Source organism: Ambystoma mexicanum, chromosome 7p, assembly GCF_040938575.1.
Source record: "Ambystoma mexicanum isolate Mex_15411 chromosome 7p, UKY_AmexF1_1, whole genome shotgun sequence".
Taxonomy (NCBI): domain Eukaryota; kingdom Metazoa; phylum Chordata; class Amphibia; order Caudata; family Ambystomatidae; genus Ambystoma; species Ambystoma mexicanum.
In genome coordinates this window covers 641,542,670-641,614,758 of record NC_090939.1, presented here as the reverse complement: position 1 = coordinate 641,614,758, position 72,089 = coordinate 641,542,670, and positions in this window count along the sequence as shown.

Sequence of the window (72,089 nt, the reverse complement as noted above, 5' to 3'; positions counted from 1 at the left end):
GGCACCGGTGCCCTTACCGGTGCCGGTAATCCCTTACCGCCCACCTCGTAATGAGGCCCATTGTCTTTTTCCGAGAGTTTGTCTTCGGCAGCATTCAAGCGGCCAAAGACTTCTGTTACTATGTCCGGAAGCAAGGACACAAATTTGGTTTATCTTTGTTTACAAGGGTTGAACTATTATTCTGAGAGCGATTTTCTTCCATCTTAGACAAATGACCACTTGATAATGAATTGCCTTTCATGCCGTTTGTCAGGTGAGGTGAAAACATGTTTGGATTGCTTTGGGGGGAGCGGAGGAAGAGTCGAGAATACCTCCACTGCAATGTTTTTCAAATATGTAGCACATGTCTCCAGTGCTCGTGCCACTTAGTTTGATTTCAGTATTAATTCCACAATGTGTGCAGTTTTGTCATATGGAAATGAGTCTTTCAATGTCATTAGATGAAAAAGATAAAGGTCAGGAATCTTTTTGGTGTAAGATAATACTGCGGTTAAGTGCCATTAGACCTTTTTTTGAATTATTTTGTTGAAGCCATAATTTAGGGGCAGCAAAGCGTTTGTTCATTACAGAGGGCCCACAAAGACAAGGAACCTGTATTGGTGTTTTTGATAATGTAATATTGACTTCACCTAGGTTTGATGGCACAAATGGAATTTGTTTAGGATCCAGAATTCCATTGTCATTTTTGGATCTTCCCATGATTTTAAATAGAATTTATTTGCAAAATATTGGCGCTAATTTTAGTGGTTTAACTAAAATACTTTCTTTTATTATTAGTTTGTTAATCTGCGACACTGTGGTTGCTTTTGCTTTGCCTGATTCCGGTACAACGATAGGTTCCGTTACCATTTCAGGAAGAACAGCCCCTTGTATGTCCCCTTGTATGTCATCTTTTGGTTTTGACTGGGCATTTTTAGCATTCAGTTTCGAGCCTTTCAAGATATTAGCCTTTTTATCATTGCCTTGAGTGATATTATCTACGGCTTTAAAGAAGTTTTTTTCCAGCTTTCTTTTGATTTCAACTTTTTGGGTTACCCTTTGACATTAAAAGTTGCTCAGGATCGTCTATTTTCTTTTGAGAGTTCTTTTTTGTGTTCTTCTTATTTTTCTTTTTGTTAATAGAATCTTTGTTTTGAGAGGGGAGGAGTTGCTCACCTTCTTGCACCTGACTGGGTCAGTTAGCAATGCCTACACAGGTCACAACTTGATTAGAGTGTGGATTTGAGTTCAAGTTGGAAGCATTGTGCAAATTATCAGTAATTCACGTAATTATAGGGCTATTTATTGTTTGCTCATCCACTGTTTGTGCAAGTCGTATAATTCCTACCATCACAGAGGCAGATAAAGGAGTATCCTTGCAATTGGAAGTTAAACCTGAAACTGATAGCAGATTATCTATTTCGCTGGAATTCACTTTTTTTGTGCCATTAAAGAAGATTTTATATCTGACCACATAAGGTCATTATTGGTTTTGAATGAATTGAGATAATTTGCTATATATGTTATGCCACCCATATGTTCCTTTTAATTCATTGAAAATTGTGTAACAATTTGTTTAAATTGAGTGTGCAGAGCTCCATTCAGCCAACTACAGTGGAGTCACAGTTGCTCACTTCCTTGGTGAGTTCCATTATGACGTGAGTATGTGTGAACTTCATCCTTCAAGGATTCAAAGACATTCACCAATGAATTGAGCACAAAGCTTAATGCTCAGAGCATAGGATCTTGGCATTTCTGTGCTTTGGTATGTGAGTTTTTTTTAGTTGATTTGTCAACTTGATCTCTGCTCTCAACGAGTCTTGGACCCAGGGCTGATTTTGGCCTAGGAGGTGTGAGAGGCATGAGGGGGAGAAGGGAGGCCATACACCTCAACAGCATGAATCACATCACTGATTTGATGAAAAATCTCTTGCATTTCACTGGACATATTAGTACGCCTATGTGAGTCATTTGGATCAATGTTATTATGCTGGAATTGCTGAATTGGGCTTACCGCCCACGAAAAGTGTTTGAGCTCATTCAAACTGTGAGATCTTTGTTTTTGTTGTGTCCAGTTTTTAATGTGACGCTTTATTGTTGAAGTCGAAATGGTGTATTCCAGGTTCTGATTTAGAGTGTCTTTAACTAAGTGAGTGGAAATTGTTGGCAAAATTGGTGGATCCTCAATTTCTGTTACAGTATTAGCTTTTAGCATGTATCGGGAACCATCTGTGTCCAGTCGGCTTGTATCAGTTAGAATATCTATTGTATCACAGACTGCACTTGCGAAGATGACTGAAGTCATTTGCCAGCCTCCGTTAGCATACCCTTGTCCATCCATTTCGGGGGCTTTTATATCATCTCTGAAAATTGAACTTTTTAGGTTGTACATCCTCGTTAGATTGAAGGGGCAGCGTTGAGTAATTGGGGATTGCTCTTAGTAAATGTGATCACGGAGCGCTCAATAAAACTGTATGTAGACGCTCAGATATTCAAGAAGCAATTTAGGGATTTCAGCGTATGAGATCGAGTTACCAGAACACACACCGGCTTCAGATAGATGGCCTTGCGGTTAATGTGCGTGTTTAAACTGGGATCTCACGCAGAGGGCTCAAAGGCAAATTGTGCCCGCAGTCACCCCAGCGATTCTTTCCTGATCCCTCAAATATATGTGCAGTCTTTAAGCACCGTCGTCGGAGGAGGGGGAAATATGAGAGCGGGGCCTCACTCTCATGCGCCCTTTTTTCATCAAGCATTGGGACCGATGGAAATTGAGCCGCCATTACTTGTCCCGTTACGTTTGATGCGTTCCTGGGCTGCGGTCTAGTCTTTTTTCAACATGGCCACCCACAGCTTATCTGTGCACAGTTGCCGCCGGCTCGCTGCGTTGGAACTGTGTGTGTTTCTCTCCCTTGCTGTTGCCACGCTCCTGGTTATTTCCCTTGGATTTACTGAACCCTGCTGTCCCTCGGGCCCTTGCCCCCCGCTCTCTCAGCTCCTTCTTTTTTGCCTTCCCTTTCTGCTTGCTTCTCCTCTGGACCGCCCCGCGGTTCGTTCTGTTTTCGCTCACTTTCTCTCCTCTCCTTTTTCCGAGAGGCTTCAGCGTTTCTCCCCGGCTTCTCGCTCCTCTCTCCTGTCTTTGCTCTCTGTTTCTCCTTCGCCAGTGTCCCCCCTCTTCCACAATGACTCGCTCCTCTACTCCTGAGCCGCGACGGACACTTTTTTACCTGCTCGGAGTTTCCGTGTCTCGTTTTTGGATCACCGGCGCCCTTTCCGAGTACATCTCTGCTGCAGGAGGTTTCGTTTTTTTTTGCCTAAGTGGCTTTTTCCCCTTTTTTGGCTGTCACGGTCCCGGGGCCCCTGGTTTCTGGAAAATCTCCGCAACCAGTGTGGCGTCGTTCCGTGGCAAACCGTATCTTCTAAAAAAGAAATCGCCAGCCAAAGAAAGAAGAAAGAAGACTTCCAAAGATATCTCTTCGGATGAGGAGGAGGGGGAGGTAACAGAACTAGAAAGTGATTTGGACATTACTGACAAACCCTCAATTTGTGACAGTTTGCAACGCCAAACACCAACCAAGATGGCTACACCTGAACAACTTCAAGAATTAGTTACTGCAGTTCAATCCCTGAACTTGGAAGTCCAGAATCTCAATCAGGAAGTACAGAACCTTAAAGTTGAGAACAATGTACTCCGACAATTGGTGTCTACCAGGGAGACACGTTCTGATCTCCCTTCACTCCCTCTGTCTGTGGGCAGATTTGATGGCACACCCAAATCACTCAAAGAATTTATTGAAGCTTGTAATGTGTACTTTGCCTTTCGACCGACTGCATATTCGACAGGTCTGAGCAAGGTAGGGTTTGCGGTTTCCAACATGACCAGAAACGCTTTGGCCTGGGCCAACCCACTGGTTACTGGAAATTATCCGGTATTGCAAGATTGGGAAGCCTTTCTTAGTAAACTAAGGCAGACCTTTGAAAGACCAGAAATAACCTACATGGCATGTGAGGAGCTTTTGGAGGTACTCCAAGGTCAGCTGGATCTTTTGTCCTACATCACCAAGTTTAAAAGACTAGCTGCCGAATCCACTTGGTCAGAGCAAGCACAATTTACCATATTTCGCAGAGGTCTCAAGGAGGAACTGAAGGATGAACTGGCAAGAGTTCCACGGCCTGCCTCTTTCTCAGAGCTTGTGTCAGTAGTTCTTCAGATGGAGCACCGAATTAATGAACGCAAGCAAGAGAGGAAGAAAGGCAAGGGAACCACAAGTTATCCTGCCCCCATCCCTCCTCACTCACCTTCACCGACTAACATTAGCAAGGAAGAGCCAATGCAAATTGGAACCATGAGAGCCCCACTAACTCCGGAAGAGCGGAAGAGACGTAGAGACTTGGGTCTCTGCATGCATTGTGGATCCTCTTCACATCTGCTTCGGAATTGTCCTGAAGTCCCTCCAAGGTGGACGGGAAACGAGGCACCTCGAACCTAGGGGGGACAACGGTTTGAGGATTTTCTGAAAGTCCCTATGTTTCGTTATCCATCACACCTTCTACACAGTCAGAGGATACTCGTTTGATGGTGGTTACTCTACACTTGTCTTGGAGGGATAAGTCAGTGGAACCCCTCGCTCTTATAGATTGCGGAGCAGCGGGCAATTTTGTTGACACCTTGTGGGCAGAAAGGATGGGGATCCGACGCATTCTTAACCAGGAAGATCTCAAGGTAGAGGGAGTTGATGGGACTCCTCTTTGTTCAGGTCCCATTACCCATTCCACGGAACCAATCAGCCTTACCATCCAACCGCATAAGGAGGAAATCTCTTTCAAGATTATTCGGGCCGCTCATTTCCACATCATTCTCGGCATCGCTTGGCTTCGCCTACACAATCCCACGATAGACTGGTCTAAGAACACCCTCAGTTTTCTGTCTCCCTATTGCCAACATTCCTGCTTACAATCTGCCAGTTACCTTCCAGCGATTCTACAGGCGGTAGAAGCCCAACCACGAACTATACATTTGATTCCCCCTCAGTTTCAGGTATATTGTCAAGTCTTCATGGAAAAGGCTGACCACGATCTTCCACCACACCGTCCTGAAGACTGTGCTATTGATTTAGTACCTGATGCCTTAGTTCCTTTTGGCAGAATGTTTTCTCTTTCTCCAAAAGAAAAGGAAGTGCTCTGGAAATACTTGGACGCCAACCTAACCAACGGTCTTATTCAACCCTCAAAATCTCCAGCCAGTGCCCCGTTATTTTTTATCGCTAAGAGAGACTCTACAGAGCTTAGACCCTCTATTGACTACAGAGGACTCAACATGGTAACCATTCGGGATAGATACCCCATGCCTCTGATTGCAGACATACTAGAGGCCGTGAGAGGTGCCACTGTTTTTTCTAAGCTCGACTTGAGAAATGCTTACCATCTTTTGCGCATCCGGACAGGCGATGAATGGAAAACGGCATTCTGAACACCTTATGGTCTGTATGAGTATAAGGTCATGCCGTTTGGTTTGGTTAATGCACCTGCCATTTTTCAGCGATTCATGGACCACACATTTTCAGACTTACTGTTTCATTCAGTGATTATTTATCTGGATGACATCTTGGTATTTTCCAAGACCCACCAAGAACACATCAGTCATCTCCACAAAGTTTTCCGTCGCTTACAAGAGAACTATCTTTTAGTGAAACCCAGTAAATGTGAATTCCTTGTTTCATCTGTCCATTATTTAGGATTCATACTTTCTAAAGAAGGGATAAAGATGGACAATAAGAAGGTCTCAGCCATCCTGGACTGGCCATCCCCCAAGACTATAAAAGAGGTCCAGAGGTTCCTGGGGTTCACTAATTTTTACAGAAAATGTATTCAAATTTTTTCGGCTACGGTAGCTCCTATTACCCCTCTTTTGAAGAAAGAAAATAAACCCTTTGTTTGGTCTCCTGCTGCTGAAACAGCATTTCTGGCTTTGAAGCAAAGGTTTAGTTCTGCACCCATTCTGGTTCAACCCAATCAAACCAAAAGGTTCATTGTAGAGGCAGATGCCTCAGCTAACGCGGTAGGAGCTGTTCTCCTGCCGGAAGCGGAAGGAGAAGAACACCCCATTGCATATCTCTCAAAGACTCTCACCTCCAGTCAATGGAATTATTCCGTTATAGAACGAGAACTATTAGCCATCAAATTGGCATGTGAAGAGTGGAGGCATCTGTTGCAAGGAGGAAGTCAACCCTTTCTAGTTAGGACAGATCACAAGAATCTTAGATCATTACAAAATATGGAATGTGTCAACACTCGCCAAGCTAGGTGGGCACACTTCTTCGCTCATTTTGACTTTGAGATCCCTTATGTCCCGGGAACTCAAAATGTGATTGCAGATGCACTCTCCCGTCAAGATACCACAGAAGATTCTTCACAGAGCCTTAAAGAAAGACTGTTTCCCAACAGAGTTTTTATTGGCTTTGCCTCATCGTTCCTCTCTCAAGTCAGGTCTGCCACCACTAAAGCATCATTACCCGCTTTTTCATCACCTCATATTCAGGTGAACATGAGAAACGGATTATGCTTTGTTGACAAAAGGTTGTTTGTGCCAAGGGCCAGCTTACAGCAGAAGGTGATATCCTGGTGTCACGACCACCCCACCGCAGGACATCGGGGTATGAAGAACACAGAGGCTCTTGTTCAAAGATCCTTCTTTTGGCAAGGAATGTCATCAGACATAAAGAAGTATGTCCAAGCGTGTGCTCAATGTGCTCGAAGTAAGACTTGTAATCAGAAACCCATCTGATTATTGGAACAGATTCCTTTACCTAGAGTCCCTTGGGAACAAATTTCTACAGATTTTGTGGTTGACCTCCCGGAGTCTCGAGGTCACACATGTATCATGGTCACCATTGATACACTTACCAAATTGGCTCATTTTCCCCCCCTCCCGGGAATCCCTACGGCCTCCCAGATGGCAGAGGTATTCGTGCGGGACATATTCCGACTGCACGGATTGCCTACTAAAATTATGTCAGACCGAGGAAGCCAATATACCTCTAAATTCTGGACTGCTCTCTGTCAGAGACTGGGAATCGAACGAGCGCTATCCTCAGGTTTCCATCCTCAGACTAACGGACAGACCGAGAGACTCAATGGAACATTGGAACAATATCTTCGATGCTACACAAATGATACACAAGACAACTGGTACGATTTACTGCCCACCGCAGAATTTGCTTATAATAATAGCATCCATTCTGCCACGGGAGTCCTTTTTTTTTTAACCTTTGGTATTCACCCGAGAAGCATTATACCGGATTCGGAATCTGCAGCGGTATGTCCTGCCATTGAGGATCGTTTACAGCAGATTACAGAAGCCCATCTAACCACTAAGGCTGCCCTGGCCCAAGCTCGCGACCAGTACAAACACTCGGCAGATCGAAGACGGACTGAGATTCCCGCAATTAAGGTTGTATCAAGGGTTTGGCTGTCCACTAAATTTCTCCCAAGGTGGATTCACCCGTCTAAATTGTCACCCAGTTTTGTGGGTCCTTATTCAGTGACTTCTCAAATCAATCCGGTGGCCTTCCGACTTCAACTGCCCACTCGCATGAAAAGGATTCATCCTGTGTTCCATGTTTCTCAGTTACGTCCGGCTTTGACTAGCATTCCGACAGCCCCTCTGGGTCCCTTGGTAGAGGAACAGGGTCCTGAGGATGAGGAGTATGAAGTAGCCAAGATCAAGGATTCCCGTTATCATCATGGACGGTTGGAATTTTTACTCTCTTGGAAGGGTTACCTGTCATCTGAGGACTCTTGGGAGCCCAGTTCCAATGTTCACGCCTCCCGTCTGATCAAACAGTTCTTTCGGGCCCACCCGGGTAAGCCAGGGTATTCCCGCTTTGGAGGGGGGCATACTGTCATGCGCCCTTTTTTCGTCAAGCATTGGAACCGATGGAAATTGAGCCGCCATTACTTGTCCCATTAAGTTTGACACGTTCCTGGGCTGCGGTCTAGTCTTTTTTCAACATGGCCGCCCACAGCTTATCTGTGCACAGTTGCCGCCGGCTCGCTGCGTTGCAACTGTGTGTGTTTCTCTCCATTGCTGTTGCCACACTCCTGGTTATTTCCCTTGGCTTTGCTGAGCCCTGCTTTCCCTCGGGCCCTTGCCCCCGCTCTCTCAGCTCCTCCTTTTTCGCCTTCCCTTTCTGCTCGCTTCTCCTCTGGACCGCCCCATGGTTTGTTCTGTTTTCGTTCGCATTCTCTCCTCTCCTCTTTCTGAGAGGCTTCAGCGTTTCTCCCTGGTTGCTCGCTCCTCTCTCCTGTCTTTGCTCTCTGTTTCTCCTTTGCCAGTGTCCCCCCTCTTCCACAAGGACTCGCTCCTCTACTCCTGGGCCGCGACGGACACTTTCTTACCTGCTCGGAGTTTCCGTGTCTCGTTTTTGGATCACCGGCGCCCTTTCCGAGTACATCTCTGCTGCAGGAGGTTTCTTTTTTTTTTGCCTAAGTGGCTTTTTCCCCTTTTTTGGCTGTCACGGTCCCGGGGCCCCTGGTTTCTGGAAAATCTCCGCAACCAGTGTGGCGTCGTTCCGTGGCACACCGTATCTTCTAAAAAAGAAATTGTCAGCCAAAGAAAGAAGAAAAAAGACTTCCAAAGATATCTCTTCAGGTGAGGAGGAGGGGGAGGTAACAGAACTAGAAAGTTATTTGGACATTACTGACAAACCCTCAATTTGTGACACTCACTAGCAGGTCCTGTGATGTAGTCGTGGCTCAAAGGCAGATGTGCCCGCAGTCACCCTGACTGTTCTCTGAGGACGCTAAGATTTTCTATACGTAGCGTCAGAAACATGCAATTGAAGAATAAAGCAAAACTTGTCAAACTTGTCGATGGAATGAAGCAGTAAATTTGAAGAAAGCACACACAACAAGTAAAGTCTGCGTCACAAATGGAAGTAGCAGGCACAGCAGAACACTTCCGCATACACTTCGCGACCTGCAGATAGACATTTTGAGATGGGTAGGAAAAAATGTCAAGACCATTGCTGTCACATTTTCCTACCCTGTCCAATTTTCCTACCTCTATTTTTTTACTTTTACCTGCACGTAGACATTTCTTTTCTTTTAATTCTTTATTTGTTTCAGTTGTACATTACAACTTTTCAAATATCACACCATGTAAACATTTCAATTAATAAAACCGGATAAAAGAACATAATAATTAGTTTTTTCTATTTAGACAATTGTTTTAGTTATAAATCAACTTTTTCGTTTATAACAAAAGAATGTTTACAGTTTGTTAACAATGAATACAATAAGTAACTGATTCAGAAGATGTCACATGATACTATATAATATGCAGCATGATAAATATCGCTAAAAATCTTGGTACAGAGAGTCTCAAATTGAATAGCCATTATACAGAGAATTAGACCAACGTAAGATATTTCCACAGTTCCGACTCATGAATAATAGGTAACAATTAGTATCGTTCAACAATAACACCACATTAAAACCATCTAAAAGTTAGACACAGAACTCTTCATTATAGATAAAATGTGTTCAGATAAATATTTGGCCGCTAAAATTCCTGCACATAAACCATAGGTGAAAATTTTATAAAAGTTGCTTACTGGGAACCTTTGAAAATGTTATGTAGGTGATTTCCAAATACCTTCAGTTTGTGTAAGACCACACATACCAGAGCATAGAGTAGATAAGTAAGTCTCATTGGTGGGCATAGGGGGTGATGCTAGATTTAGGGATTCATAAAATTGAACAATATCTATAATTAGAGTAGTTTTTGTAGCATTAAAAACTGCTTCCCATAATTGATCTATCTATAGTGACAATCTTTAAAATGTTTTTGGATATATTGTTTCCTCATATCTAGTAGTGCTGGACATTCAGTTAAGAGATGTTTAGAGGTCTCATCTAGGAGACCATCTTTACAAAATCTGAATTTGGTGTCATGCAACGGCTGTTTGTTATAGATTGTGTTCCTAACTTTTGTTTGCAATTGTCATGACCACAGGTTAGTTTAGTTTCCCATACTTGTCCTAAGAGTTGCAGGTTTATAGGGAATTTATTTGCCCTAGCTAGTTATTGATTCTAACTCCCCATATTAATGGTTAGTTGAGTTTCTTTAATGGCCGCTAGGTGGTGCCTCTGGGTCAGTTAGTTAGCGGGTCTAGTTGTTTTCATGTGCCAGCTATTTAAGCCCCGCCCCTCAGGAGGCTCGCGCTTCGCGTCGTTTGTCTGAGTTCAGACTGAACGCTTGCCGCGTACCTCCGTTCCCTGTCACCGCTCAATAGACCTTGTCCACAGTTTATTCCATTCATTCCTTGAGTAACTTTAATTAGTTATCAGCTCCCTTCCTGTGTTTTTCCAGTTGCTGCCGTTCCCGGCTCAGTCCTGTCATAGCGGTCTCCTCATCTCTCAGTTCGTAGCAGTTTTCTCTCACGCAAGTACACCTATTAAGTGCAAATGCAATTGCTCCGTTTGTGTTGCCTTATCTGATACATTGAAATTGTGTATAAATGTTATTTGGATTCCTCACGCATTTTCAGGATATTACGTTGTTTGTAGCGGGTTCGCGCCCTTTCCTGTGGAGTTTTGTCTTGGAAGCTGATTTTCTAGTCAGATAATTTTGGTCACACTAAGGTTCATATTACGCTCTGTAATAAGGTGTTTTTCCATTACCGTCCCGTAGTGTAGTGAGGTAGTTTTTTCTGTCATTCTACACTTGCATCACACCTCAGCTTATGCCCCCTTTAGGTCCAAGTAGCATAGGGTTTCTGTCATTTGTTTAGTGCCATTTTAGTCCCTTTCAAAAGAAACTATTATCCAGTATCCCATTCTTCAGGACTTGCGCCCCTGTATAGAACAGGATGGAGAGCTCAACAAATTAAATACCAAGGTGAGATATTTGCTGGCCCCATATTACCAGTTTTGACTTTCAGTTTTACGCGAGAAAACTAAGGAAGGGAAAATTGTTATTTTCTCCACAGAAATTCAGTGTCTAGTTCCCAGGAAGGTAGAAGTCAGTTGGAGTTCCAGAAGGTTCCCGCAGAGTTTTCAGGTGAGCGTTACAGAACGCGAAGCCAGCTTTGAAAAAATACTCTGCCTGGACATTATGGAAACTCCAGAAGTAGACCAGTTGGCTCAGTTATTGGGAGAACTAAGGGCTGAGGTCCATGCAGCCCGCTCAGAAACCAGTGCTCTCCGGAGAGAATTAATTGTTAACCGGGATCGCACTGAGGAGTTAGCTCGTCAGATGTTGCAAGCCCAAGCGGGTCAAACTCCCTTGCCTTCTGCCAGTGTTTCTGCCCCCGTTTCAGTCACGCCTCCCTCACCGGTTCAGGTAATTGTTCCCGGCAATATCCCATTAGCTCCTCCTGAACGCTTTCTAGGAGATCCTAAGAAGTTTGCGGTTTTTCTCAACCAATGCCAGCTTCATTTCCTCTGCCGCCCCGGGGTATTTCCTTCTGATCAGGCCAAGGTAGCGTTTATATTATCCTATTTGGGTGGTTATGCAGCTGATTGGTCAATCCCGTTAGTAAATAGGGATGATCCGATTTTGCGAAATCTTGCAGATTTTCAGAAGGAGATGGAGAAATTGTTTGCACGTCATGCTCAGGGTCAGGCTCTGGATAATGAGTTGCTTTCACTTCGCCAAGGCAACCAGGAATTGTTGGCATATGTAGCAACTTTCAACAGATTGGTGGCAGAAACAAATTGGCCCACAGAAAAAAGAACCACCTTATTTCAGAGAGGATTACGTAATGAATTGAAGGACGTCCTGGCTCAGGTGGTGAATCCTCCAGAAGGAATTGCAGAATTCATTGATCTAACGGTACAACTTGACCAAAGATTGCAAGACAGAAGAATGGATCGCTCTCGTTCAGAAAACAGAACTTATTTTGTGCGCCCCAAGGAAAATCAGTTGAGAACCAGTTCAGAGAGTTCCGTTGAACCCATGCAGTTGGGAGCCATCAGAGGACCGATATCACAAGCTGAAAGAGACAAGAGACGCCAACAACAGCTGTGTCTTTATTGTGGTAAAGCTGGTCATTTTCTCAAGGAGTGTCCTATTAAACCTTCCAGGAAGCCTATTGGAGGTGTTAACCCAGACAAGAAGGACTCGGATTCGGAAAACTCCAGTGCCCGACAAGTGTAGAGGTCAACTTGTCGAGCATGGAGAAAGGTTTGGTGACCTCACATTTTGTTTTTCCCATTACCTTATCCAGTACGAAACAGCCCACCAGAATGCAGACTTTGCAAGCCTACATCGATTGTGGAGCAGTTGGGAATTATATGGATATCGACTTGGCAACTAGGGCGGGTTTTCCTCGTGTGAACAAGCACGAAGCTGAAAATGTATCAGCAGTCGATGGTACGCCTTTGGCTTCAGGTCCTGTTACTCAATGCACGGAGAACCTTATTATGTGTTGTCAGGGAAAGCATGAAGAGAGAATCACGTTCGACCTTATTAGCGCTCCTCAACTCCAAATTATACTTGGCTTACCCTGGTTGGAGAAACATAACCCAAGGATTGATTGGCGAACTCGGTCTTTGACCTTTGCTGCTGAGTGTAGAGAATCTTGCTGTAAAACAAACACCCAGGGTGATTCCCGTTTAATGGAGAAGGTCTCTGTATCAACGTTAGGAGTCATCGGCTTACTACCTCCCGAGTATGCAGAATTTCGAGACGTCTTTGAAGAGAAATTGGCCGAGGAGCTTCCTCCACATCGGCCCTATGATTGTCAGATTGATCTTCTTCCTGGAAGTGAAATTCCGTGTAGTCGGATTTATTCACTAACGGAGAAAGAAGATGCTCACCTAAAGAAATACTTAGCCAACGGTTTCATTCGACCCTCTAAGTCTCCTGCTGCTTCGCCTCTTTTTTTTGTTGCCAAGAAAGAGGGCGATCTCAGAACTTGCATTGATTACCGAGCACTCAACCAGATTACTGTCAAGAATCGATATCCTATTCCCCTCATTTCAAATTTGTTGGACCAAATTAAAGGAGCTCAGATATTCACCAAGCTGGATCTTAGAGGAGCGTATCACCTGATCCGAGTGAAGGAAGGCGACGAGTGGAAGACTGCTTTTCGCACAAAGTATGGCTTCTTCGAATACCAAGTCATGCCATTCGGGTTATGCAACGCTCCAGCAGCATTTCAGTGCTTTATGAATGACGTTTTGAAAGATTTGCTTGATGTCTGCGCAGTAGTATATATTGACGATATCTTGATCTTTTCAGCAACCCCCTCGGAACATGTGAATCACGTTTCAGCAGTTTTGAAAAAATTGCGAGAGCACTCCCTTTTTGTGAAGATGGAAAAGTGTTCATTTCATGTTCCTGAAGTAGAGTTTCTAGGGTATGTGCTGTCCTCTCAAGGAGTGAAAATGGATGTTCGGAAGGTAGAGGCAATTCTTTCATGGCCAGTTCCAACTTCGGTGAAAGGAGTCCAAAGTTTTTTAGGCTTTGCAAATTTCTATAGAAGATTTGTGGAAAATTTCTCGCAGTTGGTTCATCCAATCACGTCTTTGCTTAAAAAGAACCAGAAGTTTGCCTGGACCCCAGAGGCCACCATTGCTTTTCAGACTCTCAAGTCCAAGTTTACTGAGGCTCCTATTTTGAGACATCCACGTCCTGACTTACCTTTTATTTTAGAGACAGATGCCTCGAGTGCTGCCATGGGGGCCGTTTTGTCGCAACGAGATCCACAGACTCAAGTTTTGCATCCAGTGGCGTTTTGGTCGAAAAAAATTTCAACTGCAGAACGAAATTATACCATTACAGACAGGGAACTGTTGGCAATCAAGTGCGCCTTAAAGGAATGGAGACATTATTTGCTAGGTGCCCAACACACAGTCACCATCCTTACTGACCACCGAAACTTGCAGTATCTCCGCTCAGTCAAGGCCCAATCGGCTAGACAACTGCGATGGGCTTTATTCTTCGCAGAGTACGACTTTGTCATCACTTTTCGGCCAGGAGTTCGAAATGGGAAGGCCGACGCCTTGTCCCGGATTGGCAATGAAGATGAGACCTTTGTTCCCCAAGTTCCAAACAACATCATTGCTGGAGACAGGGTTTTAGGATTGCTAAACACTCCAGACCCTTTTTATGAAGAACTGCTGAAGGAAGTCAAGAGGAATGTGGTTCCTGAAGAGCTGCTTACCTGGACAAATCGAGGCGATCAATTCACCCTGCAGGAGGATATCCCGCATTATCAAAATCGCTTGTACCTACCTACTGAAGAATTGAGAAGACAAGTGATTGCTAACTACCATAGCTCCTTGATTGAGGGACATCCAGGGGTCACCAAGTCCTTGGAAAAAATCAAGAGACACTACTGGTGGCCTACATGGCGCAAAGATGTCATTCAATTTATTCAAACCTGTGGAACCTGTGCACAAAATAAGAATACTAAGAAAAGACCGGCCGGTCTTCTTCAACCTTTGGATGTACCACCGAGTCCTTGGCATACCGTGTCAATGGATTTTATTACCGATCTTCCTCCATGTAGGGGTTTTGACACCATTCTAGTGGTGGTTGACTTATTCTCCAAGATGGCACATTTTATCGCAGTCCAAGGACTTCCGACAGCTTCTGGATTGGCCAAGATATTTCTGGAGAATATTGTTAAGATGCATGGTTTTCCCTCCATTGTAATCTCAGACCGAGGTAGTCAATTTGTTTCTAAATTTTGGAGGCAATGTTGTGCTCTGGCCAAGATTGATGTTCGACTATCCACCAGCCATCATCCCCAAACCGATGGTCAGACGGAGCGCACCAACCAGACCTTAGAACAGTATTTACGATGCATGCTTCACCAAACAGAAGACTCTTGGTTGGATATATTGTGGGTGGCAGAATATGCTTACAACAATTCAACTCATTCCTCTACTGGGCTTACTCCATTCTATACATTACATGGCAGACATCCTCGAACTTCAGCCTTTGACCCTCCAGAACCTTTAGAGATGCCTGCTGTGAAAACTCTCCATGAATTCATCTCTACGGCCCACACTAGGGCTCAAGCTAGCTTGTCCGCAGCCAAAGAAAGTCAGAAGAAGTTTGCTGACCGCCATCGAAGTGCAGCTCCTAGGTTTCAAGTTGGAGACTCTGTGTGGCTATCCTCCAGAAATTTGATGTTGAAAGGTTCAAAGAAATTTCTTCCTCGATTTTTGGGTCCGTTCTCCATAGAAGCCATCATCAACCCAGTGGCAATGAAATTGACCCTTCCTCGGAAGATGCGAATTCATCCAGTTTTTCATGTGTCTTTACTGAAACCAGTAACGCCAGATACTCGTTTAGAACCAGCTCCTGCTCCCGTTGAGTTTGAAGACAATCAATCTGAATATGAAGTGAAGGATATTTTAGACTCCAAGATGGTCAGGCACAAGGTTTTTTATCTGATTGACTGGAAGGGTTACGGTCCCTTAGATAGATCCTGGGAACCTAAAGAAAACATACATGCCACTAGATTGTTAAAAAGGTTTCATCAGAATCACCCCAATAAGCCGGGAGGAGAGTCCTTGAGGAGGGGTACTGTCATGACCACAGGTTAGTTTAGTTTCCCATACTTGTCCTAAGAGTTGCAGGTTTATAGGGAATTTATTTGCCCTAGCTAGTTATTGATTCTAACTCCCCATATTAATGGTTAGTTGAGTTTCTTTAATGGCCGCTAGGTGGTGCCTCTGGGTCAGTTAGTTAGCGGGTCTAGTTGTTTTCATGTGCCAGCTATTTAAGCCCCGCCCCTCAGGAGGCTCGCGCTTCGCGTCGTTTGTCTGAGTTCAGACTGAACGCTCGCCGCGTACCTCCGTTCCCTGTCACCGCTCAATAGACCTTGTCCACAGTTATTCCATTCATTCCTTGAGTAACTTTAATTAGTTATCAGCTCCCTTCCTGTGTTTTTCCAGTTGCTGCCGTTCCCGGCTCAGTCCTGTCATAGCGGTCTCCTCATCTCTCAGTTCGCAGCAGTTTTCTCTCACGCAAGTACACCTATTAAGTGCAAATGCAATTGCTCCGTTTGTGTTGCCTTTTCTGATACATTGAAATTGTGTATAAATGTTATTTGGATTCCTCACGCATTTTCAGGATATTACGTTGTTTGTAGCGGGTTCGCGCCCTTTCCTGTGGAGTTTTGTTTTGGAAGCTGATTTTCTAGTCAGATAATTTTGGTCACACTAAGGTTCATATTACGCTCTGTAATAAGGTGTTTTTCCATTACCGTCCCGTAGTGTAGTGAGGTAGTTTTTTCTGTCATTCTACACTTGCATCACACCTCAGCTTATGCCCCCTTTAGGTCCAAGTAGCATAGGGTTTCTGTCATTTGTTTAGTGCCATTTTAGTCCCTTTCAAAAGAAACTATTATCCAGTATCCCATTCTTCAGGACTTGCGCCCCTGTATAGAACAGGATGGAGAGCTCAACAAATTAAATACCAAGGTGAGATATTTGCTGGCCCCATATTACCAGTTTTGACTTTCAGTTTTACGCGAGAAAACTAAGGAAGGGAAAATTGTTATTTTCTCCACAGAAATTCAGTGTCTAGTTCCCAGGAAGGTAGAAGTCAGTTGGAGTTCCAGAAGGTTCCCGCAGAGTTTTCAGGTGAGCGTTACAGCAATAGAGTAAAACAAAATCTCAAAAATGAATCTGCGCAGGATCGATCAGGAAATTTGAGTAAATAGTGTAGCATTTCGTTCCTAGATTTAATTAAAAAGGCACCAGCTTTAAAAGCTACATATGATTTGCATTTATCCCAGGTTGACATCCAGTCCCACTCCCACAGTTTGATCTTTGCTTTATCCGGATTTGTCAATAGAAGTTCGCATGGGATGTCTGCAATTTCAAGATGGTGTATGCACAAGTTTTTCCATGTTTCAATTGGGGGATATGCAGAAGCGTTCAGGAGTGCTTTGAGTACTGGGAACAAGTTGTGTGAATCATTTGTATCTAGGAGGCATTTCCCATATGCTGCTAGCATTAGCCAGATAACTGTTGTCGAGAGGGCGGGCAAACCTAATTCAAATCTAATGATTGCAATCTGAGTATTTAATGGAACAGGGAGTATTTTTTCCAATATATAGCTTCTATGGCATCCAAATTCGGGGGATTGGGAATAATTTTTGTCTGACTAGCATAGGTTATAATTGGAAGTAGTTTCTGGTTATAAAATAATCTAGCAGGCACTAGTGACAATTTGCCATATTTTATCTGTAGTGCTCTCCCCTGCGTGGCCAAAAATCTGATCCTAGTAGTGCAGGCTTGTAATGTTGGTCAAGAGGATGACAATTTATGTTGACCCCTAAGTATTTGTACTCATGGATTAGGGTTAAGGATTGCGTTGAGAGTTTCCAATTAAATCTGTATTTAGTTTTTTTCATACAGTGTTGGAATATCAGTATATTAGATTTGTTAACATTGATTACAAGGCTGTTTTGGTCTGCATATTTGGTTAGGGTGGTTAATTTCTGTTGTAGCCCTATCGGAGTCTTATCGAGGATGACCAAATCATCCGCATATAATAAATATGGGATTTCAAAGGTGCCCAATTTAGGAGGAAATGATCACACCGTGTTAAAAATAGTAAAAAGATAATTTATAAAAAAGTTAAAAAGAATTAAGGCAAAAGGGCAACCTTGCTTTAAGCCTGTGTTTGTTTGCACAGGGTTTGAATATAGGCCATCTGATGTAAGTTTTACCCTAATACTGGTGTTCGAGTAGAATTGATGGATTAGAAAGTTAATATGCGGTGGGCAGTTGTTTGATAAACATTTTGACCTTAGAATTTCTCGAGGGATAGAGTCAAAAGCTCGTTTAAAGTCTATTAGTGCCAAAAAAAATCGTTTTTTTGTTTGTATGGCCTGTTTTTTTTTAAACTGATAAAATCATTAAATTTAAGACTGTACCAAGACCAGACCGGCAGAGGTAAGCCATTTTAATAGATCACGCAGTAATAGTTCAGAAAATATGTTACCTGGCGCATCTAAAAACGCAATGGGTCGGAAGTTACAGGAGTCGTTTCTGTTTCCTTTTTCAAAAATAGGAATGATAATAGCCTCCTGCCAAGATGCAGGGATTTAGCCATTTTGGATAACTTTCGTAAAAATGATTTCAAGGACGGAGGTCCAGGCCTCCTGGTAGGCTTTAAGGGTAGCGTTGGACAAGTTGTCCGGGCCTGGGGCTCTAGACATACTTAATTATTTAATTACAATAAGAATGTCGAGGGCATCAAATTTAAATTTGGTCAAATCTGGGACTGGCAAAGGGGATATAGGTATTAACTCATTAGTGTTTAGTAGGACTCTAAAATGGTTTGTCCATGTGACTTCAGTTATAGTGTTTAACTGGACAGATTTTTGGGCACCTGTGGAAATATGATTTAGTAATGACCATATGGCCCCTGCGGATTTAGCTATAATTGCTTTAAGCATTTCCTCTGCCTGATGTTGCTTTTGGGCATTAAGAAGTTGCTTAAAGTTTTTGTATCTAGTTTTGGTCAGAGTTCTTTGAGAAACCTGAGTAATTGGGGATATGCATCGCATTTCATTTCTTAATTTTTTCTTTAGGTCATAGATATGCACGTTGAAAATATATTTTGGTTTATATAGTGATTGTACAGAGGAGTTGGGGGCTTGAGATAATATTTGTATATAGTCACTGTAGGATGGTTGTTCATTAGCCTCCACCACAGTGTTGCCTTCCATGAGTTTGTGTTTTTGTATAAGCCGCATATTCCACCTGATATGATTTCCAGCATTATTTATTCACTGTTAAAATTGGAATATAATAATCTCTAGATTGCCATTTATATGGCACGGGAGGCAAGGCCAGCACCTGTTTTGTGCCTGCCAGTAGTCCCCTTCACCCTCCTGTCGAGCAGGAGCTCCAGGTCATGTCCCTGCAGGAGCAGTGGACCCACGGAGCATACCAGCTGCCCAGCTTTGCTGACCATCTTTAATGGTAAGTGTGGATGCCCCCCGTTCAACCTTGCAAAATTGGTCATGCCGTTTGGTTTGGTTAATGCACCTGCCATTTTTCAGCGATTCATGGACCGCACATTTTCAGACTTACTGTTTCATTCAGTGATCATTTATCTGGATGACATCTTGGTATTTTCCAAGACCCACCAAGAACACATCAGTCATCTCCACGAAGTTTTCCGTCGCTTAAAGAGAACTATCTTTTAGTGAAACCCAGTAAATGTGAATTCCTTGTTTCATCTGCCATCCTGGACTGGCCATCCCCCAAGACTATAAAAGAGGTCCAGAGGTTCCTGGGGTTCACTAATTTTTACAGAAAATGTATTCAAATTTTTTCGGCTACGGTAGCTCCTATTACCCCTCTTTTGAAGAAAGAAAATAAACCCTTTGTTTGGTCTCCTGCTGCTGAAACAGCATTTCTGGCTTTGAAGCAAAGGTTTAGTTCTGCACCCATTCTGGTTCAACCCAATCAAACCAAAAGGTTCATTGTAGAGGCAGATGCCTCAGCTAACGCGGTAGGAGCTGTTCTCCTGCAGGAAGAGGAAGGAGAAGAACACCCCATTGCATATCTCTCAAAGACTCTCACCTCCAGTCAATGGAATTATTCCGTTATAGAGCGAGAACTATTAGCCATCAAATTGGCATGTGAAGAGTGGAGGCATCTGTTGCAAGGAGGAAGTCAACCCTTTCTAGTTAGGACAGATCACAAGAATCTTAGATCTTTACAAAATATGGAATGTGTCAACACTCGCCAAGCTAGGTGGGCACACTTCTTCGCTCATTTTGACTTTGAGATCCTTTATGCCCCGGGTACTCAAAATGTGATTGCAGATGCACTCTCCCGTCGAGATACCACAGAAGATTCTTCACAGAGCCTTAAAGAAAGACTGTTTCCCAACAGAGTGTTTATTGGCTTTGCCTCATCATTCCTCTCTCAAGTCAGGTCTGCCACCGCTAAAGCATCATTACCTGCTTTTTCCTCAGCTCATATTCAGGTGAACATGAGAAACGGATTATGCTTTGTTGACAAAAGGTTGTTTGTGCCAAGGGCCAGCTTACAGCAGAAGGTGATATCCTGGTGTCACGACCACCCCACCACAGGACATCGGGGTATGAAGAACACAGAGGCTCTTGTTCAAAGATCCTTCTTTTGGCAAGGAATGTCATCAGACATAAAGAAGTATGTCCAAGCGTGTGCTCAATGTGCTCGAAGTAAGACTTGTAATCAGAAACCCATCGGATTATTGGAACAGATTCCTTTACTTAGAGTCCCTTGGGAACAAATTTCTACAGATTTTGTGGTTGACCTCCCGGAGTCTCGAGGTCACACATGTATCATGGTCACCATTGATACACTTACCAAATTGGCTCATTTTCCCCCCCTCCCGGGAATCCCTACGGCCTCCCAGATGGCAGAGGTATTCATGCGGGACATATTCCGACTGCACGGATTGCCTACTAAAATTATGTCAGACCGAGGAAGCCAATATACCTCTAAATTCTGGACTGCTCTCTGTCAGAGACTGGGAATCGAACGAGCACTATCCTCAGGTTTCCATCCTCAGACTAACGGACAGACCGAGAGACTCAATGGAACATTGGAACAATATCTTCGATGCTACACAAATGATACACAAGACAACTGGTACGATTTACTGCCCACCGCAGAATTTGCTTATAATAATAGCATCCATTCTGCCACGGGACTGAGTCCTTTTTTTTTAACCTTTGGTATTCACCCGAGAAGCATTATACTGGATTCGGAATCTGCAGCGGTATGTCCTGCCATTGAGGATCGTTTACAGCAGATTACAGAAGCCCATCTAACCGCTAAGGCTGCCCTGGTCCAAGCTCGCGACCAGTACAAACACTCGGCAGATCGAAGACGGACTGAGATTCCCGCAATCAAGGTTGGATCAAGGGTTTGGCTGTCCACTAAATTTCTCCCAAGGTGGATTCACCCGTCTAAGTTGTCACCCAGGTTTGTGGGTCCTTATACAGTGACTTCTCAAATCAATCCGGTGGCCTTCCGACTTCAACTGCCCACTCGCATGAAAAGGATTCATCCTGTGCTCCATGTTTCTCGGTTACGTCCGGCTTTGACTAGCATTCCGACAGCCCCTCTGGGTCCCTTGGTAGAGGAACAGGGTCCTGAGGATGAGGAGTATGAAGTAGCCAAGATCAAGGATTCCCGTTATCATCATGGACGGTTGGAATTTTTACTCTCTTGGAAGGGTTACCTGTCATCTGAGGACTCTTGGGAGCCCAGTTCCAATGTTCACGCCTCCCGTCTGATCAAACAGTTCTTTTGGGCCCACCCGGGTAAGCCAGGGTATTCCCGCTTTGGAGGGGGGCATACTGTCATGCGCCCTTTTTTCGTCAAGCATTGGGACCGATGGAAATTGAGCCGCCATTACTTGTCCCATTACGTTTGACACGTTCCTGGGCTGCGGTCTAGTCTTTTTTCAACATGGCCGCCCACAGCTTATCTGTGCACAGTTGCCGCCGGCTCGCCGCGTTGCAACTGTGTGTGTTTCTCTCCATTGCTGTTGCCACGCTCCTGGTTATTTCCCTTGGCTTTGCTGAGCCCTGCTTTCCCTCGGGCCCTTGCCCCCGCTCTCTCAGCTCCTCCTTTTTCGCCTTCCCTTTCTGCTCGCTTCTCCTCTGGACCGCCCCACGGTTTGTTCTGTTTTCGTTCGCATTCTCTCCTCTCCTCTTTCTGAGAGGCTTCAGCGTTTCTCCCTGGCTGCTCGCTCCTCTCTCCTGTCTTTGCTCTCTGTTTCTCCTTTGCCAGTGTCCCCCCTCTTCCACAAGGACTCGCTCCTCTACTCCTGGGCCGCGACGGACACTTTCTTACCTGCTCAGAGTTTCCGTGTCTCGTTTTTGGATCACCTGCGCCCTTTCCGAGTACATCTCTGCTGCAGGAGGTTTCGTTTTTTTTTTGCCTAAGTGGCTTTTTCCCCTTTTTTGGCTGTCACGGTCCCGGGGCCCCTGGTTTCTGGAAAATCTCTGCAACCAGTGTGGTGTCGTTCCGTGGCACACCGTATCTTCTAAAAAAGAAATCGTCAGCCAAAGAAAGAAGAAAAAAAACTTCCAAAGATATCTCTTCAGGTGAGGAGGAGGGGGAGGTAACAGAACTAGAAAGTGATTTGGACATTACTGACAAACCCTCAATTTGTGACACTCACTAGCAGGTCCTGTGATGTAGTAGTGGCTCAAAGGGAGATGTGCCCGCAGTCACCCTGACTGTTCTCTGAGGACGCTAAGATTTTCTATATGTAGCGTCAGAAACATGCAATTGAAGAATAAAGCAAAACTTGTCAAACTTGTCGATGGAATGAAGCAGTAAATTTGAAGAAAGCACACGCAACAAGTAAAGTCTGCGTCACAAATGGAAGTAGCAGGCACAGCAGAACACTTCCGCATACACTTCGCGACCTGCAGATAGACATTTTGAGATGGGTAGGAAAAAATGTCAAGACCATTGCTGTCACATTTTCCTACCCTGTCCAATTTTCCTACCTCTATTTTTTTACTTTTACCTGCACGTAGACATTTCTTTTCTTTTAATTCTTTATTTGTTTCAGTTGTACATTACAACTTTTCAAATATCACACCATGTAAACATTTCAATTAATAAAACCAGATAAAAGAACATAATAATTCGTTTTTTTTATTTAGACAATTGTTTTAGTTATAAATCAACTTTTTCGTTTATAACAAAAGAATGTTTACAGTTTGTTAACAATTAATACAATAAGTAACTGATTCAGAAGATGTCACATGATACTATATAATATGCAGCATGATAAATATCGCTAAAAATCTTGGTACAGAGAGTCTCAAATTGAATAGCCATTATACAGAGAATTAGACCAACGTAAGATATTTCCACAGTTCCGACTCATGAATAATAGGTAACAATTAGTATTGTTCAACAATAACACCACATTAAAACCATCTAAAAGTTAGACGCAGAACTCTTCATTATAGATAAAATGTGTTCAGATAAATATGTGGCCGCTAAAATTCCTGCACATAAACCATAGGTGAAAATTTTATAAATGTTGCTTACCGGGAACCTTCGAAAATGTTATGTAGGTGATTTCCAAATACCTTCAGTTTGTGTAAGACCACACCAGAGCATAGAGTAGATAAGTAAGTCTCATTGGTGGGCATAGGGGGTGATGCTAGATTTAGGGATTCATAAAATTGAACAATATCTATAATTAGAGTAGTTTTTGTAGCATTAAAAACTGCTTCCCATAATTGATCTATCTATAGTGACAATCTTTAAAATGTTTTTGGATATATTGTTTCCTCATATCTAGTAGTGCTGGACATTCAGTTAAGAGATGTTTAGAGGTCTCATCTAGGAGACCATCTTTACAAAATCTGAATTTGGTGTCATGCAACGGCTGTTTGTTATAGATTGTGTTCCTAACTTTTGTTTGCAATAGAGTAAAACAAAATCTCAAAAATGAATCTGCGCAGGATCATTCAGGAAATTTGAGTAAATAGTGTAGCATTTCGTTCCTAGATTTAATTAAAAAGGCACCAGCTTTAAAAGCTACATATGATTTGCATTTATCCCAGGTTGACATCCAGTCCCACTCCCACAGTTTGATCTTTGCTTTATCCGGATTTGTCAATAGAAGTTCGCATGGGATGTCTGCAATTTCAAGATGGTGTATGCACGAGTTTTTCCATGTTTCAATTGGGGGATATGCAGAAGCGTTCAGGAGTGCTTTGAGTACTGGGAACAAGTTGTGTGAATCATTTGTATCTAGGAGGCATTTCCCATATGCTGCTAGCATTAGCCAGATTACTGTTGTCGAGAGGGCGGGCAAACCTAATTCAAATCTAATGATTGCAATCTGAGTATTTAATGGAACAGGGAGTATTTTTTCCAATATATAGCTTCTATGGCATCCAAATTCGGGGGATTGGGAATAATTTTTGTCTGACTAACAAAGGTTATAATTGGAAGTAGTTTCTGGTTATAAAATAATCTAGCAGGCACTAGTGAAAATTTGCCATATTTTATCTGTAGTGCTCTCCCCTGCGTGCCAAAAATCTGATCCTAGTAGTGCAGGCTTGTAATGTTGGTCAAGAGGATGACAATTTATGTTGACCCCTAAGTATTTGTACTCATGGATTAGGGTTAAGGATTGCGTTGAGAGTTTCCAATTAAATCTGTATTTAGTTTTTTTCATACAGTGTTGGAATATCAGTATATTAGATTTGTTAACATTGATTACAAGGCTGTTTTGGTCTGCATATTTGGTTAGGGTGGTTAATTTCTGTTGTAGCCCTATCGGAGTCTTATCGAGGATGACCAAATCATCCGCATATAATAAATATGGGATTTCAAAGGTGCCCAATTTAGGAGGAAAAGATCACACCGTGTTAAAAATAGTAAAAAGATAATTTATAAAAAAGTTTAAAAGAATTAAGGCAAAAGGGCAACCTTGCTTTAAGCCTGTGTTTGTTTGCCCAGGGTTTGAATATAGGCCATCTGATGTAAGTTTTACCCTAATACTGGTGTTCGAGTAGAATTGACGGATTCGAAAGTTAATATGCGGTGGGCAGTTGTTTGATAAACATTTTGACCTTAGAATTTCTCGAGGGATGGAGTGAAAAGCTCGTTTAAAGTCTATCAGTGCCAAAAAAAATCGTTTTTTTGTTTGTATGGCCTGTTTTTTTTTAAACTGATAAAATCATTAAATTTAAGACTGTACCAAGACCAGACCGGCAGAGGTAAGCCATTTTAATAGATCACGCAGTAATAGTTCAGAAAATATGTTACCTGGCGCATCTAAAAACGCAATGGGTCGGAAGTTACAGGAGTCGTTTCTGTTTCCTTTTTCAAAAATAGGAATGATAATAGCCTCCTGCCAAGATGCAGGGATGTAGCCATTTTGGATAACTTTCGTAAAAATGATTTCAAGGACGGAGGTCCAGGCCTCCTGGTACGCTTTAAGGATAGCGTTGGACAAGTTGTCTGGGCCTGGGGCTCTAGACATACTTAATTATTTAATTACAATAAGAATTACAATTAATTGCAATCTGAGTATTTAATGGAACAGGGAGTATTTTTTCCAATATATAGCTTCTATGGCATCCAAATTCGGGGGATTGGGAATAATTTTTGTCTGACTAGCATAGGTTATAATTGGAAGTAGTTTCTGGTTATAAAATAATCTAGCAGGCACTAGTGAAAATTTGCCATATTTTATCCGTAGTGCTCTCCCCTGCGTGGCCAAAAATCTGATCCTAGTAGTGCAGGCTTGTAATGTTGGTCAAGAGGATGACAATTTATGTTGACCCCTAAGTATTTGTACTCATGGATTAGGGTTAAGGATTGCGTTGAGAGTTTCCAATTAAATCTGTATTTAGTTTTTTTCATACAGTGTTGGAATATCAGTATATTAGATTTGTTAACATTGATTACAAGGCTGTTTTGGTCTGCATATTTGGTTAGGGTGGTTAATTTCTGTTGTAGCCCTATCGGAGTCTTATCGAGGATGACCAAATCATCCGCATATAATAAATATGGGATTTCAAAGGTGCCCAATTTAGGAGGAAAAGATCACACCGTGTTAAAAATAGTAAAAAGATAATTTATAAAAAAGTTTAAAAGAATTAAGGCAAAAGGGCAACCTTGCTTTAAGCCTGTGTTTGTTTGCCCAGGGTTTGAATATAGGCCATCTGATGTAAGTTTTACCCTAATACTGGTGTTCGAGTAGAATTGACGGATTAGAAAGTTAATATGCGGTGGGCAGTTGTTTGATAAACATTTTGACCTTAGAATTTCTCGAGGGATGGAGTGAAAAGCTCGTTTAAAGTCTATCAGTGCCAAAAAAAAACGTTTTTTTGTTTGTATGGCCTGTTTTTTTTTAAACTGATAAAATCATTAAATTTAAGACTGTACCAAGACCAGACCGGCAGAGGTAAGCCATTTTAATAGATCACGCAGTAATAGTTCAGAAAATATGTTACCTGGCGCATCTAAAAACGCAATGGGTCGGAAGTTACAGGAGTCGTTTCTGTTTCCTTTTTCAAAAATAGGAATGATAATAGCCTCCTGCCAGGATGCAGGGATGTAGCCATTTTGGATAACTTTCGTAAAAATGATTTCAAGGACGGAGGTCCAGGCCTCCTGGTAGGCTTTAAGGATAGCGTTGGACAAGTTGTCTTAGCCTGGGGCTCTAGACATACTTAATTATTTAATTACAATAAGAATGTCGAGGGCATCAAATTTAAATTTGGTCAAATCTGGGACTGGCAAAGGGGATATAGGTATTAACTCATTAGTGTTTAGTAGGACTCTAAAATGGTTTGTCCATGTGACTTCAGTTATAGTGTTTAACTGGACAGATTTTTGGGCACCTGTGGAAATATGATTTAGTAATGACCATATGGCCCCTGCGGATTTAGCTATAATTGCTTTAAGCATTTCCTCTGCCTGATGTTGCTTTTGGGCATTAAGAAGTTGCTTAAAGTTTTTGTATCTAGTTTTGGTCAGAGTTCTTTGAGGAACCTGGGTAATTGGGGATATGCATGGCATTTCATTTCTTAATTTTTTCTTTAGGTCATAGATATGCACGTTGAAAATATATTTTGGTTTATATAGTGATTGTACAGAGGAGTTGGGGGCTTGAGATAATATTTGTATATAGTCACTGTAGGATGGTTGTTCATTAGCCTCCACCACAGTGTTGCCTTCCATGAGTTTGTCTTTTTGTATAAGCCGCATATTCCACCTGATATGATTTCCAGCATTATTTATTCACTGTTAAAATTGGAATATAATAATCTCTAGATTGCCATTTATATGGCACGGGAGGCAAGGCCAGCACCTGTTTTGTGCCTGCCAGTAGTCCCCTTCACCCTCCTGTCGAGCAGGAGCTCCAGGTCATGTCCCTGCAGGAGCAGTGGACCCACGGAGCATACCAGCTGCCCAGCCTTGCTGACCATCCTTAATGGTAAGTGTGGATGCCCCCCGTTCAACCTTGCAAAATTGGTCATGCCGTTTGGTTTGGTTAATGCACCTGCCATTTTTCAGCGATTCATGGACCGCACATTTTCAGACTTACTGTTTCATTCAGTGATCATTTATCTGGATGACATCTTGGTATTTTCCAAGACCCACCAAGAACACATCAGTCATCTCCATGAAGTTTTCCGTGGCTTACAAGAGAACTATCTTTTAGTGAAACCCAGTAAATGTGAATTCCTTGTTTCATCTGTCCATTATTTAGGAATCATACTTTCAAAAGAAGGGATAAAGATGGACAATAAGAAGGTCTCAGCCATCCTGGACTGGCCATCCCCCAAGACTATAAAAGAGGTCCAGAGGTTCCTGGGGTTCACTAATTTTTACAGAAAATGTATTCAAATTTTTTCGGCTACGGTAGCTCCTATTACCCCTCTTTTGAAGAAAGAAAATCAACCCTTTGTTTGGTCTCCTGCTGCTGAAACAGCATTTCTGGCTTTGAAGCAAAGGTTTAGTTCTGCACCCATTCTGGTTCAACCCAATCAAACCAAAAGGTTCATTGTAGAGGCAGATGCCTCAGCTAACGCGGCAGGAGCTGTTCTCCTGCAGGAAGAGGAAGGAGAAGAACACCCCATTGCATATCTCTCAAAGACTCTCACCTCCAGTCAATGGAATTATTCCGTTATAGAGCGAGAACTATTAGCCATCAAATTGGCATGTGAAGAGTGGAGGCATCTGTTGCAAGGAGGAAGTCAACCCTTTCTAGTTAGGACAGATCACAAGAATCTTAGATCTTTACAAAATATGGAATGTGTCAACACTCGCCAAGCTAGGTGGGCACACTTCTTCGCTCATTTTGACTTTGAGATCCCTTATGTCCCGGGTACTCAAAATGTGATTGCAGATGCACTCTCCCGTCGAGATACCACAGAAGATTCTTCACAGAGCCTTAAAGAAAGACTGTTTCGCAACAGAGTGTTTATTGGCTTTGCCTCATCGTTCCTCTCTCAAGTCAGGTCTGCCACCGCTAAAGCATCATTACCTGCTTTTTCCTCAGCTCATATTCAGGTGAACATGAGAAACGGATTATGCTTTGTTGACAAAAGGTTGTTTGTGCCAAGGGCCAGCTTACAGCAGAAGGTGATATCCTGGTGTCACGACCACCCCACCGCAGGACATCGGGGTATGAAGAACACAGAGGCTCTTGTTCAAAGATCCTTCTTTTGGCAAGGAATGTCATCAGACATAAAGAAGTATGTCCAAGCGTGTGCTCAATGTGCTCGAAGTAAGACTTGTAATCAGAAACCCATCGGATTATTGGAACAGATTCCTTTACCTAGAGTTCCTTGGGAACAAATTTCTACAGATTTTGTGGTTGACCTCCCGGAGTCTCGAGGTCACACATGTATCATGGTCACCATTGATACACTTACCAAATTGGCTCATTTTCCCCCCCTCCCGGGAATCCCTACGGCCTCCCAGATGGCAGAGGTATTCGTGCGGGACATATTCCGACTGCACGGATTGCCTACTAAAATTATGTCAGACCGAGGAAGCCAATATACCTCTAAATTCTGGACTGCTCTCTGTCAGAGACTGGGAATCGAACGAGCGCTATCCTCAGGTTTCCATCCTCAGACTAACGGACAGACCGAGAGACTCAATGGAACATTGGAACAATATCTTCGATGCTACACAAATGATACACAAGACAACTGGTACGATTTACTGCCCACCGCAGAATTTGCTTATAATAATAGCATCCATTCTGCCACGGGACTGAGTCCTTTTTTTTAACCTTTGGTATTCACCCGAGAAGCATTATACCGGATTCGGAATCTGCAGCGGTATGTCCTGCCATTGAGGATCGTTTACAGCAGATTACAGAAGCCCATCTAACCGCTAAGGCTGCCCTGGTCCAAGCTCGCGACCAGTACAAACACTCGGCAGATCGAAGACGGACTGAGATTCCCGCAATTAAGGTTAAATCAAGGGTTTGGCTGTCCACTAAATTTCTCCCAAGGTGGATTCACCCGTCTAAGTTGTCACCCAGGTTTGTGGGTCCTTATACAGTGACTTCTCAAATCAATCCGGTGGCCTTCCGGCTTCAACTGCCTACTCGCATGAAAAGGATTCATCCTGTGCTCCATGTTTCTCAGTTACGTCCGACTTTGACTAGCATTCCGACAGCCCCTCTGGGTCCCTTGGTAGAGGAACAGGGTCCTGAGGATGAGGAGTATGAAGTAGCCAAGATCAAGGATTCCCGTTATCATCATGGACGGTTGGAATTTTTACTCTCATGGAAGGGTTACCTGTCATCTGAGGACTCTTGGGAGCCCAGTTCCAATGTTCACGCCTCCCGTCTGATCAAACAGTTCTTTCGGGCCCACCCGGGTAAGCCAGGGTATTCCCGCTTTGGAGGGGGGCATACTGTCATGCGCCCTTTTTTCGTCAAGCATTGGGACCGATGGAAATTGAGCCGCCATTACTTGTCCCATTACGTTTGACACGTTCCTGGGCTGCGGTCTAGTCTTTTTTCAACATGGCCGCCCACAGCTTATCTGTGCACAGTTGCCGCCGGCTCGCCGCGTTGCAACTGTGTGTGTTTCTCTCCATTGCTGTTGGCACGCTCCTGGTTATTTCCCTTGGCTTTGCTGAGCCCTGCTTTCCCTCGGGCCCTTGCCCCCGCTCTCTCAGCTCCTCCTTTTTCGCCTTCCCTTTCTGCTCGCTTCTCCTCTGGACCGCCCCACGGTTTGTTCTGTTTTCGTTCGCATTCTCTCCTCTCCTCTTTCTGAGAGGCTTCAGCGTTTCTCCCTGGCTGCTCGCTCCTCTCTCCTGTCTTTGCTCTCTGTTTCTCCTTTGCCAGTGTCCCCCCTCTTCCACAAGGACTCGCTCCTCTACTCCTGGGTCGCGACGGACACTTTCTTACCTGCTCGGAGTTTCCGTGTCTCGTTTTTGGATCACCGGCGCCCTTTCCGAGTACATCTCTGCTGCAGGGGGTTTCGTTTTTTTTTTGCCTAAGTGGCTTTTTCCCCTTTTTTGGCTGTCACGGTCCCGGGGCCCCTGGTTTCTGGAAAATCTCCGCAACCAGTGTGGCGTCGTTCCGTGGCACACCGTATCTTCTAAAAAAGAAATCGTCAGCCAAAGAAAGAAGAAAAAAGACTTCCAAAGATATCTCTTCAGGTGAGGAGGAGGGGGAGGTAACAGAACTAGAAAGTGATTTGGACATTACTGACAAACCCTCAATTTGTGACACTCACTAGCAGGTCCTGTGATGTAGTCGTGGCTCAAAGGCAGATGTGCCCGCAGTCACCCTGACTGTTCTCTGAGGACGCTAAGATTTTCTATATGTAGCGTCAGAAACATGCAATTGAAGAATAAAGCAAAACTTGTCAAACTTGTCGATGGAATGAAGCAGTAAATTTGAAGAAAGCACACGCAACAAGTAAAGTCTGCGTCACAAATGGAAGTAGCAGGCACAGCAGAACACTTCCGCATACACTTCGCGACCTGCAGATAGACATTTTGAGATGGGTAGGAAAAAATGTCAAGACCGTTGCTGTCACATTTTCCTACCCTGTCCAATTTTCCTACCTCTATTTTTTTACTTTTACCTGCACGTAGACATTTCTTTTCTTTTAATTCTTTATTTGTTTCAGTTGTACATTACAACTTTTCAAATATCACACAATGTAAACATTTCAATTAATAAAACCGGATAAAAGAACATAATAATTATTTTTTTTTATTTAGACAATTGTTTTAGTTATAAATCAACTTTTTCGTTTATAACAAAAGAATGTTTACAGTTTGTTAACAATTAATACAATAAGTAACTGATTCAGAAGATGTCACATGATACTATATAATATGCAGCATGACAAATATCGCTAAAAATCTTGGTACAGAGAGTCTCAAATTGAATAGCCATTATACAGAGAATTAGACCAACGTAAGATATTTCCACAGTTCCGACTCATGAATAATAGGTAACAATTAGTATCGTTCAACAATAACACCACATTAAAACCATCTAAAAGTTAGACACAGAACTCTTAATTATAGATGAAATGTGTTCAGATAAATATTTGGCCGCTAAAATTCCTGCACATAAACCATAGGTGAACATTTTATAAAAGTTGCTTACTGGGAACCTTTGAAAATGTTATGTAGGTGATTTCCAAATACCTTCAGTTTGTGTAAGACCACACATACCAGAGCATAGAGTAGATAAGTAAGTCTCATTGGTGGGCATAGGGGGTGATGCTAGATTTAGGGATTCATAAAATTGAACAATATCTATAATTAGAGTAGTTTTTGTAGCATTAAAAACTGCTTCCCATATTTGATCTATCTATAGTGACAATCTTTAAAATGTTTTTGGATATATTGTTTCCTCATATCTAGTAGTGCTGGACATTCAGTTAAGAGATGTTTAGAGGTCTCATCTAGGAGACCATCTTTACAAAATCTGAATTTGGTGTCATGCAACGGCTGTTTGTTATAGATTGTGTTCCTAACTTTTGTTTGCAATACAGTAAAACAAAACCTCAAAAATGAATCTGCGCAGGATCTATCAGGAAATTTGAGTAAATAGTGTAGCATTTCGTTCCTAGATTTAATTAAAAAGGCACCAGCTTTAAAAGCTACATATGATTTGCATTTATCCCAGGTTGACATCCAGTCCCACTCCCACAGTTTGATCTTTGCTTTATCCGGATTTGTCAATAGAAGTTCGCATGGGATGTCTGCAATTTCAAGATGGTGTATGCACAAGTTTTTCCATGTTTCAATTGGGGGATATGCAGAAGCGTTCAGGAGTGCTTTGAGTACTGGGAACAAGTTGTGTGAATCATTTGTATCTAGGAGGCATTTCCCATATGCTGCTAGCATTAGCCAGATTACTGTTGTCGAGAGGGCGGGCAAACCTAATTCAAATCTAATGATTGCAATCTGAGTATTTAATGGAACAGGGAGTATTTTTTCCAATATATAGCTTCTATGGCATCCAAATTCGGGGGATTGGGAATAATTTTTGTCTGACTAGCATAGGTTATAATTGGAAGTAGTTTCTGGTTATAAAATAATCTAGCAGGCACTAGAGGAAATTTGCCATATTTTATCTGTAGTGCTCTCCCATGCGTGGCCAGAAATCTGATCCTAGTAGTGCAGGCTTGTAATGTTGGTCAAGAGGATGACAATTTATGTTGACCCCTAAGTATTTGTACTCATGGATTAGGGTTAAGGATTGCGTTGAGAGTTTCCAATTAAATCTGTATTTAGTTTTTTTCATACAGTGTTGGAATATCAGTATATTAGATTTGTTAACATTGATTACAAGGCTGTTTTGGTCTGCATATTTGGTTAGGGTGGTTAATTTCTGTTGTAGCCCTATCGGAGTCTTATCGAGGATGACCAAATCATCCGCATATAATAAATATGGGATTTCAAAGGTGCCCAATTTAGGAGGAAATGATCACACCGTGTTAAAAATAGTAAAAAGATAATTTATAAAAAAGTTAAAAAGAATTAAGGCAAAAAGGCAACCTTGCTTTAAGCCTGTGTTTGTTTGCACAGGGTTTGAATATAGGCCATCTGATGTAAGTTTTACCCTAATACTGGTGTTCGAGTAGAATTGACGGATTAGAAAGTTAATATGCGGTGGGCAGTTGTTTAATAAACATTTTGACCTTAGAATTTCTCGAGGGATCGAGTCAAAAGCTCGTTTAAAGTCTATCAGTGCCAAAAAAAATCGTTTTTTTGTTTGTATGGCCTGTTTTTTTTAAACTGATAAAATCATTAAATTTAAGACTGTACCAAGACCAGACCGGCAGAGGTAAGCCATTTTAATAGATCACGCAGTAATAGTTCAGAAAATACGTTACCTGGCGCATCTAAAAACGCAATGGGTCGGAAGTTACAGGAGTCGTTTCTGTTTCCTTTTTCAAAAATAGGAATGATAATAGCCTCCTGCCAAGATGCAGGGATGTAGCCATTTTGGATAACTTTCGTAAAAATGATTTCAAGGACGGAGGTCCAGGCCTCCTGGTAGGCTTTAAGGATAGCGTTGGACAAGTTGTCCGGGCCTGGGGCTCTAGACATACTTAATTATTTAATTACAATAAGAATGTCGAGGGCATCAAATTTAAATTTGGTCAAATCTGGGACTGGCAAAGGGGATATAGGTATTAACTCATTAGTGTTTAGTAGGACTCTAAAATGGTTTGTCCATGTGACTTCAGTTATAGTGTTTAACTGGACAGATTTTTGGGCACATGTGGAAATATGATTTAGTAATGACCATATGGCCCCTGCGGATTTAGCTATAATTGCTTTAAGCATTTCCTCTGCCTGATGTTGCTTTTGGGCATTAAGAAGTTGCTTAAAGTTTTTGTATCTAGTTTTGGTCAGAGTTCTTTGAGGAACCGGGGTAATTGGGGATATGCATCGCATTTCATTTCTTAATTTTTTCTTTAGGTCATAGATATGCACGTTGAAAATATATTTTGGTTTATATAGTGATTGTACAGAGGAGTTGGGGGCTTGAGATAATATTTGTATATAGTCACTGTAGGATGGTTGTTCATTAGCCTCCACCACAGTGTTGCCTTCCATGAGTTTGTCTTTTTGTATAAGCCGCATATTCCACCTGATATGATTTCCAGCATTATTTATTCACTGTTAAAATTGGAATATAATAATCTCTAGATTGCCATTTATATGGCACGGGAGGCAAGGTCAGCACCTGTTTTGTGCCTGCCAGTAGTCCCCTTCACCCTCCTGTCGAGCAGGAGCCCCAGGTCATGTCCCTGCAGGAGCAGTGGACCCACGGAGCATACCAGCTGCCCAGCCTTGCTGACCATCCTTAATGGTAAGTGTGGATGCCCCCCGTTCAACCTTGCAAAATTGGTCATGCCGTTTGTTTTGGTTAATGCACCTGCCATTTTTCAGCGATTCATGGACCGCACATTTTCAGACTTACTGTTTCATTCAGTGATCATTTATCTGGATGACATCTTGGTATTTTCCAAGACCCACCAAGAACACATCAGTCATCTCCACGAAGTTTTCCGTCGCTTACAAGAGAACTATCTTTTAGTGAAACCCAGTAAATGTGAATTCCTTGTTTCATCTGTCCATTATTTAGGATTCATACTTTCTAAAGAAGGGATAAAGATGGACAATAAGAAGGTCTCAGCCATCCTGGACTGGCCATCCCCCAAGACTATAAAAGAGGTCCAGAGGTTCCTGGGGTTCACTAATTTTTACAGAAAATGTATTCAAATTTTTTCGGCTACGGTAGCTCCTATTACCCCTCTTTTGAAGAAAGAAAATCAACCCTTTGTTTGGTCTCCTGCTGCTGAAACAGCATTTCTGGCTTTGAAGCAAAGGTTTAGTTCTGCACCCATTCTGGTTCAACCCAATCAAACCAAAAGGTTCATTGTAGAGGCAGATGCCTCAGCTAACGCGGTAGGAGCTGTTCTCCTGCAGGAAGAGGAAGGAGAAGAACACCCCATTGCATATCTCTCAAAGACTCTCACCTCCAGTCAATGGAATTATTCCGTTATATTAGCCATCAAATTGGCATGTGAAGAGTGGAGGCATCTGTTGCAAGGAGGAAGTCAACCCTTTCTAGTTAGGAGAGATCACAAGAATCTTAGATCTTTACAAAATATGGAATGTGTCAACACTCGCCAAGCTAGGTGGGCACACTTCTTCGCTCATTTTGACTTTGAGATCCCTTATGTCCCGGGAAACTCAAAATGTGATTGCAGATGCACTCTCCCGTCGAGATACCACAGAAGATTCTTCACAGAGCCTTAAAGAAAGACTGTTTCCCAACAGAGTGTTTATTGGCTTTGCCTCATCGTTCCTCTCTCAAGTCAGGTCTGCCACCGCTAAAGCATCATTACCTGCTTTTTCCTCACCTCATATTCAGGTGAACATGAGAAATGGATTATGCTTTGTTGACAAAAGGTTGTTTGTGCCAAGGGCCAGCTTACAGCAGAATGTGATATCCTGGTGTCACGACCACCCCACCGCAGGACATCGGGGTATGAAGAACACAGAGGCTCTTGTTCAAAGATCCTTCTTTTGGCAAGGAATGTCATCAGACATAAAGAAGTATGTCCAAGCGTGTGCTCAATGTGCTCGAAGTAAGACTTGTAATCAGAAACCCATCGGAATATTGGAACAGATTCCTTTACCTAGAGTCCCTTGGGAACAAATTTCTACAGATTTTGTGGTTGACCTCCCGGAGTCTCGAGGTCACACATGTATCATGGTCACCATTGATACACTTACCAAATTGGCTCATTTTCCCCCCCTCCCGGGAATCCCTACGGCCTCCCAGATGGCAGAGGTATTCGTGCGGGACATATTCCGACTGCACGGATTGCCTACTAAAATTATGTCAGACCGAGGAAGCCAATATACCTCTAAATTCTGGACTGCTCTCTGTCAGAGACTGGGAATCGAACGAGCGCTATCCTCAGGTTTCCATCCTCAGACTAACGGACAGACCGAGAGACTCAATGGAACATTGGAACAATATCTTCGATGCTACACAAATGATACACAAGACAACTGGTACGATTTACTGCCCACCGCAGAATTTGCTTATAATAATAGCATCCATTCTGCCACGGGACTGAGTCCTTTTTTTTAACCTTTGGTATTCACCCGAGAAGCATTATACTGGATTCGGAATCTGCAGCGGTATGTCCTGCCATTGAGGATCGTTTACAGCAGATTACAGAAGCCCATCTAACCGCTAAGGCTGCCCTGGTCCAAGCCCGCGACCAGTACAAACACTCGGCAGATCGAAGACGGACTGAGATTCCCACAATTAAGGTTGGACCAAGGGTTTGGCTGTCCACTAAATTTCTCCCAAGGTGGATTCACCCGTCTAAGTTGTCACCCAGGTTTGTGGGTCCTTATACAGTGACTTCTCAAATCAATCCGGTGGCCTTCCGACTTCAACTGCCCACTCGCTTGAAAAGGATTCATCCTGTGCTCCATGTTTCTCAGTTACGTCCGGCTTTGACTAGCATTCCGACAGCCCCTCTGGGTCCCTTGGTAGAGGAACAGGGTCCTGAGGATGAGGAGTATGAAGTAGCCAAGATCAAGGATTCCCGTTATCATCATGGACGGTTGGAATTTGTACTCTCTTGGAAGGGTTACCTGTCATCTGAGGACTCTTGGGAGCCCAGTTCCAATGTTCACGCCTCCCGTCTGATCAAACAGTTCTTTCGGGCCCACCCGGGTAAGCCAGGGTATTCCCGCTTTGGAGGGGGGCATACTGTCATGCGCCCTTTTTTCGTCAAGCATTGGGACCGATGGAAATTGAGCCGCCATTACTTGTCCCATTACGTTTGACATGTTCCTGGGCTGCGGTCTAGTCTTTTTTCAACATGGCCGCCCACAGCTTATCTGTGCACAGTTGCCGCCGGCTCGCCGCGTTGCAACTGTGTGTGTTTCTCTCCATTGCTGTTGCCACGCTCCTGGTTATTTCCCTTGGCTTTGCTGAGCCCTGCTTTCCCTCGGGCCCTTGCCCCCGCTCTCTCAGCTCCTCCTTTTTCGCCTTCCCTTTCTGCTCGCTTCTCCTCTGGACCGCCCCACGGTTTGTTCTGTTTTCGTTCGCATTCTCTCCTCTCCTCTTTCTGAGAGGCTCCAGCGTTTCTCCCTGGCTGCTCGCTCCTCTCTCCTGTCTTTGCTCTCTGTTTCTCCTTTGCCAGTGTCCCCCCTCTTCCACAAGGACTCGCTCCTCTACTGCTGGGCCGCGACGGACACTTTCTTACCTGCTCGGAGTTTCCGTGTCTCGTTTTCGGATCACCGGCGCCCTTTCCGAGTACATCTCTGCTGCAGGAGGTTTCGTTTTTTTTTTGCCTAAGTGGCTTTTTCCCCTTTTTTGACTGTCACGGTCCCGGGGCCCCTGGTTTCTGGAAAATCTCCGCAACCAGTGTGGCGTCGTTCCGTGGCACACCGTATCTTCTAAAAAAGAAATCGTCAGCCAAAGAAAGAAGAAAAAAGACTTCCAAAGATATCTCTTCAGGTGAGGAGGAGGGGGAGGTAACAGAACTAGAAAGTGATTTGGACATTACTGACAAACCCTCAATTTGTGACACTCACTAGCAGGTCCTGTGATGTAGTCGTGGCTCAAAGGCAGATGTGCCCGCAGTCACCCTGACTGTTCTCTGAGGACGATAAGATTTTCTATACGTAGCGTCAGAAACATGCAATTGAAGAATAAAGCAAAACTTGTCAAACTTGTCGATGGAATGAAGCAGTAAATTTGAAGAAAGCACACGCAACAAGTAAAGTCTGCGTCACAAATGGAAGTAGCAGGCACAGCAGAACACTTCCGCATACACTTCGCGACCTGCAGATAGACATTTTGAGATGGGTAGGAAAAAATGTCAAGACCATTGCTGTCACATTTTCCTACCCTGTCCAATTTTCCTACCTCTATTTTTTTACTTTTACCTGCACGTAGACATTTCTTTTCTTTTAATTCTTTATTTGTTTCAGTTGTACATTACAACTTTTCAAATATCACACCATGTAAACATTTCAATTAATAAAACCGGATAAAAGAACATAATAATTAGTTTTTTTTATTTAGACAATTGTTTTAGTTATAAATCAACTTTTTCGTTTATAACAAAAGAATGTTTACAGTTTGTTAACAAATAATACAATAAGTAACTGATTCAGAAGATGTCACATGATACTATATAATATGCAGCATGATAAATATCGCTAAAAATCTTGGTACAGAGAGTCTCAAATTGAATAGCCATCATACAGAGAATTAGACCAACGTAAGATATTTCCACAGTTCCGACTCATGAATAATAGGTAACAATTAGTATCGTTCAACAATAACACCACATTAAAACCATCTAAAAGTTAGACACAGAACTCTTCATTATAGATAAAATGTGTTCAGATAAATATTTGGCCGCTAAAATTCCTGCACATAAACCATAGGTGAAAATTTTATAAAAGTTGCTTACTGGGAACCTTTGAAAATGTTATGTAGGTGATTTCCAAATACCTTCAGTTTGTGTAAGACCACACATACCAGAGCATAGAGTAGATAAGTAAGTCTCATTGGTGGGCATAGGGGGTGATGCTAGATTTAGGGATTCATAAAATTGAACAATATCTATAATTAGAGTAGTTTTTGTAGCATTAAAAACTGCTTCCCATAATTGATCTATCTATAGTGACAATCTTTAAAATGTTTTTGGATATATTGTTTCCTCATATCTAGTAGTGCTGGACATTCAGTTAAGAGATGTTTAGAGGTCTCATCTAGGAGACCATCTTTACAAAATCTGAATTTGGTGTCATGCAACGGCTGTTTGTTATAGATTGTGTTCCTAACTTTTGTTTGCAATAGAGTAAAACAAAATCTCAAAAATGAATCTGCGCAGGATCGATCAGGAAATTTGAGTAAATAGGGTAGCATTTCGTTCCTAGATTTAATTAAAAAGGCACCAGCTTTAAAAGATACATATGATTTGCATTTATCCCAGGTTGACATCCAGTCCCACTCCCACAGTTTGATCTTTGCTTTATCCGGATTTGTCAATAGAAGTTCGCATGGGATGTCTGCAATTTCAAGATGGTGTATGCACGAGTTTTTCCATGTTTCAATTGGGGGATATGCAGAAGCGTTCAGGAGTGCTTTGAGTACTGGGAACAAGTTGTGTGAATCATTTGTATCTAGGAGGCATTTCCCATATGCTGCTAGCATTAGCCAGATTACTGTTGTCGAGAGGGCGGGCAAACCTAATTCAAATCTAATGATTGCAATCTGAGTATTTAATGGAACAGGGAGTATTTTTTCCAATATATAGCTTCTATGGCATCCAAATTCGGGGGATTGGGAATAATTTTTGTCTGACTAGCATAGGTTATAATTGGAAGTAGTTTCTGGTTATAAAATAATCTAGCAGGACTAGTGAAAATTTGCCATATTTTATCTGTAGTGCTCTCCCCTGCGTGGCCAAAAATCTGATCCTAGTAGTGCAGGCTTGTAATGTTGGTCAAGAGGATGACAATTTATGTTGACCCCTAAGTATTTGTACTCATGGATTAGGGTTAAGGATTGCGTTGAGAGTTTCCAATTAAATCTGTATTTAGTTTTTTTCATACAGTGTTGGAATATCAGTATATTAGATTTGTTAACATTGATTACAAGGCTGTTTTGGTCTGCATATTTGGTTAGGGTGGTTAATTTCTGTTGTAGCCCTATCGGAGTCTTATCGAGGATGACCAAATCATCCGCATATAATAAATATGGGATTTCAAAGGTGCCCAATTTAGGAGGAAATGATCACACCGTGTTAAAAATAGTAAAAAGATAATTTATAAAAAAGTTAAAAAGAATTAAGGCAAAAGGGCAACCTTGCTTTAAGCCTGTGTTTGTTTGCACAGGGTTTGAATATAGGCCATCTGATGTAAGTTTTACCCTAATACTGGTGTTCGAGTAGAATTGACGGATTAGAAAGTTAATATGCGGTGGGCAGTTGTTTGATAAACATTTTGACCTTAGAATTTCTCGAGGGATGGAGTCAAAAGCTCGTTTAAAGTCTATCAGTGCCAAAAAAAATCGTTTTTTTGTTTGTATGGCCTGTTTTTTTTTAAACTGATAAAATCATTAAATTTAAGACTGTACCAAGACCAGACCGGCAGAGGTAAGCCATTTTAATAGATCACGCAGTAATAGTTCAGAAAATATGTTACCTGGCGCATCTAAAAACGCAATGGGTCGGAAGTTACAGGAGTCGTTTCTGTTTCCTTTTTCAAAAATAGGAATGATAATAGCCTCCTGCCAAGATGCAGGGATGTAGCCATTTTGGATAACTTTCGTAAAAATGATTTCAAGGACGGAGGTCCAGGCCTCCTGGTAGGCTTTAAGGATAGCGTTGGACAAGTTGTCCGGGCCTGGGGCTCTAGACATACTTAATTATTTAATTACAATAAGAATGTCGAGGGCATCAAATTTAAATTTGGTCAAATCTGGGACTGGCAAAGGGGATATAGGTATTAACTCATTAGTGTTTAGTAGGACTCTAAAATGGTTTGTCCATGTGACTTCAGTTATAGTGTTTAACTGGACAGATTTGTGGGCACCTGTGGAAATATGATTTAGTAATGACCATATGGCCCCTGCGGATTTAGCTATAATTGCTTTAAGCATTTCCTCTGCCTGATGTTGCTTTTGGGCATTAAGAAGTTGCTTAAAGTTTTTGTATCTAGTTTTGGTCAGAGTTCTTTGAGGAACCTGGGTAATTGGGGATATGCATCGCATTTCATTTCTTAATTATTTCTTTAGGTCATAGATATGCACGTTGAAAATATATTTTGGTTTATATAGTGATTGTACAGAGGAGTTGGGGGCTTGAGATAATATTTGTATATAGTCACTGTAGGATGGTTGTTCATTAGCCTCCACCACAGTGTTGCCTTCCATGAGTTTGTCTTTTTGTATAAGCCGGATATTCCACCTGATATGATTTCCAGCATTATTTATTCACTGTTAAAATTGGAATATAATAATCTCTAGATTGCCATTTATATGGCACGGGAGGCAAGGCCAGCACCTGTTTTGTGCCTGTTCGGTGCCGTGACTGCCGTCTGCCAGACCCCCTGGCCCTCCGCATACAAGGTACTCTTCCACCCCTTTTCAAACACTGCACTGCCACAGTAGTCCAAACTTGCCTCGGTGTACATACGTGTGACCACTCTCTTAATATAAACTGCCTATGCCCATGCAGGCTGACCATGCCCTAACCTGAATCACCTACTCCCACTGCCAAATGTGTCTTGTGGGTGATGTCTCTGCATGTCTTGTTATAATGGTTTTCTCACCCTACTGTGTCATTTAGCGCCAACTGCTCAGCAGTACTATTATACTATGTACCTTATCTAGGGTGTACTACGACACCCAATGGCTGCATCGCACCTAAATGTATCTATATTTAGCATCAACTAGCCTAGAGGTGCCCTGCGCCCTGAATTGCATTTAACCCTTCTGTGGTGTGCTACTGCCCCTGCATTCATAATGTTGCTTTTCATACCCAGGTGCCTCACGGCTGTATGCTAACTACCAACAACCACCCTGCACCTATCCTATCCTATCTACGTACACAATGTATCTCCATACGCTCTATACTGTGATACTTAGATCACTTCTTTAAACTATGAATATCCAATACCCGACCATGATACCAAACTCACCCACACACGAGCCCCCACCGAATTTCCACAGACCAACTGATATGATCTCTGCACCCTGCACTGTCCTCCAGAGGAACCTCAAACTACGTGTAAGGCTCCCAAGGCTTTATGGCCCCTTAACCAAATCAGCCCATAGCAAGGCTATTACTGGCCCCCACAGACCCGCCCAGCCCCCTCTTCAACTAAACAGTAGACTCTATCGTGAACCTATCCACACCCAGAAAGACGCACATAAATCCTCACTACCACCATTAAAACCAGTACAACCGGAGACCAAGGGAGCACTGATAAACGCTCACTCCATGGTAGCTCACGCTACAGACATTGCTGACCTATTCCACAATGAAGACTTGGAATTCTTAGCCGTAACTGAATCATGGCGACATCCAACAGCAGGCCCCGCAATTATGTTAGCCATACCAGATGACTATATTCTACTAAGACTAAACTCCCTCTGACCATTGAGTCACTAGCCAACATAGGATCTTGTGAATCCTTAACTGCAAAGTTGACCTTATTGAATACACAATCCATCTCTATTCACCTTATTTACTGTCCACCTGGCCCCTTAGGGTCATTTGAAGAAGACCTCACAAATATCCTATCAAATAAACTTAAGAACTCCTCACAAAGTATCGTACCAGGAGACTTTAACCTTGATTTTAGCGACCCCGCAGATGCTAACGCCACATTAATTAATAATACATTAGAGCAACTGGGCTTCACCCAGAGGATCACTGTGCCCACTCATACCAAAGGCAGAATCCTGGACTGGCTAGCTGTGCACAATTGCCCAGTCTTGATCTCTTCTATACTTCCACAGCCCTGGACAGACCATCACCTGATCTCGTTCACCTTAGAGCCAACACCAGCGCAAATTGACAGCATAGCTCCAGCTGTTCAGACCAGAAATAAAAAGAACATCACCCCTAAAAATTTGATCCCATTAATTGTACCAACCTTGAATGCCATTCCGGACCCCTTAGATCTCTTAATGATGGTAGACATATACAACGCAGTCATGCTCTCATCTTTTGATGCCATAGCTCCACTGAAGTTAAAAAAAAGCAAACCAAGAAAACACATCAACGCCTGGTTTTCTCCTCATCTTAAAGCCCTCAGACAGGAAAAGCGACATTGTGAAAAAATATGGAGAGCACTTCCCTCAGAAAAAAACAAGAAACACTTGAGTAGACTAGCCTCTCATTATAAAAACGAAATCATCCTGGCCAAACATACGTCCTACAGCACTAGAATCTCACAAGCCAAATCCAACACCAGAGAGCTCTTTACAATACTAAAAGAGGTTGAATCTCCCATCCCAGCTCCTGACTCGTGCCTCAAGGACAAAAACTGGTTCACGGATATACAAAATGCCTTAGCTAACAAAATCTCCTCTCTCAAGACAAAGATAAACATTAAAAAGGACTCCCTTCTCTCATCTACTAAACCCAACATCCCCACCCCCAAAAAGACACACCCAATTCAGACACACCCCCCTGTGCACATTCCCCTTTTCACCTTCCACAGAGTATCCACCAAAGCGGTAGAAAAGGTCATTCTCACCCTCAAACCTTCGAACTGCCACGGGGACCTATGCCCTGCACAATTGATGAAGGATGCAGCTCGTGATCTCGCACTATTTATTACCAAACTAATAAATGCGTCATTCACATCAGGCAGCGTACCTAACAATTTGAAACAATCATGGGTCTTCCCCCTGCTCAAAAAACCGAATTTAGACCCCTCTACTCCAACTAATTACCGCCCCATCACCACAGTACCGTTCCTTCTTAAAATCCTCGACAAAATAGCATTCCAACAAATACAGCAGTACCTGGAGCACTTCCACCTCTTAGGAGTCAGACAATCGGGTTTCAGGCCTCAGCACGGCACCGAAACCGCACTCATAGATCTTAAGGCACAGATAGATGAGCTGAGAGATCAGGGTAAGGTGGCACTATTGCTACTTCTCGATCTCTCGGCTGCCTTCGACCTGGTCGACCACGAGATCCTATGTGACCACCTTCAAAAAGCCGCCCACTTCTCTCAAGAGGCAACTGACTGGATCCAATCCTTTCTAAATAATCGCACGATGAGAGTCTTTTCCCTAGTAGCAGCAGCTGACCCTACACCCATCACCTGTGGCGTGCCGCAGGGTTCTTGCGTCTCCCTCACCCTGTACAACATCTTCACAAAGCACCTTTTTGATGATCTAGATGGTCTGGGTATCACCTACCCCAACTATGCCAATGATACCCAGATCCTCATCCCGTTGACGGGGGATTATGACAAGGATTTGGCCTTCGTCAACAAAGTATACCTCATCATTCAGGCATGGATGGCCTCACACGGTCTATGCCTGAATGACGACAAAACAGAACTCCTCATTCTAGGGTCCTCACATAACCTTAACAAACTAGACCAAAACTACTAATTGACAACAATAAGATCACGGTAGCCAAGGAGGTTAAAACCCTTGGTTTCTACTTAGACTCCACTCTTACCTTTAAAAAACAAGTTAATGCTATGGCATCCGCCACATCTTATACATGCAAACTCATCAGAGCAGCCAAACCTTTTCTCTCCCCGTCTAACTGTATCACCCTAGCCAGGGCTCTGATGCTGTCCAAGCTGGACTATTGCAACGCACTTTATGTAGGATGCAACAAATATATTACAAACAAAATTCAGATCCTCCAAAACAACGCCCTAAGAGCGGCCCTCAGTATCCCAAAGAAAGTCCACATCTCTGATTCTAGAAGGTCTGCCAACTGGCTTTCTACCAAAGACAAAATATTCCTCAAATCGGTTTCCCTGACCCACAAATGCCTCCACCAAGCAGCCCCTCAATGCCTTATCACTAGATTCACCAGAACTACCTCCTCTCGCCCCTCTAGAATGGCCAACTCCAACCTCCTCCTGGTGCCCAGGTTTAAATGTTCTATGTCGGGTGGGAACAGCTTTCCTGTTAAAGCAGCACAATACTGGAACTCCCTTCCACCACCTTGCAGGGAGGACCTCCACTACCGCCTATTCAGAATTAAGACCATCCATTGGCTCAAGACTCACGACACATAACGACCTCTTGCTCTGTTGCTACCCTAATGCTCCACCACTGTGATTGTAAATATGTACATTTAGGTTGTCAACTGCTCAGTGTAGTCGAGACAACAGCTTTCATTAGACAATATTGTATATAGTATTACTTATATTGTATATTTCTGTAACCCATGCCTCATCGGCGTGCATTGGTTCTTTCTACGCATCCAGCACTGTAACCACGGCTGGACTTCATTCCTTGTATGTAACCAACCTTTGCATTCCTCTTGTTGCCTCTGCGCCTTGCTACCCCGCTAGGGGTTAGGTGGGCAATATAAATAAATAAATACAAAATACAAATATGGGCACCAAGTTGTCTCAAGCATTTTGTGATCACTATAGGGGAGGGAGATTATTTGAAAAGAGGCAATACATTTGTTTGCATTAGAGGATATGTACACATAGTCAATCACTGAGGCGCTCATTCCTCTAGACCATGTTGGAGCGGGCGGGGAGTCTATGCTACTGGACCCGTTCAACATGGTACATTTTCTAATTGTCATATGTGCACACCATTTAGCTGACCGAGAGTTTACTTGAGAATTTGTTGGATTAATGCAATTCATATTAAAATCTCCTGCGATGATCGTTGTTTGAACTTGCTGATCAATTAAAATCTGATTGAGTATATCCTCGATCTTACCCATAAATTTAGATTCATCTGCGGCAATCGGATTCTAGTATATATTTAGTATCATTGATATTGGTTAGAGTGGATGATAACAGTTGTTCGTATGAAATTTTACTGCTTGAATGCCTGGGTCAGGGGATGTCCAGGGTTCAATGTGAAGTTCAGCATCTAATCGACTTGCTATTAGTAAGCCCGAAGTGGGACGTCCTCTAGCAGATTTGTTTGCGGAAATTTGCAGCAATTTCATGGTCCGCCCATGTAGGTACGGTTGTCATCCAGGTTTCCTGGAGAAGAATCGGGTCACATTTGGTTAGTGTTGTAGGGAGTTTATTTAAGAGGTGAGAAAATCCTCTCGTATTCCAAGAGATCAAAACGCAAGTGTGTGTTAATGATCTTTGATTGTGTTATTTAGAACTCAGCTTGTCAAGGGGGGCTCGGCTTTCATTAATCCAAGTCCACTTCAAAATTGGACGAGTCCGAGGAAGTGGGGGTAAATTGGTCCTGCAATTGCAAGAGTTTGCCTCATTTACAAGGTAGGGTTCTCGGGTATCTAGTACACAAGAGGCTTGGTTTGTATTTTGAGGAACTGTAAGCTGAACTGGAATAGGAGCTAGCTTTTGTGCTCCAAGGAGCAGACACTTGTCAAGAAGTTTGTTCCTTTTTTGCCAAATTAAATTCTTGACTAGACGTGATTTGATAGTAACATCAACTATGTCTTGATTCGCTAAAATGGGATAGCAAACCGAGTCAATGTCTGCCGACATGACATGTTGCAATGCAGAAATAGAATTTAATACAATCAATAATGTTCACCTATTAGGATAAGGGTCTTCATAAAGTCGATCAATCATTGCGGATGACACAAGCTCATTTTCAGGCTACCCTCTGCCACCTCTTCTCCCTCTCTCATCTCTATCTGTCCGCCATCCAGGAATGGTGTGCTGCCAATGATCTCTGCCTTAATGCCAGTAACACTGAGATTCTCCTGATCGGCACACCCACTCCCTCCTTTCCTGTCACTCTCTGGCCGGCCTCTCTTGGCCCTCTTCCTGTGCCCACCTGTGAGGCTAAAAACCTCAGGGTGATCTTCGACTCCACACTCTCCTTCTCTCCTCACATCTCTGATGTCTCTAAGAAGTCACACTACCAGTTGCACCTCCTCAGAGGTATTCTTCCTTTCCTCTCCTTCCCCCAGAAGCTCACTGTCTCCAGAGCTCTGGTACTCTCTAGGCTGGACTATTGCAACAGCCTCTTTCTGAATCTGCCTGCCTCCACTCTCCACCCTCTGCAACCTATCCAGAACAGGACTGCAAAACATGTCCTTGGCCTCAAGCCCAGGGATCGTATCTCTCCAGGACTGAAATCTCTGCACTGGCTCCCAGTGGCTGCGAGGATTAAGTTCAAAACCCTCTGTATTGTCCACAAGGCCTTCTGGGGCCTGGAGCCTCAATACCTTCAACTCTCTCTTACTAAATATCTTCCTTCTAGAGCTCCTCGCTCATCTGCCTCCAACTCCCTCAGGGTCAGTCGCTTCTCCCAGCCTCCCTCTGGAACAGCCTCACTGAAACTTGAGGAGAGCCATCTCTGATTTGGGTAGCACCTCAAAACCACCTTTTTCAAAACCTGAGTACCAACCTAGAGTACCAACCTAGACACAGAGTACCAACCTAGACACAGTTAGGGCCCAACAATGCAGTTTGAGTATCAACCTAAACACAGCTAGATTTGAGAGCCCTGCACAACAGGAGAGGTGCCCCCACCCAACAATGCAACCTGAGTATCTATCTCAAACACAGCTAGATGTGAGAGTCCTGTATAGTGGGAGGGAGGCCTACGCCCAACAATGCAATTTGAGTACCAATCTAGACACAGTTATGCGCTAACAATGCAATTTGAGTATCAACTTAAACACATCTAGATGTGATAGTCCTGTGTAGTGGGAGAGAGGCCTACGCCTAACAATGCAATTAGAGTACCAACCTAGATACAGTTTAGCGGCTAACAATGCAATTTGAGTACCAACTTAAATACAGCTAGATGTGAGCGTCCTGTATAGCGGGAGAGTGGCCTACGCCTAACAATGTAATTTGAGTATCAACGTAGATGCAGTTAGGGGCTAACAATGCAATTTGTGTATCAACTTAAATAAAGCTAGATGTGAGAGTCCTGTATAGTGGGAGAGAGGCCTAGGTCTAACAATGCAGTTTGAATACCAACTTAAATACAGCTGGATGGGAGAGTCCTCTATAGTGGGAGCGAGGCCTATGCCTAACAATGCAATTTGAGTACCAACTTAAATACAGCTGGATGGGAAAGTTCTGTATAGTGGAAGAGAGGCCTACGCCTAACAATGCAATGTAAGTACCAACCTATACACAGTTAGGGGTTCACAATGTAATTTCAGTATAGGCCTAGGCGTTTGCTGTGGTGTAGTGTGGTATATTAAGTACAGTACTAACTTGGAGGCGCAGTCTAATAATCACGTTACTGTTCCAAGGTCTATAGAATTGTTGTGTAGCAGGACTTCCAGAGTAGAGTGATTGCTCTACTCCCCACCCTGACCATCTCATATCATATTATATCATTGTGATTCTAATCATCTCATTCTGGAGTGTATCAGGTTCCAATCCATGGGCTAACAAGTTGTTTGTATCTTCAGGTGTAGGAACCGGAGGAAATGCAACCTGAGTTGTGTGGGATCTTGTACCGTCAGAAATAGGCGGAGCTAATTGGTTGGGTAACTGACTTTTCAGTAGTGATTGCATGGGTTGCAGTAACAAGGGATTAATGTCAGTAAAGCCGTCTGGCTTTGTGACAGGATTCTTGTTGAAATGGTCATTCACCCTAACTGAACGGAGAATAAGCTCATCTCGTTTTTGGTGAAGAGTTTTGAACAATGGAAGGGGAATGTCTAGGTTTATATAAATGGTCGGCTTAGGCATGTTGTTGTCTAGATGTTGGACGTGCAAACCACGATGAACAGATTCTGATATTGACAGGTCATTGTTCGAGTATACAGATAGCATCATCAGATAATCATTACATGCAACATCAATTAATGATTCATTTATTTTATTATTTGAGATAACCTAGGGAGTAACCAGAGAATGTATATCGCCAGATGTCTTACCTTGAGGTGGTGCCACAGTCTGGGCTGGAGGAATAGTTCCTGCCATAGGCAAGGGCCCAGAGGCCGCAGAGACTTCTGCATTAGGAGTAATTTCCTTAGACTCCGGGGAGACTGAGGTTCGGGTTACCTTTGTGACTTTCCCAATAAAGCCTCTGGTTTTATGTGTATTTTATTTTTTTGCTGGAGAAGCCACTTTTTTTGTTTTAATGCTGGTCTCTTGATTTTTGTTGGTAGGCTTTGCACTTTCCATTATGGATGTACGTTTACGATTTTGTTTTCTTTTCCTTTTTTTATCTGCAACGTGCCGCCCAAACACCTCGTATAATGGTGGATCAGAGTTATCGAGCTGGTCACCGTGCTACTGATTACTACAGGCTGGGTGGTGTCTTCAACCTCGAGTATTGACATCAGAGGAAGAAGTCTGGACATCAGGATCCTCTGTCTCAGACCGTGGCACCACGATTGGTAACAGGTTGCTTTGGTTCTCTAAGATATCCATTTTTGTAATCATGAAGCCATCAGTCGACAAGAGCGTCGGGATATTTAACACCAACCAATCAAGTTTGCTGGTAAGTACCGAAAGGGCATTAGATTGGGCATTAGACTTGTCGTCAAGTGATTAAAATAGCTTAGTTAAAGAAAAAACACTGGTGTTAATTGCCATTAAAGCAGGATCGAAAGCATGATTAGAAGACAAAGGAAAACCAAAAGACGGGCGGGGAGTTGGCCTAGTGAAAGATGCAACCATTAAAGAATCAGATTCAGCAGAAGGCGATATTGCATTGTTCTTAGAGTGGTTGTTAGAGAACAGCTCTGGAGAATTTGAAAGTCTCAGTGGAGCTGATAGGATTGGTGAGAGATGGGGTGCGTAGAAGGTTGGTCAATTTGACATTCGCTAGGAGTTTGGGTCGAGTGTAGGTGTATAGTCTGATCCTGCAAAGCCAGATTATTGCTAGAGGGCATGGTTAGGTTCCGATTTGTGGGAGATGGAACCGTTGTGGATACTCTATCCAAAGGAGATTGCTGTACCACTTGTAAGTATAATGGCGGTATCGCAGACGGGTCAGCTATATGAATAGATGCTGGAATTTCTATTCTGTTGACATTTACAGATTCGTGGTTTGGGGTAAAAAATTCATCAGTGTCAATACTAGGGTCAGACACTGGAATGCACGCTTGCAAGGTTAGGTCAGAAAGAAGAGGTTTCGTGTCACTGATCGTTGAAGCAAGCATGTGAGGCACAGAAAAGGCAACCGCCTTGTTAGGCAGAATTATATGCAGTACCCTTTGGGAACAACACACACAATTAAGACTACAAGTGAGAGTACAATTTCACCTTTGGTACAAGCCTGTACTACACAGTTAAAGTGGTAGCAGTGGCTGAGCAGCCAGACTTATCTCAAGAGTAAGTGAGCAGTATCAAATAGTTACACAAAGGACAGCAATTACTATTATTCAGGCAACCACTGACTCATGGTTTTCAAGTAAAAGAATATACATTTATTTCACTCTTCAGTTATATAACGTTACACTTGTATAAGCAGTCTAAAAATCCCACTCTTAATACACCACACCACTTCCCTTAAATTCCAGACAAGTTAAGCTTACAAAATGAAGTGGGAGCAAAATGCCACTCCAGCAATTTAAAAGGGAGGGAAAGGCAGAAGTTAACAGAAATTGAATCACACCAACAGGTAAGTACTCAGGGCAATTGAACAAGAGAGACTACAATGATAAAATCAGATAGAAAAGGCTTAGGGCCAAAGTCAATGGTTCAAAAGCCTTTTGCTCAAGATAATACAGTTCAGTGTAGTTCGCGGTAAAGTTTGTGCCCCAGATTCCGGACGAGGTTAGTTGGTAGAAAAGTTAGTTCAAAGAGAAGAGAAGGACAAGCCTTCGGATTGGAGAAAGATTTCAAACACTTTCACCGCGGCTGAAAGAAACGAACAACTGGATTTGCACAGTACTTTAAAACGGAGAGGGAGCTGTAGCTGAGGCAGACGTTCCTGGTAGTTCCTGCAGGCTCACGGTTCCTGAGTGACTGTTAGACTGATCAGAAGTAGGAAGACTGGAGGTTCCTGCACTACCCAGGGAAGAAACCAGCAGCAAAACAAAGCAACGAATAAAAGGTGCGCTCCTTAAAACCAAGCAGGGTCCGACCTGCCTGGCTATCCGGCCCACTGTAGCTCTGTACAGCGAATTCGAACAGAGGAGGGGTCCTGGCTTGCAGTTTGGGCGAACTGGTTGGCCCCACCAGCTCAAGGGAAGAAGTTTGGTGGAGGATCTTCTCTATCATCGGATTCTGAAGATTCAGACCTGCAGCAGGGCTTCACCGGGCGGTCCAGTCATTGTAGGGGTCCTCTTCCATCAGCTCCTCGTAGGTTCTTTCGTCCCAGTGGCGACTCTGCTCTTCCAGTCCCAGAGACCTGCTTTTTATGCAGTTTTCCCCCATTCATACAGCCTGGCTGTCAATCACACAGCAGGGTGGCTGTCCTGGCAAGGACAGTCGCCCAGCCAATCAAACATGAGTGCGACTTGGGTTACCAAGGGAACCCATGGCAGGGGTCCTAAGACCCCTCCCTCACATCCTGCCTACCCAGACTTTCTGGCGCCTTAAGGAGGGCTTCTGTGCAGAAGCCTGCGAAAAGACGGTGAACAAAGGGACCAAACCTGGTTTGGCGCGCAGAGTAAAACACGAGAAAGACATTTACAAAAAGAAATGGTGAAAAAGCCCAACCGGAACCGTAATAAAACATATATGGTCAAGCGGGTTTATGTTCGAGGCTAATGTAATAGCCTAAAACAATACCATGGTTATTTAAGATAACCGCGGTATAAAACTTAGGGTAGATACCACTGCCACCAGCCAAGTCTTAGTTTAAAGGGAGCGAAACAATGCTCCAAGAGACACAGACAAAAAGGAATAAGAATTAACCCTTTCCAATACTCAATGTAAGGGGTGTACTGGGTCTGTGGTTAAAGTGACTATTATAAAGTTAATGGCAACTTTATCTTTTCTGGGGGACAGTAGTCAGCCCCAGAAAATGGAGTCAGTGGGAAGTCAAAAAGACAACCCTGTATCACTGCACTGAAGGTGCTGTGTAACACACATGAAAAATATGGTGCCATGGAGTAGGTGAGGCTCCAGTGCCCAAGATCACACAAAAAGTAGAAATACACACAGCAAAACACATGTAACAGTGGGAAAAAGGCTCACACTCTTACCAGGTGAAATAAATAAACCCTAGAAATCCAGCAAAGCTGCTGAGGGACTTAGTAGGTAAGGGAAATTAGCCAGTTATGAGAATTCTCCCTTACACGCCTCTTCACTGTTTTGTACATCGTTACATTGAGACAGAGAGGAACAAGGAGTAGCCTCGGTAAGATGTAAATATTGCCTAATATCCTGCTTGAAGTTTGCCAACTTCGGCAGAGCGAGTGAGGGGAAAGCAGAGCCTTTTCCAGAGGTAGGAGTGGTCGGAGGTCTTGAAGGCAGACGACTGCCTTACATGGGCATGTTTGTTGTCAGCCTATATGTCGCCATACTTCAATCATAGGCAGAAGACGAGCCTTCATGTAATAATTCAAGTGATTTGGTGCTTTTATACTTCTCACTACAGACCAGGTAATTGGAACGCTTCAAGAGGAACAGTGAGGTGACTGTGTTTGGGGTGGAGTTATAAGATTAGTGATGTTATTTGGGAAAGGTAAAGAAAGCTAGAGTAAACGTTAGACGTATTGACACCCTGCATTAGCAAGGATCGGGAAAATAAAACAGAGAACCGCCCTGCTGCACCACGGCGCAGAGGTCAGCAGTCAGTACTTGTTTGGTACTCTGCTTGGTGCACGCGCGCTGGTGCACGTGCAAGCTGTTTTTATGACAATCACGTGGCTGAGGGGCGTGTCTAGAATAAAGAGAAAAATAACAGCGTACAGCGTAGTAACATGAATATATCCTCATATGTAAGTCCAATTTAAGTCCAAGTTGAGGTTCCAAGGCGAGAGTGCATAAAGGGAGGTTGTTGTACCCAGATTAGCAGATAAAGTTTAATTGAATCCACCAACGGAACAACAGGCATTCAGGTTAATTGAATCCACCGACGGAGCAACGGGCATTCAGGCGCCGGAGACTGATTCCAAACAATTAGTACAGCAGTCACTACTCGTTTGGAACTCTGCTTGGCGCGTACCATAATAATACAAACAAGAGGAACTTCAGACTGTACAAAAATTAAAGGAATGATTACCATTATTCACCTTCTTTTGGTGTTTGCAATCTATGAAAAGGTTAAAAGAACTCATTAAAATGATTTAAATGTATAATTTATAATTGCCCAACTCACTACACATTTCCAATTCATAGTAAAAAGATTAGAAAAATTATCATGATAGCAACGTACCATATTATACAGTTTAAAAGCATCTCATACTTGCATTAAGATCATTATAGCAGTGTATTCCCATCCAAATCAAGGCTTTCCTTACAGATTGTCTTGTCTGTTTACATTCAGTCGAAGATCGAACATATATTTCACAGTGGCAATATTTAAAGCTATGGATGTTGCATTAACATTTTTAAAGCACATTAATTCATACGTTAAGATTCAAAATTGTGCTAGATGTTCATAAAAGTGCTCATGCCGCTTGTGGCTTAAAGCCGGGCAGAGTTCTTACAAAATCTACAACTTGTATCCACATCCAACGGCTTAGCCCATTTTGCCTCCTGCATTTTGGTTGGCCATAGGTTTAGGTGTAGTCTTAGAATTGTCAGGGCATATTCTGTGTTCGTGAATTTTACCAAGTAGTGAGCTACCTGGCCTCGACTTTTCAATTGGATGTCACCTTCAATGCATATTTGGTATGTTTGGCATTTTTCCCACGTTTGCCTCCAATCCCAGAATGATAATTTGGTTTTTCCTTTATCTGGATCATCTAATAGCATCTGTAATGATATGTCTGCTTTTGTCATGAGATCCCTATAATAATCTTGCCACCTATGCAATGATTTCAATGTCGGATCATTGAATGTTTGGCTTAAAATAGAAATTAATGTTGTGGTCTTATTGTTTAATATCATACTTTTCCTTAGGAGAGCTAAGGCCTTCCATTTTATTGTGGCTTTCAGGGATAATAGTCCCATTTTGTAATGTACTAGAGCAATTGGCACACTGAGGGGTACCTTTAAAATTATTTTCCAATATTTGCCTTCAAGCAAATCCCAATTAGGCTGATTCTCTGGGAAAACAGTTTCAGCGCCATATCCTACTATTGAACCACTCTTTGTAGTAGGTTATTGCAGGTACAAATGAAAGTGTTCCTAATCACTTCTGGATTAAGAATCCCTGTGAGGTGAAAGTGGCCTTTTTATGTTTTATATTCTCGTTATATGGTTGCTCTGATGACTTGTTACTTACTAGCTGTCCTAAATATTTATATTCATCCACAATTATTAATGGTAATTCAACCAAATGCCACTTAAACTTGGATTTTTTGCTATTTTTTGGTAAACGTCATAGCATTCGATTTGGAAACATTTATTACCAGCCCATTAACTTTAGTGTATTCCTAAAGCGCGTCCAACTTCCTCTGTAGTCCTATCTGGGTCTGATCAATTAAAACCAAATCATCTGCATAAAACAAGCAATCAATGTTAAAATGTCCTATTTTAGGGGGAAATGACCTAGTGTTCTTTACAGATTTAATAATATCTCTGATATAAAAATTAAAAAAATGTTGAAGCTAAACCACACCCCTGTTTTAAATCATTAAAAGTATAAATATCTTTACTTAAAAGACATTCCTTTGTTAGTTTTATCTGTATGGATGTGTCATTATAAAATTGATGGATGCCATTAAAAATGTGCTGAGGGCAATGTTCTTCCTGTAACTTGCGCCATAGTATTTCTCTTGATATAGAGTCAAAGGCTTGTCTAAAATCTATGAATGCTAAAAAAAATAGTTTGCTTCATTGCAGTGACTTGTTTTTAATGAGTGAGAGTAGATTTAAATTTAACAATGTTTCTGAGGGGGGGGTGGCTACATGGCCACATAATAGGACCAGATTCCTAGGTGCGCCTGCTGATGATCCTGAAGAAAAAATGCGTTTTGCGCCTGCTGTGTAGTGTCAATCGGTATCTACAGGAGTATGAACATAAGGAGTATGCAGCGGTCGAGAGTCTGGTTCCTTTTTTCAGCACGAGAAATAAACTGCGAGCTATAGAAGTTTGAAGATTTCAGTTTGCAGACAGAAACAAGATGGCGCTTAGAGAACAAAGAGATGAGCCGAAGGACTGCTGTACCGTAACAACAAGAGCTGTCTGAAGTCTGACAGAAGCAGAGTCCGCTCGTTTAATGAGGGACCGGAAAGTGGAAAAATATTAAAAAAGAAGACTGTGGCTGGGAGAAAGGCTATTGAGCGCGAGGAAGCCTGCAGTGGCATGAGGGAGAGCCGGCTGGAAACCATGCAGTGTCGACGACAGTTCAGGAGGTACAGGCTGGCATACTCATGTGCCGAAAGGACGAGCAGGATAGAAATAACATTGCTAGTAACTGTAACGCTCACCTGGTATCCACAGGGATGTCACTCAGCCTGTTCTGACCTCTTACGACCTCAAACCCTTCCCTGGAGTCTACTCGACTGGAGACTGAGCCTGAAACACAGGATTGGTAGAGTTTAACTCCCTATTGTCTCTGTGTGCTTGAACCCCTTCTTCCCTGGGGTCTAACCCTTCCCTTTGATCCACAGCTCACCTTGTTTTCTTGGAAAGTGTGCTCTCCGTCCTGCTTTCAGCGCAGGGGCGCGTTGATTGATGCAGGCTCATTGCTGCCTAGTTACTTCACTGGCAAGAGTCCAACAGGTAAGTATAATGAGTCTTTTGAAAAGTTCTCTAACTTCGTTCCTTTCCTTCCTTAGATGATGGCTGGCGTCCGGGGATGGCGACGTGCTGTTGAGATGAGTAGCGCTGAAGGTGAGTGAGAGCACGATGTGCGATGCGACCCTTTCGTATTTGTATTGAACTGAGTTCTTTTTCTGTGTGTTTTAGGTGCCGTGATGTTTTCAGCGTGGATGCCGGTTATGAAGAAGAAATGCAGTGAGTAAGCACAGTATTGCCGCCTCTAGATGTTTCCATGCTAACCTGGAGTGTCTTTTACCTCTTGCAGATGGATGAGAAGTTCCGGAGACAGAGTTCCCCAGAGCGGCTGGGATTCAGGTAAGCGTTTGAAGCTCGTACAGTCTTTAAAAATAAACGAAGATTTGCTGAATGCTTACTAATGCCTTTTTTCTGTTCTTTTACCTTTTCCTTAGGAAGCGGCGTGCCGGGATGGGAATGACACCGCCGAAGATGCCTGCAGAACAGAAGGAGCGATGAATGATGGGAAGAAGCGATGCAAGGCAAGGCTGTTCCTAACAGTGTTCTTGTTCTTGCAGGAGCTGAGCGCAGAAGAAAGATGCAGGCCTACTGGAGACCGATCCGAACACGGTGAGTGTCACGCTGCAGGTGCAGAAAACGCAAAGCATGTTTCTCAGCCTGGGTGTGGCTTAAATAGTCTCTGGGTATCCCAGGTGTCTCTGGGCTGAACCACACCCAAAAGACTAGACTGCACATGCAGTTCTGGGAACCGAAATATGTGGGGGAATCTATCTTGTCCCCATCAATGCACTACAAGTCCAATCCCCAATGTTATCCTATGGGAGTGAGTGAGTCTGGTGCCACAAGCGCCGAGTCTGACTCCAAGTGGGTCTTTGGAGGAATGGAGAGGCCCTTGAGGGCCATGTAGGTGATCGTGGCCTGGCTCGAGCCTGACATCTTGGAGGGCTGGGGACATGAGGGGCAGGAATCATGACAGCAACGGAAGAGTCATAAAACAAGTGCACATCCCTGTGGAGTCACTGGACTGAAACCCTCCAAGATATTGATAAATCTTACATGGCCATAGATCAGTATAGTAATGAACGTGATCGGGAACATCTCCCCGAAACAGCTGATGTGCGACGCAGTCAGGCGGCTCAGAAGCGGAATCCCTCAAACGACAGTGATTACTGTGTAACAGACATTGCACGAGGCAACATAGTAGCTAGCGCAGAACTGCAGAGAGTGGGCTTAGTAATATAGGGCCAGTGAAATTGACATCCAAATAAAGATACAGTACTCTTGTATATTACGGGAAGCAAAGCAGATCCACAACACGAGCAGGCTGGCCACAGCAGTGGGTTTTCAGGAGTGTGGCAAAGACACTGTGTGCCCAGTGGGAGGCACAGGCATTGCATAGATATATGCAGCAAAACCCAGAAGCAAAATGGGGGCATGTAACAGTGAACAAGTGACCAAGACATCTCCCCAACCCACGTGCAGAGGATATCATACGTTATAACATCCGAAGTGTGGAGCACACCGACCGGATACGACCCAGCAGATGCCAAACAGTGAAATTTGCCTAAAGGTAGAAAACTGACTGAGGCTGACACGGGCTACCAGAGTTGCAGCAGATTGCCACTAAAAGGAGCACCATAGGACGGAAACAACCAGAAGGCTGAAAGTAGGCCCACCAGCAGTGTGGCTACAGACCTAGAAGTGCGCACGCCTGCAGGTACGCAGCAACAGAAGTGCAAATAATACCTGTACAGCCCCCAGCTGATGCACCCACTAGAGCAAGAGTGCAATAACATCAGGGGGGACAATTCCCAGAGCGCTGGTTTACACAGAGATACCAGTGAGGAGGAGTGTGTATTCAAGATAAGATGGTTGAACTTGGCACAAGGGGCTAAACACAAACCCTCCGTGTAGTAGGCTAGTACAGGTTGGGTGGGAGCACAAACCAAATAGTGTCAAGTACAAAGGCCGACTGGATGCAAGCCAATTGCGGATGGAGGTAATGGTCTGAACAGCTGAGATTGCACAGTGATTGCAAGACAGTACGGATGGGTGCTCAGAGATAGTGTAAAGGCCGATGAACTATGGTGGATAAGAAATACCGGGATCGCACCATCAGACCCAGAATTATTTGCCAGTAAGCACACGGACAAAGGAGGAGATGGGAAATATGCAAAGCAAGAAGCAATACTAGAGCCCCCCACTACAAGGAATGGTGGAGGAAGACGCTGAATAAAGAGTGCAGAGCGAGGACAATGAGCAAGACGTGGAAAAGAGTTACTACTGAAAGAGCCACAATATCTACAGCAGAAATACTGCCCCAACACAGCACAGTGATAGCCACAAGGCTTCACCATGTGAACTGGAGCAGAAAGGAGTGCTGTAGAAAGAGAAGGCGCTGCAATGGCATCAAAAGCAAATAAGAACAAAGGGAAGCAGTCGTCGATAGATGCATTCCCCAAACCTACACAGCTGACAGACAGTGCGAAAACAACGACGCAGGACGCACGTGAAAGTGAAACACCGGGGCGAATGAACCAGCAAATACTAGAGGCAATAGCAGAGCTGTAGGCGACGCTGGAATTCAAAATTGACGCAATGAATATAGATGTGAACCTTCTGAGACAGGATGTCAGAGCACTAACGGAACGCACCGGGGTGTTAGAGAAAGAGGTGAAACCTAATTCAAGCAGTTGCAAGGAACACTCTCAGGAAGTCTCCATGCTGAAACAACAGGTGCGGAATCTGGAAAACAGGGCAGAAGAAGCGGAAGGTCAGGCACAAAGGAATAATGTGCAGATAATTGGGCTCCCAGAAGGCGAGGAAGGTCCGAACCCGATGAACTATGTGGAAGACATGCTTTTGCAGGAAATAGGAGTGGGATCACTCACCCAAAGGTTTACTGTAGAAAGAGCGAATAGACCCTAACAAGGAGACCGCCGCCTGGAGCGCCGCCCCGGCCGATAATTGACAAGATATTAAGTTATAAAGACTGGGAGAGAATACTAGAACACTTCCGGAAAGGAGGAACGGTTAACTTGGTGTCGGCATCCATCACAGCATACCCGGATTATACCTTTTTGGTGCAAGAAACAAGGGATGAGCTACGACAGGCTGTTAAAAGGAGGTTACCCGCAGCAATCTCAAATATATGTTGCTGTACCCGGCGAAGATGAAGGTCCTGCATAAAGATTGTGCTGTCTTTTCGAAACCCCAGAAGATGTGAGCACATGGATGGACTTGCAAAACATGATGATGGAGAAAGAAGACCAGATGGGAGTGATAAGTGAAGCTGCAATTTGTGATTAATGTACTTTCGTGGGACATCGGGGCCAATGCATAATGATTCGACAGAGACACTTCAGCTGAAAATGTATGTGTTTCTTATTGTTGCTAAGTGCAGGAAGCACAGAGGCTGCTTAGCCATGAGCTACGCTAGGAATCACACTATTAACCTACATTAAGTAGTTCAGTTAGGATACTAGTAGTTCAGTATCCTCCCACTGCACTCCGAGTACCGGCAACGGCCGAGAAAAGAGCGAGATGCAGGGATACCTGAGATTCATTACTGGAGCAGGGCAAATGTTGAGAACGGTTGGGGAGGGTGGAGGGAGGGGTGTTGGGGTAGTTAAAGGGAAGTTGGCCTACGGAGACAAACAGGGAAATAAGGGTGGAAGTGTTAGGAGAGAGACGAGATGGGAAGAGACTGGAGAATATGGGGGAACTTAATAGCAACCTGGAATGTGAGAGGCTTGAACAGTTATATTAAAAGGAACTGGGTTATGACATATTTGAGATGGCAGAAAATAGATATAGTGCTTCTGCAAGAAACCCACTTTACCAAGGAGAAACAAGACATGATAGCACAGAAATGGAGCGGGGTTTGACTCTGGGCTCAACATACTCCGCATATGATAGAAGGGTCCTAATTGGGGTAGCACCAACGGTCTCATTCAAGATCCTCCAGATCTATCTAGACAGAGAGAGGGTTTAACATCTGACAATGGGAGTCATTACAAGGTTCGCGGTATGGGTTAACGGGTGCCGCTAATGAATGCGGACCCATGAAACCGGTACTGCAAAATTACGAGGTCCCCTCGCGGGACCCGGTAAGTAATGCCTGGACAAACCAGGCGTCCTTACCGGGTCCCGCGAGGGGAAGAGGGAGCAAACAACAGGCCGCTCGTAATCGGCCCGTTGTTTGCTCCCTCTCCCATTCCCATTCAGCCCTATGGGGGCTGAAATGGGAATGGGGAAGGTCCGGGCATGGGTTCCTGGAGGGAGGAAATATCGGGCCCTCCGAACTCGGAATGGCCCGGTAATTCCCCATTCTGGGAACCCGGACCCGATTTTGGCGGCAGCCATGCCGCCAATAGCGGCATGGCTACCGCCAAAGTCGTAATGAGGCCCAATCACTCTTTTGTTTTTTTTCATCTGTGAAAAGAACAGATTTTCTAATAATTGAAATTAAATAAACACTTTTTTCTAGAACTCCTGTCAAACAGTGTTTGAACCTTTTCTTTGTATCTAGATAGAGATGGCAGGATGGTAATTATTAGGGGATTGGTTGAAAACAGAGAAATATGTGTCATTAATATGTATGCCCTAAACCAAGATACTTCAGCTTACTTTAGATCGTTGTATCCTAAGATTAGCCCATATAGGGATGGGGCGGTGATATGGGGTGGAGATTTTAATTGCACTTTGGACCTGACGATGGATAGATCAGATAGCAAGTTTGCTTATCCAACCCCTTTGGTCAAATCTTTGAACACAGTGTTACATACATTTAAGCTAGCTGATGTATGGAGGAAAATTTACCCACAAGACCGAGTATACTCACACTATACCGCCCCGAAGAACCTACACACGAGGTTAGATTATGTGTTCGTGGGGGAGGAAATGTTGAGTGCGTTTACACAGGCTGAGTACAAAGCTAGGGTCCTGTTTGATCACGCCCGCTGGTTGTTACATGGCAGGCTCTTCCCCCCCCGAGCAAAAATTCCGACCTGGAGACTTAAGGTTGAGGCATTGAAAGACACAGGATTCCGAGAACACTTGAAAACTGAGGTGAGAGGGGGGGCGTGGCTTGGAGCGCCATCGATGTGGTCGCTCCTCTGAGGCCGCCCGTGGGATGTCCGCCGCTGCCGTCGAATTCTGGTGGTTCTAGGCGGGGTTTTGTGTCGCTAAGGCCATCTACAGCGACCGGAACCGACATGGCATAACCTGGCTAAACATCGTCTCCGACCGTGGCGGCGTTCTACTAGAAATTTGAAGCTGAACTTCTCTCCCGTACCCGACGGACGAAACTAAGATGGCCGCCATACCGGGGCTCAGCAGCACGCTCCGCACCTGCCGGTAGCGGGACCTTGGGAGGCAGAAGAACCGGAGAGGGGGAGCGGTACCTAATATAGAAACCCCTGATTTCGGTTGGGCAGCCTGGATTTCTCCTGGGTTGCTACCGAGAGCAGGCCTCCACTCCTCCCCCCGCTTTGCAGATCAAGTCGGGACCACTGCGGCCATCTTGGATCAGCCCTGCCGAAGTCCTTCTCCCCGTTCCACCCTTCCTGGGGCGCCCCTGCCCACCCACTTATACCTGACCCGGAGCGGGAGCGGAGGCCAGGGTGACGGAGTTCTCCAGCTGCCATCTTCCACCGTCCTGGGCCTCGCCGCTAGTCTCCCGATTAGAACTGTTTGGCGTGAGCAACATGTCGAGACAAACGAAAGTGAGCAAAGGCACGGATATCTCCGCCATGTTTACGGCTACAGAGAAACCCAAGAAACAGGAACCTCCCAAACTGACCCCACAGAAGCAGCAAGAGGACAGGGGCGAGCTTGCCACTAAAGGAGACCTGATAGCCTTCATGGCGGACATCAAATCTGAGTTCCGCGCTTGCCTCTCTGAACTCGCCACCAAAGTTGACCAAACAGATCAGAGAGTCACAGAACTCGAGCAGAGGTTCGGAGAGATCGAAGATCATGCCCAGGAGCACACCACCGCTATGGGGGAAATGCAAAAATCGATCGATTCCCTACATCACAAATGCGAAATTATGGAATTTAAACAGGAAGATCTCGAAAATAGGGCCCGGCGCAATAATCTCCGCATCCGGGGCATTCCATCCTCCGTCCCCGATAACAAGCTAGCGGACTACGTGGCAAATTTCTTCGAGGCTCTACTTCCAGATCTGGACAAATCTCAGCTCATATTGGACCGCACCCACAGGCTTCGCCAGCGCCGCGGGACAGATTCGGACCCCCTTCCAGACGTGATCACCAGGGTCCACTTCTTTACAACGAAAGAAGCGATATCAGCGATCAGCCGCCAAGATGAAGAGATCACTTTCCAGGGCACCCCTCTTCAAATTTACCAGGACCTTTCGCCACTTACGCTCCAGAAAAGAAGAGCACTTCGGCCTCTGACATTATTCCTCCAGGAGCAACAGATCCGTTACAGATGGCTGTTCCCGACAGCTCTTCAATTCACATATAAGGGCACCCTACGCCGAATCAGCCACCTGGAAGATGCGGAGAAAATCTTGCATCCGACCGCTCCCCGGGACCCTTCCACGCCACTCTTAGAGGGGACTGAGAACCCTGGTCCGCCTCCCTCCCCAAAAGCTAAACGCACGCCTTGGTCGTCGATACAACGAAACAACAAGAAGTGATGAACGCGGATGCCTCCAAGGTCCCAGGCTCCGTCAACGAGCTAGCCGGGACACAGATATGCTCGTTTGAATTAGAACCCGCTACCTACTTGCCAACCTCGTTTAAGTACACGACGGCGGCGGGGCACTCCCATGGCTCATACCCACCCCAAGGATACTTTCCATCTTCTGTTCCTTGGGAACCCACAGTATGGGACAATTGGCCCTGTTGGCCTTAGGTATGACCGTACTGACAAAGTCGGTCTACCGCCCTGTTAAAGTTGCGATCCCCCGTTGGGATTTCGCGTTAAAACCTCAAGTGCAGAATGATCTTGTGAGTGCTTCCATCAGTCATGGCAGTTGAACCTCCTCCCCAGGACCCCCCCCCCCCTAACGCAGGGAACGGAGAGTGAGCCTTCAGAGGACCTTCAGTCGCTTCGGATCCTCTCCCTGAATGTTAATGGCTTGAATTCTCCCAACAAGCAAAAGGCAATTCTATTAAAACTCCGCGACGAGGAGGCTGCGATTGCTATGCTGCAAGAGACCCATCTGTTGCCCGCTGATGTATCCCGCCTTCGGTCTCGGCTATTTCCGCTTCAATTCTTTGCCTCCGGCACAAGCAAAAAAGGAGGCACGGCGATTCTCTTCAGGAAAGACTTGAACCCACAGATTCTGGAAACAAAGACATGCCCAGAAGGCCGATTTATAGCGATCAAATGTCTCCTGATGGGAATCTTGTACACCCTCGTTTCAGTATACGCCCCCAACTCTGGACAATCACATTTTTATGACGCCTTGGGCACATCGCTCGCCAACTTCGTGGAGGGCCAAACGATCGTCGGTGGGGACTTCAACGGGGTCCCTGACCCCACTAAAGACCGATCACACCCCCCGACCCCAGGCGACTTCGCCCAAGCACTTAGCCTCCTTCGTCTCTTTAGGACCCTGGAGATAATAGACTCATGGCGGGTGTTTCACCCTGATGAAAAGGACTTCTCCTTTTACTCGTATGTCCACCGCACCTTCTCAAGGATTGACCTATTCCTGATTTCACCTCACACGTTCCCCTCAGTTAAGAAGGTCACTATCGGCACAAGAGCGATCTCCGACCACGCCCCAGTGCTCCTGGAACTTCGGGTTCAGAACCCTGACCCCACCACCCCGCGCAAATGGATGCTATACGACCCAATCCTCAACGACATGGCCACCAGAGACAAGATCGCAACGGAAATAAAGAACTTCTTTGCGGAAAACCCGGCTTCAGACACCTCATTAGCAAACAACTGGGACGCCATGAAGGCAGTAATCAGGGGCTCCCTGATAGCCCAGGGTGCGGCCTACCATCGAGATAGACGACGAATCCGGACGGCCCTGGAGCTTGAATTGAGAGAGGCCGAGGCACTCCACAAGGAGAAAGGCTGGTCCCCCAGAACACAACGGGCCATTCGCACGGCACGGAAAAGACTGGAAGCCCATTACGCGGAACAAACCGCCCAACTAATGGCGAAAGTCAAACAGTCGTATTATGCGAAGGGCAACAAAGCGAACAGGTTCCTGGTGGCCAAGCTAGCCAAGCAGAGACGCAGCATCGCGATCATGGGCCTGCGAGACACCAACGGGGTCATACTATACTCAGAACCCGAGAAGCAACGCCTCGCGATTGAGCACTTGGCCCAAATCATGAAGGCAACCCCACGAAACCCAGCACAACAGAAGGAATACCTTCGGCAGGCAGAGGTGCCCCAGCTCTCCGACGCAATGAGAGGTGAACTGGAGGAGCCCATCACGGGGGAGGAAATTGAGGATGCCATCAAATCTCTCAAAACACGGGCCCCTGGCCCGGATGGCTTCTCAACCAGGTTCTACAAGCTATTCAGGTCGCAACTGACCCCCCATCTCACCACCCTATTCAACTCCTTCAGGGAAACGGGGGCGGTGACCCCATCGATGCAGGAATCGACCACCATCCTTTTGCCCAAACCTGGAAAAGACCCAAGAAGCATAACCTCTTATAGACCCATCGCTCTCTTGAACATAGATGCGAACATTTACTCGAAAATTTTGGCGACCCGCTTGAATCGCATCCTGCCGAACATCATTCATCCAGACCAGGCTGGGTTTATCCGGCACCGGACCGCAGGCGATAATATCCGGAGAACCCTGAATCTGGTGGACCTCGCCTCCCGGAACTCCCAAAAACTAATCCTGGTGGCCCTCGATGCAGCTAAGGCGTTTGATAGGGTGGATTGAACGTTTATGGAACACACTTTAGGGGCCTTCGGCTTCGGACCGGCGTTCCGGAAGATAGTGCTGGCCAACTATGATCGACCTACAACAAGCCTGAGGATCAACGGCCACTTCTCGGCCCCAATCCCCTTGTCACGCGGGACTCGGCAGGGCTGTCCGTTGTCGCCCTTACTTTTTGCGCTCACCATGGAGCCCTTCGCACAAAAAATTAGACGGAATGACCAAATCAAGGGCATAACAAGCGGCCCTTCACCTCATAAACTTGCCCTATATGCGGATGACATTTTACTTACGATCTCGGAGGCCCCCTCATCGCTTGAACATGCGATTCGCGAAATCACCAGCTATGGGGAAGTCTCGGGCCTCACCATAAACTTCGATAAATCTACCGCCTTGGGCATTGGCCTCACCCCAGCAGAGCGAGAACCACTGACTAGGATGTGCCCGATAGTATGGGAAAGGAGCGCCATCCCCTATTTGGGGGTTTACATTCCGGCTGATCCAAAAGAGACGTACAAATCCAATTTTCCCCGACTTTTCAAGGAATTGGAGGGCGACTTGAAGCGATGGGGGACCCAGGAGATTTCGCAGCTTAGACGCATCACGGCATGCAAGATGAACCTTCTCCCGAGATTTTTATACATATGCGCCTCACTGCCAGTGGCAATCCCCACGCCGATTCTCCGAGGGATCCAGAGAAAAATGCTGAACTTTATCTGGAGAGGTAAGAAAGCGAGAATCCCTCTCAGAACTATGTTGGGGAGTCCCAAACTGGGGGGACTGGGGGTTCCAGACCTTCAGGCCTACAGAGTGGCAGCCCAACTGGCCCGGGTCCAGGCCTGGCAAAATACGACAGACCGCCCGAGATGGGTGGAGCTGGAACAGTCGCGGATCCCCCTGCCTCTGCGATTTCTGCCACACATCCCGCCCCCCCTCAGGTCCCATGAGGGAGAGCTCCTGCTTTCGACCAAACACACCCTTAGCACTTGGGACTGGGCGCTGAAACGGAAGGGAGTGCCAAGAGGACTGAGCCCACACTCCCCGGTCTTTCTCAACCCAATGTTCGCACCGGGCATGCATCCCCGCAATTTCCAAAATTGGACCAAAGGTGGGCTAGAAACTATAGACCAGCTGTATACAGGGGAGAAACCGCTCACTTTCGCCCAATGTAAGGAGAAGTTCCAACTTCGGGAACGTGACAGATTTACTTACATCCAACTACGCCACTGGTGCTCACACCCCCAAACCTTGCAAGCAGCGACCCGTCCTCCCACTGCCCTGGAACTTACCCTAGGAGACCTTCCGACTCGCGGCAGCGTATCCACCCTCTACAGACGCTTCTTAAGCAACTTCCTAACCACAAGAACCCGATGTATGGCCCAATGGGAAGCGGACCTGGGACACCCGATAGAGGATCAAACCTGGGTGGACATATGGACCCGAACACATACCGCATCCACCTGCATCACCAACAGAGAATGCGCATACAAAATCATGCTGCGGTGGTACTATACGCCCCTCAGACTCCACCATATGAACCCCCAGATAGACCACGCTTGCTGGAGAGGATGCGGCCTCCCTGGCTCTTTCTTCCATATGTGGTGGGACTGCCCGAAGATCCGACCATTCTGGAAAGCTTGTCTAGAGTCGATTTCGCTGATTACCGGAACAATGATTCCCTTGAAACCAGAACCAATCCTGTTAGGAGCTCCAATTCCCGGGATCTACCCGCGCTCCGGACCCAGAGCGAAACTATTGACTCATTGCCTACTGGCAGGAAAAACGGTGGTGGCCCGAACCTGGAAATCCCCGGAAGGCCCCCACATTGCCCAATGGTGGACCAAAGTATGGGACATTCTGATAGCGGAGAAGGTAACGGCAGCACGAGCGGGGATGCTACATCGCTTTCGGAACATCTGGGCCCCAGTCCTGGAATTCGACCAGCGCTTCCCGCCCTGACCTATAAGCCCGCCAGAGCCCTCTGGATCTTAACAAACCAGGAGAGCCCGGAGGAAGACTCATGACCGCTGAGGCTCCAGCCGGACCGCCCGGGCGGGAGGAGCCCGCTCGCAGAGCCTGTGGGACTGATAACCCAGGGAGGAGGATAGAGAGAGAAGACACAGGGGGGGTTTAAAGACTGGGGGTCAACTTGCTGAGATAACCTTTGCATATAATGTCTGTATTTATCATTCTGCCTTGATTTAAAATAAACAAAGTTAAAAAAAAAAAAAACTGAGGTGAGAGAATATTTTGAGAACAACACTGGCAGTTTCGACTCAGCTGGTATGCTGTGGGATGCCTTTCTAGGGGTGATTAGAGGGGCGGCCATAGCCAAGTCACAGGGGATGCAAGAGATTATAACACAGGATCTACAAAAGACAGAGAGGAAGTTAGAAACCATAATGCGGGCAGGAAATAAATCCCTAGAAGAAGCCAAGGAAGTGTCCCGCCTACAGCAGGAGTGTAGGGAACACTGGGAAAGGGTAGGCAAACTAAGTTCAAGAAATACATTGAGAGATAACACGCTGAAGGGGACAATCCGGGCAGATTGTTAGCATGGCTGTATAAGAATGAGACCACACGGCAGACTATTAGAGCTGTGAAAGGGATGGACGGAAAGTTACGGGAGACCCAAGAAGTTAATACATGTTTTTATGACTATTATAGGCACCTCTATAATGAATCTGCGGTAGTAGAAGGGGTGAATATACAAGAGGCATTGACTCAGATTAATCTTCCCAGGCTAAATAAAGAGGAAAGCAACAGCCTTAAAGTCCCTATCACGTTAGAAGAACTAGAGAGTGTGATAAAAGAATTACCAACCAGTAAAGTCCCAGGAGCCGATGGGCTCCCCGGAGAATTTTATAAAGAATATATGGGTGAAATACTTCCCCCATTACTAGCAATACTAAACGAGGCACTACATATGGGTAAATTGCCAGGGCCTCTGCAAGAGTTGCTGAACCAAGATGGGAAGATTCTTACAGCAGTCATGGCAAAGAGGCTTAAACCGGTCATAGGTAAACTTATACACCCAGATCAGACAGGATACGCCCCACACAGGAATATTATTATGTGATGGAACAATATGCGGCACTGTCAGGTATAACCATTAACCCCTAGAAGCCGAGTCTGTTCACCCTGGGAATGTACGTGGGGAAACCTGTACATAAATTACTGGTGCTGCTGATTAAGTGGGAAGTAGTGACGTTTAGATACTTGGGGGTAGATATATAACACAACTCTCAGTTAGAACATATACATAAAACTGTGAAGACGGTGGACAAGATTGAGAACTGTATGACATTTTGGTCTAGGCTACCATTGTCAATGATGGGGCGTGCAGCTTTATTGAAGACTCCTACATTACTTCGCAAATGTCCCGTTTGCGATACCTAAGATTTTCTTTAGGAAATTGCATGGTACATGCAGGAGCTTCATATGGCACAAGTCAAGGTGCAGAGTGGCACTCTGGGAACTCCAGAATCCATATGATCAAGGAGGTATAAAGTTGCCCAATTTTGAGGTATATTTTATGGCTAGTCAGCTGCAATTTGTGGCCAAATGGCTGTCAGACTGACAGAAACTGGGATCAAGGTTGCTACTTGCAGAATGCGCTCTGTTCTTTTTGAATGAAATGATATGGTAACCCGATTCGTAAACGACCAACAAGAATCTACTTTTGCGCCTGGGGAGAATGCTATGTCACAGGGCATGTCGAGTGATGGGTAATGCAACACCGTATTCCCCACAGATACCACTAGTGGTGCTGGAAGGGGTAGGCTAACAAGTCAAGCTGAGTGTGAGGAGATGGTGGGAGCCCATGGGGGTAGTAACGGTGGGAGACATAGTAAAAGAGGGGAGGCCCAAGAGGTTTGAGGAGATGATGGGAGACACAGGAGTGCACCAGGGGCAACACATCACGTATTCCTGACTCTTGAAGTACCTCGGGCAGAGGTGGCTAGAGACCGAGTTGTCCCTGCAGCTGGATGAGATTATAGAGACATTTTATGATGTGTCAGAAGAGGGACACAAAGTTTCATGTATATATGAGCTATTGATATTTAGGGCTGGGGAGGAAATAGGACAGAAGAGTTAGAATTGGAAGGCAGAATTAGGGGAGCCAATGTCAGATGAAATGTGGAGAAGGACTATGGGGTACCACAAAAAAGGTGTCGAGGAATGCACGACTACAACAGATCCAGCTGTACGTTACGCACAGAGCATATCTGACCCCGAACAAAATAGCTACGTTCAATCAAGCAAACGTACAGACATGCCCAAAGTGCCGGGAGGTAAATGCAGATATGGTACATGTGTTCTGGGCATGCACAGAGATTGGCAGATTTTGGGAAGAAGTAGCCCAGACAACAGCAAAAGCATAGATTAGCCTGGATGTGGGATCCCCAAGGCTTGTCTGTTAGGAGGTTTCCCGAGACCTAAAAGAGCTAAACATGCGAGCAAGCTCAAGGACTTAGCATACATACCAGCAAAATGTAGAATAGCCGGAAGGTACAATCAAGACCGGCAGTGAAAGTATGGTGGAGGGATCTCTAAAAATGGGCCAATGCAGAGTCTGAGGTGTGGCAGGAAGCTAGAGGTAGAAACGCAGAACAGGAGGATGGAGGATTGGAGGCGTGAAGGCAATTAGTAGTTTTTTTTTTAAATATATTTTATTTTATATATGTAAACCACACAACATTACAACTTGAACATAAATAAACACGTTTAACAACAAACAACACTGCAATCCCCATCCCTCCCCCCTATGAGCCTGTATGGTGTTCGCCTTTGGTATCCGCTGTGGGCGAGGGGGCGTCATCACTCTCAGAGTCAATTGAAGCTGACCCCGTTCCAAACAGTTCAGCTATCAACAGTTTCCATGCCGCAAGAGAGCACATTTCCTCGTCCTCCCCTGCGATACTGGCATCTCGCCACACAGCCGTCTCGGCCTCCGCCCATTTTTGGAGATCCCTCCACCAGACCTCCGTTCGTGGCTTATGACACTCCTTCCAACCCATGGCAATCCTACGTTTAGCAAGCACATAAGCCAGATCTTTCAATTTATCGACATGTCTAAGTTTACGCGCTCTGGGATATCCCCCCAGTAAGCAGGCCCAAGCTGAATCCACTTTGAGTGTAACACCCTTTCCTGCCAGCTTCTGCGCCACTTCGCCCCAATAGCTTGCAATTACTGGGCACGCCCAAAACATGTGTATCATGTCTGCATTCTCCTCGTCGCACTTGGGGCACGCCTGGCGTCCAACACCCCGAAATTTGGATATTCTCAAAGGGGTCAGGTATGCTCTGTGCGTTATATAAAGCTGTATTTGCTTGAACCTGGCATTTCTCGATACTTTTTTATGATACCCGAGGGCTCGCTCCCACAACCCATCTGTCATCGGGGCCCCCATCTCCGTTTCCCATTCCAGTCTCAAGTGCCCTAAATCGCTCCCAGCCTTCATCATCAACATCTCATACAACCTAGAGACCTCGTGCCCGCCCTCCGATGTGTCATATAGTATCTCCACCGGGGCATCCGGTTCATCGGCCAGGGTAGTTTCGGGCCACCTATTCCGGATCTCCTGCACTATCCTGTGATATGTCATATATTGACCCCTGTGCAGTCCCGAGCCTGCCTCTAATTCTTCGAACTCCAAGATGGTCCCATCCTGCCAAATATCTCCCATGGTGACCAACCCCACTGACTCCCAGTATATCCGAATGGTTGCCCTGAGCTGCCCATCTCCCCTCGCCAGTGCGACCAATGGGAACTGCAACACACACGGCAAAGGGTTGCCCATCATCCGGCAGGCCCGTTTCCACATGTTCCGTCCCAAAGCTAGCATACTAGGCCGCTCCCTCATGCATGCATTAGCCACCCAGATCACCTCTCGCAAGTAAAAAGGGGAGCAATCCCTCCCAAACAGCCTGTGTTCAGGGGTCTCTTCATCAGAGAGCCACCTGGACACATATTGTAGCTGCGCTGCCACATAATATGCCTCAAAGTTCGGCAGCTTGATTCCGCCCTTCTCATAGAAGTTCTGCAGCTTCCACAGTGCGACTCTGTTGCGCATGCCGTGCCACAGGAATTCTCTGCAAACACTATGTAGCCTCACAAAAAACTTCTTAGGAATCATGTAGGGGATGTTGTTAAAATAATGCAGAAGCCTGGGCAGCACCACCATTTTAAGCATGGCTCCTCGGCCCATCATCGCTAGTGGCAATCTTTCCCAGAACCTCATACATTTCTCGATCTTCCCCACAGCAAGTTCAGTGTTATGCTTGTGCTCTTCCACGGTCGTATGATACACATCAATCCCCAAGTATCTAAAGGATCTCGTCGCCCACGGGATCTGCAACACTGGCAACCTCTCCACTGGAGTCCCCACATAGCCCCCCAGCGGAAATAGAGTGGATTTCTGAGGGTTTACCGCTATACCGGACAACCAGGCGTACCTCCCCATCACCTCTAAGACATACTGCAAATTTTCTTCTGGGTATCTTAGGTATAACAGCATATCATCTGCATACAGGGATATAAGGTGACACTCTCCTCTCACCTCGATGCCGACCGGGTCATATTGCTGCCGGAGGTAAATCGCTAAGGGTTCTAGGGCCAGGATGTACAACATTGGGGACCAAGGACACCCCTGCCTAGTGCCTCTGCCCAACTGCCATCTCTCTGACACCACTGCGCCCGTACGGACCCTGGCCAGTGGTGCACTGTATAACATCTCGGCCCACCTAACATAACCTGGTCCCATCCCGTACCCTTTCAGAGCCGCTAGCAGCCAAGGCCACCGAACAGAGTCGAACGCCTTAACCGCGTCCAATGCTACTATCGCCATTTCGCCGTCCTCACCACCACCCCACTCGACCACCCTGTGGAGGCGCCTGTGGTTGTGAGTGATGTTCCTATTAGGGACATAGCCCGTCTGGTCAGGGTGGATCAACTTGCCGATCACTCTACGCATTCTAGTAGCCAGGACAGCTGTCAGGATCTTACTATCTTGGTTCAACATCGACAGGGGCCTGTAGGAGCCACAATCATGTCCCGGTTTATTTGGCTTGGGGAGCGGTATTATAATCGCCTCCCTAAGTGACTCCGGCAACCATCCCATCTCGTACGCTTCGTTGAGCATTTCCAACATGGGCGGGAGCACTTCCTCTGCATAAACTTTATAAAATTCACTGGGGAACCCATCTGCCCCTGGGGCCTTACTAGTGGGCAACTGTCTCACAATCTCCTTCAGCTCTTCCAGGGTGATCGGAGCATCCAGCTCCTCTCGCTCCTCATCGCTGACCTTGGGCAAGCCTACATCTTCCAGCACTTCGTCTATCTCCTCCTGGCTGCCCCCCTCGCAATCTTCGTATAGGACCTTATAGTATTCCACGAATGCCCTGTTCACGCCTTCTTGGGTTTCTACCTCCTCCCCCTTTTCATTGGTTACCATTCTGATCGGGGATCGTGGGGTCTCACTCTTGTACAGCCAAGCTAAGAGTCGGCCCGTTTTATCTCCCCCCGCATGCAGTCTCTCAATATACTTTCTATAGTTCAAATTACAGAGCCTGTCCCAATGTTCCGCACACTCTTGTTGCAATTTAGAGACCGCCTCCGCATCTGTCCCACCACCTTTCAACTCCTCCTCCAGCGCAGTCTCAGCTCTATGCAAATCCGCCAGGACTCCCCCCATCAATCCCTTAGACTTCGCAATGGCGATCCCCCGCATTACGACCTTAAAGGCCTCCCATAAGGTGCCAGCCGACTTAACGCTCCCTTTATTCACCTCAAAATAAGCAATTATCTCTTCCCTAATATCCTCTCTGAAGGCGGGGTCTTTGAGCGCCTCCGCCCTTAGGCGCCATGTTGGTATACGCGCTCGTGGGGAATACAGTTGCCATCGCATGACCAGGGGTGAGTGGTCAGAGAGGACCCTCGCCCTGTATTCTATATGGTCGCACTCCGCGACTATGTCTGGCGTAGTGAAAAAGTAATCAAGCCTCGTGTGCAGTAGATGCGGAGCCGAATAGTGCGAGTATTGTCTCGCGCTCGGGTGTTTCGCTCTCCACACATCAACTAGGCCAAAATCTGCCAGCAGCGTCTGCAATACCCTAGCCGCCGGACCGGGCCTAGCCATCTTGTCATCCGACCTATCCTCCTTGGGGTTCAACACGCAATTAAAGTCACCACCCCATATCACCGTGCCCCCCATCCCAACACTGAGCTTGGTGCACAGCGTCCTAAA